At 33.3% G+C, this 71,942-nt stretch overlaps 7 protein-coding genes and 1 long non-coding RNA gene across 8 annotated transcripts in view; 6 read left to right on the plus strand and 2 right to left on the minus strand.

The window, feature by feature from the left end:
• Positions 1-12,041: 12,041 nt before the first annotated feature.
• LOC144568825 (uncharacterized) lies at positions 12,042-12,864 on the plus strand. The gene is made up of 3 exons (XR_013515748.1): positions 12,042-12,217; positions 12,520-12,584; positions 12,640-12,864. It is a non-coding gene; the product is annotated as an uncharacterized LOC144568825 (long non-coding RNA).
• Positions 12,865-26,586: 13,722 nt separating this feature from the next.
• On the minus strand, positions 26,587-30,371 carry LOC144568802 (uncharacterized). Its single transcript, XM_078319195.1, has 4 exons — positions 30,207-30,371; positions 28,765-30,018; positions 28,158-28,299; positions 26,587-27,336 (listed from the first exon to the last, which is right to left on the minus strand). The coding sequence occupies exons 2-4, from the start codon at positions 29,977-29,979 to the stop codon at positions 26,759-26,761; spliced, it is 1,935 nt and encodes a 644-aa protein (XP_078175321.1). The 5' UTR covers positions 29,980-30,018; positions 30,207-30,371; the 3' UTR covers positions 26,587-26,758.
• A 2,494-nt stretch (positions 30,372-32,865) lies between these two features.
• On the plus strand, positions 32,866-34,869 carry LOC144568706 (glyoxylate/hydroxypyruvate/pyruvate reductase 2KGR-like). The gene is made up of 2 exons (XM_078319074.1): positions 32,866-33,337; positions 34,046-34,869. The coding sequence occupies exons 1-2, from the start codon at positions 32,906-32,908 to the stop codon at positions 34,562-34,564; spliced, it is 951 nt and encodes a 316-aa protein (XP_078175200.1). The 5' UTR covers positions 32,866-32,905; the 3' UTR covers positions 34,565-34,869.
• A 4,922-nt stretch (positions 34,870-39,791) lies between these two features.
• LOC144568002 (glyoxylate/hydroxypyruvate/pyruvate reductase 2KGR-like) lies at positions 39,792-41,054 on the plus strand. The gene is made up of 2 exons (XM_078318216.1): positions 39,792-40,332; positions 40,877-41,054. Exons 1-2 carry the CDS (start codon positions 39,904-39,906, stop codon positions 40,883-40,885), a joined length of 438 nt encoding a protein of 145 aa, XP_078174342.1. The 5' UTR covers positions 39,792-39,903; the 3' UTR covers positions 40,886-41,054.
• Positions 41,055-42,580: 1,526 nt separating this feature from the next.
• On the plus strand, positions 42,581-45,233 carry LOC144567999 (glyoxylate/hydroxypyruvate/pyruvate reductase 2KGR-like). The gene is made up of 2 exons (XM_078318212.1): positions 42,581-43,176; positions 44,551-45,233. The coding sequence occupies exons 1-2, from the start codon at positions 42,745-42,747 to the stop codon at positions 45,067-45,069; spliced, it is 951 nt and encodes a 316-aa protein (XP_078174338.1). The 5' UTR covers positions 42,581-42,744; the 3' UTR covers positions 45,070-45,233.
• Positions 45,234-46,606: 1,373 nt separating this feature from the next.
• Positions 46,607-48,984, minus strand: LOC144568000 (uncharacterized). The gene is made up of 6 exons (XM_078318213.1): positions 48,671-48,984; positions 48,033-48,160; positions 47,552-47,655; positions 47,255-47,342; positions 47,107-47,168; positions 46,607-46,998 (listed from the first exon to the last, which is right to left on the minus strand). The coding sequence occupies exons 1-6, from the start codon at positions 48,781-48,783 to the stop codon at positions 46,846-46,848; spliced, it is 648 nt and encodes a 215-aa protein (XP_078174339.1). The 5' UTR covers positions 48,784-48,984; the 3' UTR covers positions 46,607-46,845.
• A 10,347-nt stretch (positions 48,985-59,331) lies between these two features.
• Positions 59,332-62,045, plus strand: LOC144567998 (uncharacterized). The gene is made up of 5 exons (XM_078318211.1): positions 59,332-59,581; positions 59,828-60,080; positions 60,477-60,708; positions 60,969-61,154; positions 61,544-62,045. Exons 1-5 carry the CDS (start codon positions 59,572-59,574, stop codon positions 61,832-61,834), a joined length of 972 nt encoding a protein of 323 aa, XP_078174337.1. The 5' UTR covers positions 59,332-59,571; the 3' UTR covers positions 61,835-62,045.
• A 7,465-nt stretch (positions 62,046-69,510) lies between these two features.
• Positions 69,511-71,942, plus strand: part of LOC144568611 (uncharacterized) — a 4,885-nt gene continuing 2,453 nt past the window's right edge. Inside the window, exons 1-6 of the mRNA XM_078318985.1 lie at positions 69,511-69,717; positions 70,241-70,371; positions 70,508-70,550; positions 70,733-70,790; positions 70,990-71,084; positions 71,500-71,603. Coding sequence (XP_078175111.1) covers positions 70,250-70,371; positions 70,508-70,550; positions 70,733-70,790; positions 70,990-71,084; positions 71,500-71,603 — 422 coding nt within the window. The 5' untranslated portion in view covers positions 69,511-69,717; positions 70,241-70,249. The remainder of the gene's footprint in view (positions 69,718-70,240; positions 70,372-70,507; positions 70,551-70,732; positions 70,791-70,989; positions 71,085-71,499; positions 71,604-71,942) is intronic.

The following is a 71,942-nucleotide window of genomic DNA, read 5'->3' on the forward strand; positions in this document are numbered from 1 at the left end:
AAGAAGCTAAGATCTGTTCTCGCAGAAAACAAGGCAACATGCTTGTGTATTATATATATAAAGAGCAACGAATTGTTTTTGACATTGATTTGAGAATGTCCCTTAATTAATACACATGCATCTCTCTCCTTGAGTATCAAAGAGAACTAGAGATCGATGAATGCCACTCAAACGGATCCTAGGGACGATACAGAGATATATAATTGCCCAAACAATGGAACTGGAAGAGCAAAGTGTGACGCAGAGTCGATCAGCTTAATTAGTTCGATCGGCTGATAAAGGCGCAAGCACCACCTGTGTCGATAGATTGCTACAGGGTTAGATGCAAATTTTATGAAGGCATCAGTGTCAGTATGGTTGTGGCTCATAAAAGGAATAGGCTGATACAGATATTTCTCAATATTAATTAGGTGAACTTTACAAGTTTTAATTTCTTCTTCTTTCTTTATTATGCATGCGGTTTATGTATTTTCTTTGAAGATTATAAACTGCTGATGTATGAATTGAGCGTATTCATTTGTTGATGTATTTAATTTTCTGTCACGATTTATGTTGGATAAAATAAATTTATGTTGGAAACTATATATATATATATATATAATTGTTGATGTGAAATTAGATTAGGTGTCTTAAGTTACCTTTTTTGAATGCTATTGAGAGTTTGTTGGGGGCAAAATTGCCATGTATGAATCAAGTTTGTATATATAATTATGTTATGAAACATCACATATTATATATGGAGAGCACCTTGGACTGTAATATTACCATTAATCTTCAAGTTAAATTATCTATCTAAATATTTTTACTTTTGACCAATCTAAAATGACGTAAAAAAGAGAAAAATATTGATATATAATTTGTCTCTCTTGCTTAATTTAGACCGAATAAACTTAATTTTACAATCAAACATAAATCAATTTATTTAAGACTATCTAACTTAAAGTAAATAAGAGGAGGGATCAAGTTACAACAATTTTTGAGTTATAATAAGTTACAACAACCATTTTCTACATTTTTAAAGTCTAAATCGTCGATCCAAACTATTCAACATGATCTCCACAATAAAATGTGCTTGGAGACCAAATTTTACATTTTTTGGAATTTGTTTTACTATTTATTAAGATGGGTACAAAATTCAATGGTTTAAATTTGACTAGTTTTGTACACATCTTAATAAATAGTAAAAAATTTCAAAAAAATGTAAAATTTGGTCTCCAAGCACATTTTATTGTAGAGATCACATCTAACGGTTTGGATCGACGATTTGGACTTTGAAAATATAGAAAATGATTGTTGTAACTCAAAAATTGTTGTAACTTGATCCCTCCTCAATAAATAACTTAGGTCGGTCCTAACCTTATTCTACATTCAAACAACCTTTGTGGGAACAACTACAACGTAACTTTTTTATTTTTCTATCATGCCTTCACTCTTTAATTTTCTAATAAAAATAATTCTAAAATTTATATGTCAAAATATAACCATTATATATAATATGTACTATTTTCTATACATGCACATAAAAAATTATCATTTTTTATTTTGTTTTATGTGAATCAATAAGTTAAAAAATCAACATACAAAATTTATCATATTGGTGTATTTTTATAAGCTCTTGATACTAATTAAAATAAAGTCGAAATATCGAAATCTTTACATGCGCATATAGAAAAAGAAAAAAAAAATTGATTGACAACAATTATTGAACATGAATCCAGAGTAACTCCGTGTTATAATAAATCTAAGAACAAGCAAAATCTTATATTTTTCATTAAACATGAGAAATTCCAAAAGAATGGGCTATTGGGTACGTCCTGTACCACACGGTACAAACCCGATACATGCAATGTTATATTTTCTCTAAAACTGGGCCATGTTTTCTCCTGAAATTAAATTATTTAAGTGCAAGTCGTTCGGACAATTCATATGCATTATAAGACCCGTTTAGAATTGATTTCATTTTGACCAAAAAAAATATAACATAGATACGATTCACATGAGCATTGAAGCATATTATTGTAGATCAAAGGGAACATTTTCACTACATATGCTTCATGATGCTTAAAAAGTTCTCAAATGCAAGCTGGAATAACATTAAAGGACGAACAATTTTTCTCAACATTTTACCCTAATTGTGAAAATTACACAAAATTTGAAAGTTTTCAAAATCACACAAAATGCCAATTTAATTTAACTAAATAAACTAAGAGGAGGGTTCCAATGCCTCATGTCTTTCACACCTCATCATATCTAGCTTATATTTTATATCTTCGTTTTCAAAGTCTAAATTGTCAATCCGAACCGTTCAACATGATATTCATACTAAAATATGATTTTAGATGAAATTTTATAATTTTTGAAATTTTTTTACTATTTTTAAGTTGGGTAGAAAATCACTGTTTTTTAAATGGTCCAAAAACAATAATTTTGTACATATCTTAAAAAATAGTAAAAAAAAATTCAAAAATTATAAAATTTCATCCCTAGGCATATTTTAGTATAAATATCATGTTGAGCGGTTTGGATCAACATTTTGGACTTTGAAAATGAAGATATAAAATATGAAATATAATGAGGTACTGGAACCCTCCTCATAAACTAAACTATAACATCAAAATCTCAGTTGAATGACATTTCATAAGGAATTTGCAAAATTCAATGAAATTCTGCCAAAAAATAACAAATTTTTAAAACTTCTGACTTTCCAAATTCTGATACAATTATAACCTGAGATTTTGCAAGAGTATAAACTAGTAGTCTATTTAAAAGAAACAAAAGAATGAACAATAACAGCAACTGCATTGTATGGAATAAACCAAGTAACAAATGGAAATACCATCCTTCTTATAGCATCCAACAACATACAACAATCAGTAATTCCATCTCAAAAACAGAACCCTTTTAGCTCTATAACAAAACGTACGTACATACGTACGTACGACCCTACAAGAATCTGCCACTATCCACGAGGGTAAGAAGTGACTATTCCTGTGAATATTGCTATTACCGATAGGAGTATTTGCGATGATACCGACAATAAAAAGCACTTTTAACATTGCGGATAGTGACAAATTGTTGAAGGATCCTCATCAAGATGGAATAAACTGAAGATGACCCAATGGAAAAATAATTCCTACTAAAAATGATGTCCACAAATAACAAAACAAGAATTGCTTACCTAAAAGCTGACTAAAGAACCAACCACAGAAATTGCCCCTCAATTGCAAATACACCTGAATAAAATCAAAGTGAAATAGTCAACAAAAAAGTTCAAAATTAAAGATTTTGTATCGCCATTAGTTTCTGGCACGACTTGCCACAAACCTCCCACAGTCACTGAGAACAAAGAAACGGGAGACTTATAATTGAATTTTGGCTGAAATAACCTTTTCGGATCTAGTGCAACTAGGCATGCATGATCAGACAAGCGAAGCAGATCACCAGAAGAGCACCGGACAGACAATAAAAAGATGCAGAAATAAGTGCAGAGCAGACAAACAACAAATAAAACTGTGGAATCCTAGAGCCAAAATACAGTCAAAGCATCATAAAAGCATAAAAATACAGTCTATAGTCTATCAGAATACACCAAACCAACATTTAAACCTGACAGAAGTGGCCCAGTTGCAGTGAGAAAAAATACATGATATAATGGGAACCGTGCCGAAACACTGCAAAATACTCTGCCAAAGGAATACAGCCCTTGCATTGGAACACGAATCACACAAATATCATCAAAAACAGGCTCACAATACAGGCCTGAAAAGAAGACAACAGACAAATTAATCATGCGCAATTAAGGAGCAGCCAGGGAAAAGTTGAATGAATACTTGCATTATGTGCTGGTAAAAATCACCATAAAATATCACAGCCGTTCCATCTGCATCCAACAGCTGAGGGGCAACTGAAAACACTGTCAATTTACCACTGTAGACCTATGTTCAGGATTGAGGAATTATTTTATGAGAATCAATAAAAAGCACCTTCGTTAATATTGAATCAAATTGCCTTAAAAGAGAAAACATATATCATCAGAAACCAAGATAATCATCATAAACCTTGAATAAATCTGTCATACTTCTTGTACCACGCTTTGTACGTCTGACGCATTGACCCCACTAACAATATCCCATTCAGAGTTATAAACTGGCATGATATATTTTGGTATTGCGCCAGTCAAACACCATACTGGAGGTGGCTGACAAGTGTGAGTTTCGCTTGGTTTACACGTTAGCCATTATAGATGCATAGACCCCACAGGTGCTCCCATTCTCAAGAAACCAAGTGTTGTGGGCCCCAAAAAGCTGGGAAGCCAATTTATAACTAGGGCTATTCGGGCAGGTCATGGGCAAATGGACGCGAGTCTATCAGACACAAAAATGAAGGTGGTTGCTGCTTTACCACGGTTGTGGCCAGGTAAGTGGAAACATGTGAAAAAACTTGTTCACTGGCAGTAGTTTAAGAGCTTCAACTAATGGGATACTTACGGATTGGTTCGAAATGGGCAGAGAATCGAAGCAGGTTCGGTCTAGCTTTGTAATCTGATGTGGTTGGCCAGACAAACTGCATCCTCTGAGAAGTACCAACCTGAATATTATTTGTATGACAGATATTCAACAAATAATTGTATTTTTTTTACAAAAACACAGGACCGGACCACAGTATCATGGTACCAAATTCAAAGTTATCAGATTATCCCTCACGACTTCCTTTTTCTTCAGAAACTTTGAAAATTACGTAATTTAGATAAGGAATTTATGCATTTCACCCTTTAAACATAATATCATATTTACCATTCTAAATCTGCAAAAATGAAAAAGAAACCATAACTTTACTTCAATATGTCAATCTGTCAAACATTTAAATGAGCATAAGAAAATAAACCATGACTCGTCTCGCGTTGATACCATTAAAAAAAAAACACCTATCTGTGTTTATGAGTTTCTTTTTCTTTTCTTTTTTTGGTTCAAAGCCCGTAAGCGATTCTCTTATGAGTTGTTGAACAATGGTGGATGGATGTGAATTGGGATTGATGGTTGGGAGAAAGATTTTCTTGGGCCGTATATTTGGGCCTTATATTTGAATTCTCCAAAAGGGCATATATGCATTTCCAATTATTGGATGATAACGGGTTTAGAGATTTCACCCAAAATTTCTCTCATATTACCCTAAAGGTTTCAAACCTAGTCAAAATTTCACCCAAGAAAATTAGGCCCAAGCATCGTTTGTTTTTTATTGGAAAAAACAAAACGATTCTTATGTTGCGTTTTGGACTCAAAACTTGAGAAAAATGCGAACTTCATGCGGCAGGATTCAATGTTTGTCTATATACATTTCCAATTATTTCTACTTTTCTAATAGAAAACAAAAGAGAAAAGCTCATCATTATGTTAATAATTTAGTATATATATTTTTTTTTAACCAAATGTTCCTCTATAATCCTCCCTTTGAGGGGCTGATTTACACTTAGTCCACGGGATGCTAAACCACCCTATAAATTTGAAATTTTAAATCATGTATGTTAAAATTAAATTAAATTTTTATTTTCTTAAGGATTTTATATAGTTCATCCCTCCTTATAAAATGCAAGATGTGTACTTGTAATCTAGTGGTTAATACTCTAATTTTATTTATGAGATCTTCAATTCAAATCTCACTAACTACAAACCTAATAATTATGTATTTTAAGTTTCAACCTCCTCTAGCTAAATTTTCTAGTTCGGTCCCTGCTCCCTTTAAGATCAAGTCAATTATATATATTGTGCTGTTTTCAAAAGCATAAGTTGTTCCATATTAAACATAAAATGTCACAAAGAATTATCGTTTTGTTGGCGGCTCGTTGAGTGCATTAAGAATATTATTATTATGCTAAAGTTATGCATTACAGAATATAGCTCCAATTTTTACAATCTCCAGATTAGGGAATAAGGTTCTGTCAACCCTTTTGAGTTTTGCGGCTCTTTTACAGTTAAATGCGCATTTTGATTTATTTTTCCTTTTTGTGTTTTTGACTTGGACCAATTTAATTAATCACGTTTTAATAGATCAGAAGGAAATTTTAAAAATTTACATAAACATAATGAGAATATTAATAAAATGTACTTTTTAATGCCACTGTAATTACAATTAAACCCATGTAGAGAAACCCTCTAATGCTCATTGCTTTTATTTTGAAATATAAAGGGTATATAGCAATAACTATTTTCGATTCTAGTAAATTTCTATGAATACAATTTATGATACAGGAAATAATTTCATTGTAACCTAAAATTACAAAACTTTTGATATGATAGTCTCTAGTTCTAGCTTACAACAACGTTAATTGGTGTGTTTATTTGATATTTCAAAAAATATTATTTAATTTAAAATTAAACAAAATGGAAGATGTATCAAATTTGGGTCACTCTGAAAATCATTTAGCCTTCAATCAATTAACTTACAATTTTTAATGGTTGAGTTTTAGTGATTTTCTATGATCAGTTAAATTTCAAATTTTTTTCAAATTTCATATATACTTTATCGAAATGATGGAGAATGCATCTAGCTAGAAACTTTATTTCTTTTAGCTAGCTGGAATCGTACTTTTCAATATCTAAAATATGCACCAAAACGTACATTAAAATACTTAGAGCTATTAATAAAGGCTATTTTCCTTTGGAATTATTAGCAAGTAATTAATGGGGCTTAAATGCATGTAACAGCTGCCATTGTTGACTGACCAGCTTCCATTAAAATTTCATATATATCCTCACTGAGTCACTGTCCTTCCCTACGTGATCATATATATTTGTTGTCTATCATTTGTTGGCCAGGAATAAAATGATCATCATTATCTGTACATGTCTATCACATGTTCCAAAAATAATTAATTATGTTACTGCAGAGCTCTGGCTAAGCAATTAATAACATGGAATTTAAGTTTAAAAGAACTTAAATTAAAAAGAAAAAGAAAAAGAAAAAGAAAAAGAGAGAATAAGAAAGAACCATATATATTAGAGGATCTCCAAATTATTCTTTCTTCCACTATAGGCTATAGCCTACAGTACGTAGTACCTATTAGATAACACGTAAGTTTTCAAATGCTATTTAAGTACCAACACCACCTTTTGTAATGATATGCTCCACAGACATATGAACTACTTTTGCAAAGAAGAAGAATAAAACAAAAGCCGTAGATAGCCATGCGTGAAGAGGCAGCGAGTTGAATGCAGCCAAGGATGACTTGCCGGAAACCAAATAAACCCAACGATAGTTGGTGTTTTTGCGAAATTTCCGACAGGTTATCTTTGGCTACTTATAGCTCTCTTCTTCTCATGCTTGACTTTTTCATGGGTACAAAAACATCTAGACATGTTACCTAACTAACCGATACATATGGCTCTCTCTTCTCGCGATTAATTATGAGCATGCATGCCTAGCCTTCCATTTCCTAGATAGAGTTCGATCATGGATAAGTTATGATGAAAGAGAACAATACATGTACATGCAGTTGGCGCCTCAACATTTTATTTTGCATGATGTAAAAGTTGTTGGGCAAAGAAGTATCTCTCTATGGCACATATATAAATCCATGCGCGCATGCGGTAATATTAATTAATTGTTATTTTTTTTTTGATGGTTGAAGGTGAAGTGCCGTCAACAGCTTGATTGATATATATAAAAAGAGAGTTATTTACAAAAACTTAAAAAAAGAGAGATGATTCTATACATAATCCTCGCAAAAAAAAAAAAAAAAACAGAACTAACTGTTGGATTTATTGCCAACCTCGTTGGATTTAATGCCAACATTGAGCATATATGTAATCTAATTATGCATTGTTTACTGTCATATATGATTGTCAATTAAAGTGATCAAATAAGGTAATAGACAATTAATATATCCATTAGGATGTGGTCAATAAATGTGTAGAACAATTTAGGCAAAGATCAAATCATTGATGGGCTGATTCTGAAATTTGCAATTAAGGAAATCGATTCTCTAGCTGCTGCACAGATTTTGATGCAGTTGCACATTTTTTGATGCACGTTATTTTAAGTTGGCATGTGGCCAGAAAATCGGTTTAGGGTTAGGATTTGGCAATATGTCGACTCTACATCTCTATATATAAGGATTGGTCTCCAAGGCACAAGGTAACCAAAAAAAGCACAAAAACTAAACATATGTTTTTCTCTTAAGAAAAATACAGTTCTGTGTGTTTTCTCTTCTTCTTTTACCATCAAAGAATAGAGAAGAGAAATCCATTAGGAAATATGGAGAGGATTTCTCAAGGGCCACACCTTACTGTCTTAGAAGACTTATTCCTCGACCCGACGACAATAGGCAAGAAGGACTTCTTGCCATTGAAGACTTGTCTCGTGCTCACGAAGACGGCTTGCTCTACAAGGCTTTGGTTATTATATGACAAACGACATGAAATCAGGTATTATGTTTCGCACTTATGATTTATGTTTTGAGTCTCTTTGGCATAGGACAGTCCTTAGGTTAAGGTGGGGAACTGTTTCTCCTTCTCCGAGGTATAAGTGTTTGACCCCTACATGAGATGTAATTGTTTGATCTCTAGATAAAGCATAATTGTTTGGCATTTATGATTCCCCAGCACTAACTGGCTCCTATTGTCTCTAGCATGTTACAGTAATATCTTCCGTGGCCCAATATACCCCTATCCCCCCTTTTAAATATTTTGTATTCAGAATGGAACATCGAGTGTTGTATCATTTATTAAATTGATCACTGGCTTACGCTTGTTTGAAAAGAACCTCATGTTCCTTTCTTTCCATAAGGCCCATGTTCCCCCTTTTAATTAATTGTTATTAAAAGTTAAATGTGAAGAACAGAGAGAAATTCCATCAGAGCTAACCAACCTATAAAGAAATTAATATGAACCATATAACAGAGCATATATCTCCATATATTATTCCTTCTTCCATTATTTATAGCCTTCACCACATAAAAAAGATCAACCTAAAAGAACAAAATTGAGAGAAAGAGCAGTAGTGATATAAAGATTTAGCCATAAATAGCCATGCGTGAAGAGGTAGCAAGTCGAATAATGCAGCCAATGATGACTTGCCAGAAACCGAATAAACCCAATTAATGCAAAGAGAGTTGGTGTTTTTGCGAAATTACTGGCTGGTTGTCTTGGCTCTATATGGCTCTCTTCTTCACATGCTCGGCTTTTTCATGGATACTAAGGCATCTAGACCAGTTCATTTGCTTTGTATCATGCACACTAGCTCTAGTACAGTATAATTATTTGGTAATGTACCCGTAGGCTAGACTCAGTGTTTCATTATGAATAATTAAATAAGACAACATGCTGCAAGAACCTGGTTTCTAATTATATATTTTAATGAATATTGGTCCCTGGACCAAAGCCCATTAGGCCCACGAAATTTTATTATTGAAGTCATGTGATGATTAAGCAGCACTAACTAAATTGGTAGTGGGAACTTCATTTTTAATTTGTTAGTAAGATTCATTAAGCCCCAACCGGCCCAAGAAAATAAATGCAGTTAATTTTTCCTTCATGGAGCATTGGGAACTCGATCCAACCCAAAACATTGTATATTTTATTTTATGAGATAATTTCATATATGAACGGTGTGGGCAGCCCGCATAATGAAGGGGCGTCTATTCCTCTCTGGAGCACAGCCTTACAGATTGGTTTGAAATGGGCAGAGAATCCAAGCAGGTTTGGTCTAGCTTTGTAATCTGATGTGGTTGGGTAGACAAACTGCATCCTCTGAGAAGTACCAACCTGAATATTATTTGTATGACAAATATTCTTTTTGAGTAAATGTTGGAGGTCAAGTCACTCAACTATTTAATACCTTTATTATTATAACAAAAGATTTATCTCATTCGGGTTTCAAACCCATGATCTCTTACATAGAGACCATATGTTTTTGCTACTAGATCAAATGCTAGTTTTTTGTATGACAGATATTCAACAAATAATTGTATTTTTTTTATAAAAACACAGGACCGTACCACAGTACATATATGGTGGTTCATCATGGTACCAAATTCAAAGTTTACATATTATCCCTCATGACTTCCTTTTTCTTCAGAAACTTGGAAATTACGTAATTTAGATAAGGAATTTATGCATTTCACCCTTTAAACATAATATCATATTTACCATTCTAAATATGCAAAAATAAAAAAGAAATCATAACTTTACTTCAATATGTCAATCTGTCAAACATTTAAATGAGCATAAGAAAATAAACCATGACTCGTCTCGCGTTGATACCAGTTAAAAAAAAAAAAAACCTACCTATCGGTGTTTTTGGATTTCATTGATTCTCTCATGAGTTGTTGTACAATGGTGGATGGATGTGAATTGTGATTGATGGTTGGGAGAAAGATCTTCTTGGGCCGTATATTTGGGCCTTATATTTGTATTCTCCAAAAGGGCATATATAATGAGGCAATGTTTTGAATGACACAAAAATAGAGGCTATTTTAGAATAATTGCTATTCGGAATAACAATGCGTATCTAAATAATATTTTTGTTATTTAAAATAATTATAATAGTTGCTATTCTTTATTTTTTGTAAATGTTGGAATAGCTATTATTTGAAAATGTGAAGAGAAAAAAAATACTTCATTTTGGGATTTCCGCCAACACAGTTCTGAAATAACAAATTTGACATCACTTTCGCTATCTCTACATTGTGACAATTCGTTTGAGATCCCACTTGCCTATCTTTCCTCTTAATTAGCACCTTATTAACACTATTATGTATTGGTTACAGCTATTCAATCTAAACAACATTTTTATTAAATTGAATAACACCATTTTCACACTAATCTGAACTATTTTTTTCTCTAATCTCATTTGCTATTCTTAAATTTCACTATTCTAGCTATTCTAGCTCCCATCCAAACGTAATCTGAAAGATCAGACTACTAATTGTTAGACCAGTAATTACTTGTTACTTATTTTGTTCATTTAGTTGAACTTTGAGATATTAATTAATCTTTAATTATCTATAAAAAAAATAGATGAAGCAATTATCAATTTATACAGATTCGGAAATTTGTTTACTAATAAATAATTGGTGCCACCAAACACATCTTCCAAAACGCCTCATACAACCTGTTAGTCTGTTACACTATCTATATATATATATCAAATTTTGTGTAGTTACAATTAATTTAGCTAAAAAATTTCGTAGCAAAATGATTACTTTAAAATTTATTTAAATGCTATCTATATATCAAATTTTGTTTACTTACAATTAATTTACCTTGGTGATATTAATTTTTTAGCCAATGTAATTAAGTCAACCTTTTTGTATTACAAATATTCCCATATATGCTAGTTAAATCAGACATGTAAACTAGTGTAATTTAAAAAGATACATTTAAATTTAGAAATTAAAAGAAGATTTAAAAGAAATTATCAAATAATAACAACAAAGCGGAACGAAAAAAAAGTGTGATTTAGTGTGACATCAAAGAAAGTGTGATTATTGAGTTAATTAGTTGCATATTCCAAACGGCATGACTTCTTAACCGTCAAATTATATATAGAATCCTTAATAAGAACTGCTATATTTTAAGAAGCAAATTAAACTGTCATGAATAATCTAACATATGTATAATTAATTGTTGATAATATTTTTGTTCTTGCATGGTAGCTTGTATAAGATATTGGATAAAATTGAAGAAAATAAACAAAGTGTATTTTTTTAACATAAAAAATGAATTTGACAAAGGATCAATGAGTGTACTGTCGATGAGTGGACGATGGTTGTAGTGCTTTTGCAACTACGTACATCACAAGCAGCAATTACCAGATGTGCAACTACATCAGAAGCAGCAATTATCAGATAACAGAACAATTAATACGGTAAAACTGGTTCTCCACATCTGTTTCCGTAATAACAAAGGCATAGATCTGTACATAAGCCCTTTCTTTCATGATAAATCCGTTTTTATATATAACACCAATAAATATGGATTTGTGAACCGCTATCTGACCAACCTTTCTAGCTAGATATATATCATGCATTATGTCCAGTTCAATTAATTAGCTGCCAAAAATCTTTTTATATTTTTGTTTCACAATTTTTTATATACATAATTAACTTTCTTTTGTATAATTCAGAAACATCGAAGAAATAGATGTGATAGAGCGATTTGATGAACTCACAGCGATTGAATGTTCTATCATGGAGTTATTGTCAAAATATGAACAGGAGATGGTAATGTGTTGTGTCTTTTCTGAAAATTCCATCTCCTCTTTTCTCAATTACAAAATTGTGAAAAACAAAGATTTACAAAACCACAAGATGATATACAAAGATTGACTGTGCATTCAGTTCATAGGATTGCCGTGTTTAATTAATTCAAACAATTGTTTGAGGGCAGGACTATATATGTATGATCACACAAGAACCGATTAATTAATTACTGAACGATTACTGATTTTGTTAAGTTGATACCAACGCTAAAAATTGAAGATGAAATTGCACTCTTTGATATGCATTTGGTTCTCTTTATCTAGGTACAAATTGTACAGCAACAGAAGTCTGGTTATCCTGATCACTCCATGATTAATCCATATCAATAGTAAAATTTAGAAATATTTTATTTTCAATTATGTCGACAATATGGTTATCTGCAGGGATAATTTACAGGGTTTTGCAAACAGAAGTGTACTGGCAAAAAATTATCATGACGATTAACAGATGAACCAACAAGATGACACATTAATGTTCAATCTCACCCGTTTTTCATATCAGAGGCTAGATGACAAAAGGCTTTCATGCGTTATGAAAATAGGAATCAAAATGTATATAACCTCAGCTTAAGGTTCAAACTTGTGTAATACGTACTCTCAACAAATAGTGCATGTAATCAAGTAAAAGCAAATATATTAGCAAGAAAAAGGTTGTTGATTTATATTAATTAAAGATGTAATGAAGAAATAGCACAGAGATGGTTTTATGCAGGGATTCAATGGCCTCCACGAGCACAGCACTGCCAAACATTACGGTTTCTGTACACATGCAATAACGACAACGAATATATGGACTCGTGAACTGGTATTATACCAAGTCCTTTCTATATATCATAACTTACAATTCTATTAGTGTACACGCTTGTGGCATATAATTTTTGTTATATGGCAACAAAGTCTCTTTCAATTGCAAAGTTCAAGTTTTCTCCAAGTACGTACGGTGCTGGTTTGTTTATAGCATGTTGCTAGTTTATATTTACATTTATGTTTGTTTAATGTTTAGTTTGTTTTTAGATACTTGGTTAAAAATGGAGGTTGTTGTGTTATGACCTAAATTTCTGTTGTATTGACCTTCTAATTGCCACATATATATAACTACTCTTTTTCAAGTACTGAATCCAAGCTACATGATTCTGAAATTAACTATTTTCATTTGGTCCAGCAATAATTTTGCAACGTTTGTTAGTTTTTTTTTATGAAATAAAGTGATTAATTTATACCCTATATGTATGAATATTGGTTATTTAGCATGTACACTTTGAATTTTTTAGTTGGAACATAATTTATCTTTTTAATAATATGAAAAATAATAAATTAATTATGACAAAAGAAATACAAATGGTGTGATTTTTAGTTAGTTCAAACATGCAAAAAATGTGATTACTTTGATGGTTTCACACTGAAAATGTGATTACTCAGTAGTTTCATGCTTCATATTGCATATTGCATAACTTTTCATAAATAAAAGACGCACAACTGAATTGAAACATTTATTAGCTTAATATATAATGCTACAACTATTTTTCTTGGTGACAATTGAATAAAATGTTGGAGGAAATCAAATAAATAAAAGAAATATATAATGCACAATAAGTATCTTCAAATCATACATTATCCCGGTCTCCTCCCAAATTTCTCCCCCAAAATTTCATTTAAAAGCTCTCCCCAAAATTTATTTGAAGAAACCGATTAGCTCTCACCGCATTTCAAGAAATCGATCAAAGCTAGAAGAAGTCTGTCCTCTTGATGTAATTTTTGTTCTATTCGTTCTTTCTCAAGTGTTTTCTATCTAATTCCAACTAATTTGTTGACAGATGGATCCTCGAAAAGGCCATGGGAAGTCTCCAAGGAAAGAGAGTAAGAAATTTATGGCGAAATATGGTTCATTGCTGGCATCTCCAGCTAAAAAGACAATTCGTAAGGTTAATTTTTTTTTTATAATACAATCCAATTGCTTAAATATGCGGATTTTGTTTCTTGATGACTGATCTCTTGTCTGTCCCTCACAATCCTAGATCATGCCTGATCTCTTTACATTTAGTTTCTGCCAAACTGGTATGGCATTGGTACCTATGATACATTTAGTTACTGCCAAACTAGTATATATGGCTTTGGTACAAATGAACCCTATGACTTCGATTTAGTCCTATGCCTTTTCTTGATGACTGATGTCTTGTCTGTCCCTCGCAACCCTAGATCATGTCTGATCTCTTTACATTTAGTCACTGCCAAACTGGTGTGACTTTGGTACCTGTGATACATTTAGTTACTGCCAAACTGGTATGGCTTTGTTATCTGTGATAAATGAACCCTATCTTACAGGTTGTCGATTTAACTAAGCAAGATATAAAAAGCCTAGCTCCAAGTGCTGAATTCTCATGTGGGAATGACAAATTATTTCCATATGAGGTTTTGGATGTCATCCGTGGCATATGCTTCTTCTGTGGTATTAAATACGATTTATATGAAACCAAGCTCAACCACATGAAAAGTATTCATCAAGTTACGGAAGGTACAAAAATTTGTCAGGCCTACTACAGCTTCTCAAGGACTCCAATTGTGCACAAATATAAGGTAGTTCAAAAATTTTTATACCTATTTTGTTTATTTTCTTTGAATATTTCTTATTTCTGATATTTATTGTATTTTTCATATTCCTTTTTCTTTTTTTCCTAAGGAGAAAGAGGCTGTGGAGGAGGCTGAGGACGTGGCCGAGGTGGAGGAGGCTGAGAAGAAAGTGGCTAAAGAGGAAGAGGAAGACTGAGGAGGCTGACGGTGCATGGTTGGTGACGTCAGACTCTGATTTTGTGTGTTTCATACTGTCTGTGTAGGAATTTAAGTTTCAGTTTTTATTAAATAACTTCCATTTAAAGAGAGGAGAAACTAAATGTTTTTCAAAAAAGAAAATTATAATATGTAATTGAAGGTCAGACTCTGATTTTGTGTGTTTCATAATTCATACTGTCTGTGTAAAAATTTAAGCTTCAGTTTTTACTAAAGAGCTTCCATTTAAAGAGATAAAAAACTACTAACTAGAATGCTTTTCAAAAAGGAAAATTATAACATGTAATTGAAGCTAAAACCTCCAAAAACAATTATTCAGAAAGGATTTTGCCTAACTGAGAAAAATGCATCAGAAAGATAATAAACTTGAGTATCACAAATATGGAAATATAAAATGTCAATTCAAAAAAGATTTTCCCATTACCTGGAAGCATCTACAATATCCTTTTCTCCTTTTGAGAGAGAGAGAGAAGTAATCTGAGGAGTGAGTAACTGGAGTAAGCAAGCAAGCAACAGCTGTGCAGCACTTAGAGGAGTGTAATAGTGATAATAAAACGGGTTATAACATAAAAATGTATAATTGGAGGAGCAGCACAGAAATTCCCTCCAGTTATGAGTTACGACAATCTACGAAGATATCCATTTTATTAGGCATTTTTTTATCCGGAAATTTTTAAAAATATCATTTTTCCAAAAATGATAAACTAAAAGACCACGATTATGTAAGATTTCGAAAAAGAGCATGGCCGCATCCCCTAGGTGCGGCCATCTCTTTTTGGGCCGCTTCTAGGCGATGCGACCACCAATTTTTTTTTTCTTTAGGTTGAACTGTCGCACAAAAAGGTTAAAAAAAAAAAAAAAGGTGGCCGCATTTTTTAGATGCGGCCATGTTATTTTTCGAAATTTCACATAATCGTAGTTTTTTGGTTTATCATTTTTGGAAAAATAATATTTTTAAAAATTTCGGATTTTATCCAGTACTACAATCTCATTTAAATACACATTGTTTGTTACATATTCAATTAGATCATTGCGTGGCAAATATCACATCAAATCACGATCTTTGATGTTATATTTATATATCTGTAGTTAGACTAATAAATAATGCGCGCAAAATATTACTAGATCAAATTAGTTTTCGGTTAAACAATGTTTTCATTTAAAGTGTATCATGAAAAATCTGAGTTATTCGGTTTTGGCTTCAAGTTATTTCCAAAAATAAAATAAAAAATGCAATGAACGTACTGCATTTACATGGACGGAATTAAATATTTATTATAGCTGAGGTTGAATTTAATAAAAAAAATAATGTTCAACAAGATATAATTGTTCCTTTAATTAAAAAAAATGTTTCGTAATAGGAGAGCGCAAGCTTTGAAATTTGCATTTCAATAATAATTAAAGGCAAATGCTTCTGTGCATACAAGGACCTATTTGTAAAATGAACATATTTTTATTTTCAAAGTTCAAACAGTCGACCTGAACCGTTCAACTTGTTCTCCATATTAATATGTGCTTGGAGACCAAATTTTACATTTTTCTGAATTTTTTTTACTATTTATTAAGATGGGTACAAAATTCAATGGTCTGAATTTGATATTTTTTGTACTCATCTTAATAAATAGTAAAAAAATTCAGAAAAATGTAAAATTTGGTCTCCAAGCACATATTAATATGGAGAACAAGATGAACGGTTCGGATCGACTGTTTGAACTTTGAAAATAAAAATATGTTCATTTTACAAATAGGTCCTTGTATGCACAGAAGCATCACTCATAATTAAAACATGGTACGTTGTCTTTCAAGATTTGCACAACTGTGGTTGTACATGCATAGTTCGGAGTGTTCATCAGTTCGGACTAAGCAAACCAAAGTTATAATTCAGTTTCAAAATAGAACGAACCAAACCGATTTAACGTTGTAACCGAAATAAAGTTTTATTTCAGTTTGTTCAATTTATTCAGTTCAAATCTAAATATATTAATTTTTTTTATTTAAAGCAATTGATTTATAATAAATCAAAGTATATTAAGAAATAAATTGGAGTATTAAAAAATAAATCGAAGTATTTAAATCAATTGATTAAAAAATATACCGGTATTAAGAAATAAAGCAGGACAGTCCGGATCAAATTCTTAAGATATAAAAATTCAGTCAGTTCAGTTTTGAAAATTTCCAAATCCAACCAAACCGAAGTTATATCATATGCAGCATAGTCAAACAATTTTTCGGTGTAGATGAATTTGATCCAGAGAAACCACTTTCTCTAAATTACAGTGTTCATAAGGCTCTAAGAAAAAATAAATATATGTACGTAATTTCAACTAGGGAAAAAAAATTATATCATAATAGTTTCAAATTGAAATTCTTTCTTACAACAAAATTTACACCGACCAGAGAAATCTCTTAAAAAAATGTTATCTAAAACTCAAAAGTGAATAGATCCAGAGAAATCTCTTCAATTAAATACACAAATCCAATCCAACCAACCACAATCCCAGATAGAATTGATCCCCAAATCTGAGCATTCCAAATCCCTCTCCAATTTTAAATACAAACCATCTTTCAGAGCATCGATTTTCTTCTCATTTTGGTAATCGTTCAATTTTCTAATTCCATGTGTAATTTCACTGACCAACTTCTCAATAGAGAAATATGGCCTTCTTCCTAAGGTACCAGCATGGTATGGTGGATAAAAGAAACTATATTTTCACCTAAAAAAAAAAAAAAAACTATATTTTAAGTTTCTTCGAGAAACCTGTTCCATTGCAGGATCAGACAAAGTGTGAGGTCATCCTTTGCAAATGCGGTGAACGATTTGTTACCCAAAAGTAATAGTAAAGTAATACATGTTCATTTAATTAGTTATTGAGGAGGGTTCAAATGCCTCCATTTTTTTTGCCTCCACCATGCCTCCATTTTTTAGAACTCTAATAATTCAAAATTTAAACCTTAAAAGTCAAAATAAAACCGTTGGATATGATCTACATCATTTTATCTATGCACGTGTAAAAAATTATGACATTTTAATTTTATTTGAGTAGTCATCAAGAGCTTGTAAAAAACGTATTAATGTGGATAATTTCTAGACGTTGATTTTTGAACTTATTGATTCACATAAAAATAAAATTGAAATGTGATAATTTTTTATGAGCACATAGAGAAAATAATATAGATCACATCTAACGGTTTTATTTTAACTTTTAAGTTTTAAATTTTGAGTTATTAAAGTTTTAAAAAATGGAGGCATGGTGGAGGCACCAAAAATGGAGGCATTTGAACCCTCCTTACGAACTTTATTATTTTAGTCAACCTTTCATTTAATAAAAAAAATATTATTTTCAGCTGATATTTCATTTAATAAAAAAATCAAAATACTAACATACCATATTTACAGTGAATTATCCGATCTATATAAAACAATTCATTATAAAATTCTAAATTAACGCAAATAAAGAAACCCTAATTCCCTACAATTTTTTCATATAAAAAAGTAATCCTTACTAATGTCTGAGATATAAAAAAATTGTATTGCCTTTTTTTTCAAAGAAATAATTTTGTTTCCATTACAGCACAAAGGTGTTTATCAATTATTATCGAATAAACAACTTTTTAAGAGCTGATTAAGACCTAAATAAAGTCAATTTAGTTCAGAATTCGTTTAGTTTATTTTAAATTGGTATGGAGGTTAAATGTATTTGTTTTAGTTGATTTCATGACCTATCTAAAATTGAGGTTATTTAAAACCAAGAAGCTAATATTTGTTCTCGGCATAATTCAGTGTAAATATGGTATGTTGGAATTTTATTTTTTATTAAATGAAATGTCGACTGAAAATAATACTTTTTTTTTATCAAATGAAATGTTGACTGAAAATAATAAAATTTGTAAGGATATCTTTTAAATATTTAAAAAATATATTAAATCTTTAAATTTGGAGATGATTTAATAATATTGCTTTAAATCTTGCTGCATAAAAAAATTTCATGTATATTTATAGTACATTTTTGTTCTTTATTTATTGAAAAATAAATGCACAAAATAACTAATTAAATGGACCAAAGCAACGCGAGGCATAACATGTAGTACTTTATTATTTCCATTGTGTCTATTTTTTTAGTTTTTTCCCGTAATAAATATTTACTAAAAGAAAATTATGTCTTATTTAAATAATTAACACCACTTTAGATACATTAGATACATTTTTAAGTGAGAAAAAAAGAAGTAGATCAGATGATCAGCAAGCTAGCAAATGGCGTCATGTGCCATGATTAAGCTCTAAAATATAACCACTTTCATGGAAATATGAATTTTGTTATTTTTTTCCTTGTATTTTTAGTAATGGAAATAATAACGAGGCCTATATACATGGTCTTTTACCTTAGAACAGTTTGGGCCTCCAATATTCCTTTCGATGGAGTTTTTGTATATGTGTGTCCAATCATAAGTTTAGTATGACTAAATAAAAACATTAGAATGATATGGACATGTTTTTATAATTTCATATCTAGTTCAATAACTACAAAAGTCGTTCCATCATCTCCTTCTTAAAAAAAAAAAAAGAACAAGCAAAAAATATTTAATCCAAATAATAATGATTTGTGTATGTTTATGAAAATTAGATTAGAGAATATAAAACCACTTAATAAGATAATGGAGAAAATTAATAAAAAAGATGATTTGTGTATTGAGTTCAATTGCAACAGTCAATTGTGAATATCTATGTACTGAGTTCAATTGTGAACTTTTCATAGTGAAATCTCCCTCCAAATTTCATTTCAAGAAACCGATTAGTTCTCCCCCAATTTCATTTGAAGAAACCGATTAGCTCTCCCCCAATTTCATTTCAAGAAACCGATCAAAGACAGAAGAAGTTTGTCTCTCTTGATGTAATTTTTGTTTTATTCAATCTTTCTCAATTATTTTCAATCTCATTCAAGATCATTTATTGACAGGATGGATCCTCGAAAAGGCCATGGGTAGTCTCCGAGGAAGGAGAGTCAGAAATTCATGGCAAAATATGGTTCATTGCTGGCATCTCCAACTAAAAAGACAATCCAATTGTTTAAATCTGCGGATTTTGTTTCTATTAATCGATTTTCTTTCAGTCGATTTTGTTAATACAATCCAATATATAATGATTATTTAAGTTAATATAGTTGGGGTGCAATTCTGGTAAGTCTTAGGGTTGTTTTTTGTTACAACAGAACATATATGTTACAAGTACAATAGAACAGCGTGGTCGGATAGAGGCGGTGAGGAAGGGAAGGTGGCTGGTTCCTTGGTCAGTTAGAGGAGGCGTCATGAGTTTGAGAAAATAGATTTAGAGGGGGACGAAAAGAGAGAGAGAGAGAGCAAAACTGATAAAGCACCCTCATATTGATCGGTGATTGCACGCATCTAAACAGAAATCAAACGATGTTAGAGTTAAGTCACTACAGCAAAAAAGTTATCTGCGATTGGTATCAGCAACCGGGAATGTCGACGGTCGTTGAAAGTCTTTTTTCCAAAAATAAAATAAAATAGAAATACCAAAAATCATTAGTCGCCAAGGAAAAAAAAACCAAATTATTTTTGGTGCCAGACCAAAACCCTCCCGCCGATCTCCCAAAACCCATCGCGTCTTAGACCCAAAAGGCCAGAACCCTCCTGTTGACTCAAACATCTCTCTCGCCTCAGACCCCGACTTAGCACCATCGCCTTTTCAGACTTGTTGCATGCAAGGGTATCTCCATGCAACAAGCTATTTTTTAGGACATGCAATAAACTCCAATTCTAGTAGTGTCGGTTGTGTCTAGGAAACGAAGTTGGGAAGTATGTAAAGCCACTATCCTTTTAAAAAAAAGAAAGTTGGATGATACGCTGTTGAGGTATGATGAATTAATGGAAAGAACCAATTTTGATTGAGAGTAGTGGTTTGCTAACGGGTTACCCGTTAGGGGTAACGGGTAGGACGGGTAAAGGGGTAGGTCGGGTACGGGTAAAACCCGTAACGGGTAGACGGGTAATTTTTCCAAAACCTCTATCCGGTCCGTTTATTACCCGTACCCGTTGCGGGTTGACGGGTACGGGTACGGGTTCGGTCCGCCTGTTTTTTTTTTCCTGTTTTTTTCTTTGTTTTTTTCTGTTTTTTTCAAAAAATTCAAAATTTTTTGAACTGAAACAGGTCGAGTACGGGTACGGGTATGCGGGTAGATGGGTACGGGTAGGCGGGTACGGGTTGGCGGGTAGACGGGTACAAATACAACGGGTTTTTTAAAAAAATATGTTGTCCGGTCCGTTTATTACCCGTACCCGTCTACCCGTTTGTACCCGGGCAACGGGTACGGGTACTACGGGTAACGGGTACGGGCCGGGCAAAACGGGTTTAGCAAACCTCTAATTGAGAGCAATGATTGAACATGAATGCAGACAAGTCCAGCAACTTAATAAATCTAAGAACAAGCAAAATCTTAAAAATTGAGAAATTCCAAAACAATGGGCTATTAATTGCCTATAATTGGATCCGGCACCTCGACTTCTCACATCTTCCACGACCAACACTTCTAGAATCATTCTCCTTACAGATTAATTAATATCTCTGACACTCATTCTATTTCTAATTTATTCAATTTTTATATGAGCACAAAATATTGATCATTGTTTCTTGATTTGACAACGGATGGATCTTGAGCATATAAAAGAAAATTTTAAAAAATAGAGAGCCAACTGGGGCCTCTACGTACGGTAATATAGATATAATTAAATAAAAAAAAAACTTTTGTTTATTTTTTCAAAATTTTATTTCCTTGTCAGTGGAGGTTTTAGGCAATGCTTCCAATGCAAATAGGCAAGCAGCAATTATCAGATAAAGGGACTCGACTCGACATTTGTTTTCTTTAAATTTATTAATGTCCACCTTATTACGGTTTCTGTACACATGCATGCAATAACGACAACGAATATATGGACTCGTGAACTGGTATTATATATACCAAGTCCTTTCTTCATGACTTACAATTCTATTAGTGTATAAGCTTGTGGCATATAATTTTTGTTATCCGGCAACAAAGCCTCTTTCAATTACAAAGTTCAAGCTTTCCACGTACAAGTAGTACGTATGGTGCTAGTTTGTTTATAGCATGTTGCTAGTTTATATTTACATTTAGGTTTAGTTTGTTTTTAGATACTTGGTTAAAAATGGAGGTTGTTATGTTATGACCTAAATTTCTGTTGTATTGACCTTCTTATTGCCACATATATATAACTACTTTTTTGCAAGTAATGATTCCAAGCTATTGAAATTAAAAAAAATTCATTTGGTCCAGCAATAATTTTGCAACATTTGTTAGTTTTTTATATGAAATAAAGTGATTTGTACCCTATTTGTACGAAATGATATGAAAAATGATAAATTAGTTATGACAAAAGAAATACAAATGGTGTGCTTTTTAGTTAGTTCAAATCTGCAAATAAATGCAATTACTTTGGTGGTTTCATGCTAAAAATGTGATTACTCAGTAGTTTCATGCTTCATATTGCATATTGCATGACTTTTCAAAAATAAAAGGCGCAAATGAAATGGAAACCTTTATTAGCTTAATATATAACACTACAATTAATAATGAAAACAAACTCATTTTTTAAATTCAGCATTTTTTTAGATACAACTATTTTTTTTTTGTGACAATTGAATAGAATATTGGGGGAAATCAAATAAATAAACTGAGTTGTTACACTTGTGTTGTTCATATAGGCTAAACCTAGACGTGTTTAATCTGTTTAATCTCCTATTACAAAAGTCTAACAGTATGACTAACAGAATGTTTAACAGTCTAACAATTAATCTAGAATGTAATAACTACTTGAATTGTATGTGACCCGATGTGTTTCTCATCGGGTCAACAGCTGTGACATTACGGACTGTTAGACATACTATTACACAAAAGGGTATCAGAACTTTTGTGTTAGACATACTGTGCATATTGTATGTGATTGATTTTTCTGCAAATTTAGCACCTGGAGAGGAATTCCAATGTGGAAATGATGTGTTATTTCCTAAACAAGTGTTGGAAGTCATTCGGTATATTTGTTTCAGCTGTGGAACTAGATTTGACTCCTTGGATGTGAAGATCCAACATATGAAAATGGTTTATCATTTTCTTAGAAATGCAAAAATTTATAGATCTTGCTACAGTAACAAAAACCCCTAGTGTTCACACTAATCAGGTAGTTACAAGAAATTTATATATTTTTTGTTTTCTTTGTATTTTATTAATTATGATTTTTATTTTATTTTTCAGGTTCCTTTTTCTCTGATTGTAAACTCTGAAGAGGAGGCTGATGAGGCAAATGCTGAGGAGTAGGTTGAGGAGGAAGTAGTAAATAAATAAACAAAAATTCTAAACAGTACATGCTGGTACAGTAGCTGTCAAAACAGTCTAAGTGTTGGAAGTGAATGGCAAAACAGTCATGTTGGCACAGAAGTTGTTGTTGCCTCTCTATCGCTTTTGCTTTTTTCTCATTAGACCTTTAAATTGCATAGTCTCCATAATATCTAGTAATGCTCTTCGATTTGGGTCAATTCTCACCTTTGGTAATTATTAAAAAAAACAGTCTTCATGAGTGAGCTCAAACTCTTATCCTTTGTACTTCCCTTGGCAGGCTGAAAATTTTCCATGTTTTCAGGTGGCTCCTTTAAACCCATAAGTTTTGCAATGATGTCCGGAGAATTACTGTAATTAGAATTACCTTTAAATGAGGAGTTGAAAGAACTTTTCTCACCATCAGATGAGGCAGTGATAAGGTTTTGTTTATACAGACTCTCACTAATCACCTTCTTTTGACCCTCCATATTATGCCTAGAAGAAGCTCCATTAGAAATGTATCTGTTTGCATTTAAATCCTCTACAAACCACCCTTCTACCACACCTCCTTCTCCATGCCTTTTTTGCCTCCTGTTAACATTCTTTTGAAAGCTCTCTAGCATGTCTAGGGACACTTGTAGATCAACAGCACCTCTTAAAAGGGTCTCGGTGAGGGGCAAGGGGGGTGTCTGATGGGCATCGGACCAAATCCTGTTCGATGGGCTGTTGGAACCGCCGGATCTGCTTTAGGATTCGCGCCCACAATTTCGCGTCTGCTTTAAAATCCGTACACACGAATCCTAAAACAGATCCGACGGTTCCAACAGCCCATCGAACAGGATTTGGTCCGATGCCCATCGGAAACCCCCCTCTCCCCTCGGTGAGATGCTTCGAGAATACTTCCAAATTTGTCCTATAATTTTTATTAATTTCGCCTCGAAAGGGTTGCTGAACTTGCAATTCAGTAAAATCACTCCTTGTCATTGCGTCAACTATCACCTCAGGCTAAAACATAGTGAAAAGAAACACAAATGCAAGGAACCCCAAAATTATTTGGCATCTGCGAGTTAGTCCTTTGTCATTGTCTAAATCATCATAAGAGCCCTTCTCTTGTATGACGTTACACTCCGGCCATCCCTTCTCATTTATTTAATCTTTTGTTCATCTGACCTTTCCGGCTTGACGATGACCTAATAAGAAAGCACCCCAATTAGCGCCGCGTTGCATAATGCTCATCGACCAGTTCATATCAGTAATGGTACCAGTATTAGTATAGAAAAGAAATGCATGTTGTGGGTTTTGACTTTCCACTATCATTGTATTCTCTAACCCAGAAAATATATAGTGCTGCCAAAGTAGTTCAAAAATTTACCCAAAATGGTGGTATAAGTGCCCACAATGAAGCTATCTTCACCGTTGTCAGAACCAGACCTGACGAGCAGGGATTTTGGTACCAGTATTCCCAATACTTGACACTCTAAAGTTTTTTTTTTTTTTTTTTTTTTTTGAAAGAAGTGGGTTAGCCACCAATTTTCATATAACCAAAAATCATACAATATCTAATTAGTACCAATCGGACAAGATCGATACATCAACAAAACAAAACAGCACATATAAACCTACTACAACTTAGCATAACCAAAACAAGTAATCAACAAAGTAACAACCTATAACACCACAAACACCATAGACATGCCAATAGTCAAAAAAGACCCTGTATGCCTATAAATTGGCAGAGGATATGGAGGAGTTGGAATCAGACACGTCATCCATCAAGCTATCCCTGGTCCATGCAAATGGGTTGAATCCTGTATAACCTCCATGGAAACCGTAGTAGAACCTATCAGGTCCTTCAAATCAGAAAGTAAAATTAGATTAAGTTGAGATGTAAGATTAAACTTTTGATTCGTAGCCCAAAAGTTAGCTACAGCAATAATCTTGGCTCCTAAAACTTGTAGAGTGTGTATATGACCTGCATTAAATAAAATTTTGTTTCAATCCAGCCATATGTTCCATAAAACAGCCCCCGAATTATCTCAACAAGATTAGCATCTTTGAGAGGAATGCAATAATCCAGATCCCATAAATCAACAACAGAAGTACATACAAAAACAAACCTATTATACGTAGCAATCCAAGCCCATATAGATGTAGCAAAATGACAATTGACAAATAAATGATCAACAGACTCCATCTTAAAACAGTAGACACATTGCAAATTACCAGACCACCCCCTTCTACTAAGGTTATTCCTTGTTAAAACCTTATTTTGCTTAACTAACCATTAAAAAAAATTAATTTTGAGGAAGATGGTAGCAGCCCATATACACTCTAAAGTTGAGTATCACAAATATGGAAATATAAAATGTCAATTCAAAAAAGATTTTGCCATTACCTGAAGCATCTACAATATCCTTCTCCTTTTGAGAGAGAGAGAGAGAGAGAGAGAGAAGAGAGGTAATCTGAGTAACTGGAGTAAGCAAGCAAGCAACAGCTGTGCAGCACTTAGAGCGGTGTAATAGTGATAATAAAACGGGTTATAACATAAAAATATATAATTGGAGGAGCAGCACAGAAATTCCCCCAGTTATGAGTTATGACATTTTATTAGGCATTTTTTATCCAGTGCTACAATCTCATTTAAATTCACATTGTCTGTTACATATTCAATTAGATCATTGCGTGGCAAATATCACATCAAATCACGATCTTTTTTTTTTTGAAAATATTTGACAGGGGCGAGTCACGATCTTTTTGATGTTATATTTATATATTTGTAGTTGGAAGCGCGCAAAATATTACTAGATCAAATTAGTTTTTGGGTAACAATGTTTTCATTGAAAGTGTATCATGAAAAATCTGAGTTATTCGGTTTTGGCTTCAAGTTATTTCCAAAAATAAAAAAATGCAATGAACTGCATTTACATGGACGGAATTAAATATTTATTATAGCTGAGGTTGAATTTAATAAAAAAAATAATGTTCAACAAGATATAATTGTTCCTTTAATTCAAAAAAAAGTTTCATAATAGGAGAGCGCAAGCTGTGAAATTTGTGAAAATTTTCAAACCGAACCAAACCAAAGTTATATCTTATGCAGCATATATAGTCAAACAATTATACGGTGTAGATGAATTTGATCCAGAGAAACCACTTTCTTTAAATTACAGTGTTCATTAGGCTCTAAGAAAAAATAAATATATGTACGTAATTTCAACTAGGGAAAAAAAATTATATCATAATAGTTTCAAATTGAAATTCTTTCTTACAATAAAATTTACACCGACCTACAAATTATAACCTTGATCTAATTTATCCTACATGTACAATTGTATTAATTGTACTCAGAAAATGAAAAAAAAAAAAAATGTGATCTAAAACTTGAAAGTGAATAGATCAAGAGAAATCTCTTCAATTAAAAAAGAGAGTACAAAATCAGTAAAATCACAAACTACATTGCTCGCCTCTTCTACACAAATCCAATCCAACCAACCACAATCCCAGATAGAATTGATCCCCAAATCTGAGCATTCCAAATCCCTCTCCAATTTTAAATACAAACCATCTTTCAGAGCATCGATTTTCTTCTCACTTTGGTAATCATTCAATTTTCTAATTCCATGTGTAATTTCACTGATCAACTTCTCAATAGAGAAATATGGCCTTCTTCCTAAGGTACCAACATGGTATGGTGGATAAAAGAAACTATATTTTAAGTTTCTTCGAGAAACCTGTTCCATTGCAGTATCCAGACAAAGTCGGATGTCATCCTTTGCAAATGCAGTGAACGATTTGTTACCCAAAAGTAATATTGTGATATCAGTTTCAGCTCTCTGTGACAAATCAATTAATTCTTTGCCTTCTTTTTCTTCAATTGAGGAATGTCGGCTTTTAGTGAACTTTTTGGTGTCCGGCAAAGCTTCATACAACGCACCCCGTTTGGTCCAATCATCTATTATAAAAACAATTATTATTCTTACTATTTTTTCTGAGGCAGCTCAGTGTGTTATAGTTTAATACAAAACTTATAATTAAAGCAGAGTAGATGTCTTCAATGCATGCCGAGAACATAACACCAAGACAATTGCAATTTTGACTGCTATGCTGAATATAAGATTTGCATGGCTTTACATACCATTCTTGCTGAAGTTCATATACTCGATTTAACCCAAAGTTTTTATGGACCAAATTACGCCTAATAAGGCCTCACTAGCCATACACGAATAATCCAGAATTAACCTTGTCTTGCTTAATGTACTCTTAGTTGTAGAACTAAGCTAAAGTTAACTCCAATCATGCAACCAAAAAAAAGTAATGTATGATTAATTTGGTACCAGTCCCATGCCAATCAATCTAATGCAGCTTTAAACAGGTAGCCTGAAGCCCTGAACTAGGTATGGCAGCAAAATTAGTATGGTAATTGGGGCCAGAAAACCAAAATAACCACAAAAATGTAAGCCTTGCGAAGAAAAGAAGACCCCAACATTTCAAGTTCTACAAATGATAACCAATAAAGTACTTTACTATGTTGGAAGGCTTTGAAAATTACACCCAAGATTGCACCCGATTTGCAAACACAACTGTTTATGATCCTTGCAGCCTAGTCTCACCATGTTAGGGTTAATGTAGGTGGCACCCACTTACAAAAAAGTTTAAAATTCTAGATGGACTGTAATACTGGCACAGCAGTACAGGACTACAGGTACACACCTAATAAGCCAATAATTAATATTAATCATGGAGAAAACGAGATGCAATTGCTGGTGCACTTACCTTTCACAGATGGTGCCCTGTCTGCCCTTTTCGGTTTATAATTGCTCTCAAGATGGCGGGCGTGAGTATTTGCGGGACCACCATTTTTCTGAACCTTCGAATTGAATCCTTTTCCTTCTCTTTTGATTTTTCTATCTACAAGCTGCATTAGGTAATATATAATTAGAAATAAATTATCCTGAACATTTCAATATAGTGTCAATTAGACCCCAGCAATAAAAGGGGAAGTTAGAAAAATGGGCTTGCCAGTCATGACTGAAAACAAGAATTAAGGAAAATCTGTATTGTTACCAGTATAATGGGTTATTAACAGAAAAAAAGATGGTCATTTACCTGTACAAAATTCAATGAGTGCAATATTATTTTTCTGCATGTATAAATACAAATCAATATTTTTTTTCAAGTGACAAGAGAATATAATATGTACTTGCCTGGTGCTTTAATTAGGATTAGTCATGTTATCTAAAAGGGAAATTTAAGTGAATATCACAGTAGTACCCGAATAATATGGATTGAACAGCATAGACTGTACATTACAGAAAAAACTAAAATGTAAAATTACAATCTTCTATTTTTTGTGAGTAGCAAAGTGAAAATTAAACTGTACCATTCTCGAGCTTTCATTTCTCATAGGTAGCACACTTTTCTTCTCCTTAGTGGGAGGAGTCGAATTATGTGACATCGACTTGGTGACACGGCTCGCAGATGCTCCATAGCTCGTCCTCGCAACTTTTCTTTCACTCTTTTGCACGCTTTTTGATGTTAATGAATTCACACCCTTCTTTTCATTTTTCTTGGCACTTACTGCATGTCGTCTCTCTATGCCCTTTCCTTTTGCATTATTAATATCAGCAATTTTAGATGTCTCTATTTTGTCTTCCTCAAAAGTTCTCATTTCCCATTTTGCCACCTTTTTACCATAAGCCATTTTGCCATTCTCTTGTCGGACAGATCTTGCATTTTGGTCCTCTCTAATGGAAGTTGTTGTTGCCTCTCTATCCCCTTGCTTGTTTCTCATTAGACCTTTATATTGCATAGTCTCCATAATATCTAGTAATGCTCTTCGATTTGGGTCAATTCTCACCTCTGGTAATTTTTCTTTTTTCACCCTTGGCATCCTTTCTAAGTCAAAAACAGCCCTCAGTGAGTTCAAACTCTTCTCCTTTGTACTTCCCTTGGCAGGCTGAAAATTTTCTATGTTTCCAGGTGGCTCTTTTAAACCCATAAGTTTTGCAACAATACCCGGAGAATTACTGTAATTAGAATTACCTCTAAATGAGGAGTTCAAAGAACTTTTGTCATCATCAGATGAGGCAGTGATAAGGTTCTGTTTATACAGACTCTCACTAATCACCTTCTTTAGCCCCTCGATGTTGTGCCTAGAAGAAGCTCCGTTAGAAATGTATCTGTTTGCATTTAAATCCTCTACAAACCACCCTTCCCCCACACCTCCTTCTCCATGCCTTTTTTGCCTCCTGTTAACATTCTTTTGAAAGCTCTCTAGCATGTCTAGTGAGACTTGTAGATCAACAGCACCTCTTAAAAGGGTCTCGGTGAGATTCTTCGAGAATACTTCCAAATTTGTCCCATTATTTTTATTAATTTTGCCTCGAAAGGGTTTCTGAACTTGCAATTCAGTAAAATCACTCCTTGTCATTGCCTCAACTCTCTGTTTCTCTTTTTCTTTCTCTATCTTTTCTTTGCTTGTTTCAAGTGCTGAGGTCTCTAGTGAGATATAAGAGGTACTATTGTTGACCTCTCTGGGATTTTGGCTCTTTGATAAGGATCTGTGAACTGCTAATCTGAAAATGTCTTGATACATTTTTATTTCTCTCAATTGATTGCTTATTTCAAGCAAATCCTAGCAATAAAACATTGAAATTGTCAAGCAACAACATTACAGCATTGATTTCAGACAGTAAATAAACTAGAATCACCTTACAACTTTCTTTCTTTTTTAAGAATTTGTTTTTTTGCACATTAACTAAGAGTTTTCAGGTGGAATTGTCATCTGAGACACGGTATAGAGAGAAGGGGAAGTGGAATTACCTGAAAGTAGAGCTGATGCAACTGGTAGCGTTGCTTCTCTTCTCCGGTGTGATTTCAGTCTTTCAGATCTGTGAAAGAGACAGGAAGTAAACCAACTAACCAAGTCTCTCTTATTTATTTGTATTTAGTTCAGCGTTGTAATAATAACTAGATTTTTGGATTCCCGGTCTTTGAAGTTGACATTTGGGTTCCTCTTTTAAAGAAGGGTCTTTTTGCCAATTTACAACAATTTTGCACTCTCGTCCTTATATATTTAACAATTTTGCTAAAGGTAACTAATGATTTGATATTTAAGCAACTTTTTCCTATAAGTTGAATATCAAAGTTACGAGAATATTTATAATTAAATATGTGCATTAAAACTAATGGAAAAAATTATATGATAAAGTTGAGAGAAACAATCTTGTCTTGTGCTTTAATCAAACATAACGCATAAAATAAGCCTTTAATTATTAAGAAAAAATATATCAAATAAAATATATTTATATTTTTCAGATCAAGACAATAACCAGAGGCTAAGTTGTTAAAATAGTAGGATTAGGCAAATTAGTAGCAATTCGAAAAGAAAAAAAAAATACAAATTCATTTAGTTACAAAGTAGAAATAGAGAGTAAACAAATTAGCAAACATTGAAGGGTGTATGGGTAAAACATGGTCATGAGTGATAGAGACATTCCTTGCTTGCGCTTCCCAATCTCTGAACTGGACAGTACGGTATTGGGGCTCATTTACTTTGCATGATATCGACAAAATAGCATTCCTCATAAGAAAAAAAAAAAATAGCATGGTGCCTTTCGAATTTTGTTTATAAACCATAATTAGAAAAAAAAAAAAAAAATTTATGAAACCAACGTGATAATATTTTTTTTATAAAAATTATGAAAACCAAAATATTATTTTGGTGACGATTTTTTTTTGGCAATTAAATCTCAGTTATTTGTACAATTTTTCAACGTATTTTTTTTTCGAAATCTGTGAAAACAGTTAGGACCGAAATGTCATTTGGATCCAAAAAAAATGGCCGAAATGACATTTCGGTTCTTATGACTTTTGTAAAAAAAAAAAAAAGTAATCATATTGGTTTCATAAAAAAAAAAATTCTAATTATGATTTATAAAAAAAAGGTCGGGCCTTTCAATATGAACCCTAAATTCTAATAAATTCACCGGATAAATTTCTTATAAATAATTTACTAATTAAAAATTATATTGTTATTGATATAATATTTTTTTATAGGTTGATGTCGGAGTAAAGTATTTAGTATAAACTATGGAGGTCAAAATAGTATATATAACAAATTTTGGAAAAATAAATAAATAACGAAGTTCGGTACTTGAAAGAAAAGGTTCAATTGACCATTGTTTATTTGACATAATATCCATTCTTGCATGTCGGATTATTTATATAGTGATTACACTAATTATTTTTTAAAAAACAAATTGTTAGATTTTTTTTTTTTCATTTTAAAAAAAGAAGATAATTTTGATAACAATTATAAACATTTTATCCAGTGAATACATGGGAATTGGGTTGCTGACTTACAATTGGTTTGCGTTTGCATTTATAAAGCCACAACAAGCTCGTGGTTGACAAATAAAATTTATTAATTTGTGTTTTAAATTATGCTTTCAGATCCTATATAAGGTAAATGGAAATTGAGTTTGAATTTTGGCCATTCGTTATAAACTAGCATTACATTTTGAAACAATTTCGTATATTCTAAAATTAATTCGAATAGCTTGAATTTTGATTGAATTGTCCGGATTTCAAATTCAATATTTGCATTACTTTAGAGAACCTAAACCCGTCTCATACAGTGAGTGATACAAGTCTGGCAACTTGGCAAGTAATAACATATTGTATCTAGAGAGCGCAATTAACCAGAGATTAAAGGAATCAAATGGTTTCTACACCTCTTGATTTAAATTTTTTTTTAAAGCCACTTTAGGTAAAACAAAAACATAAAGGTCTATTCATTGCGAATAAGTTTAAAAAATATTTTTACATATCTTTTTAATTCTAAATAATAATAAAAAAGTGTATCTAAAAAGCCTGGAAGGCTGGAACTGGTCCAGCACATCTTAGGTCGTTGGATTTTATGAGGAGCTTTTGATGGCACGATTCTACTCGGTCTGGAACTTCTCCAGTTGTAGAGGATCCGAGCTCAGTTTCTTCTCCCTCTATTCATCGAATCGGAAGTCCGACGAGCATCTGACTAAATTTGGTCCGATAGCCAATCCAAGCCGTATAATCTGCTTCAAGATTCGTACAGATAATTAAATTCTCACCGATCGAGTTCGCACTTAGATCGGACGGCAAAGACAACCGAATTTGGTACCATCAACTGCTCACATTTCATCGAAAATGGAATGGATTCGCATCTCAACTTTTGCGTATTTTTATGAAATATCTTAACCGTTCAAATATGTCTTGCACGAATCTCGAAGCAAAAATAATACTGCCCCCTCCATGCGCCATCCCCGAATAGGCGGATAGGCACCGGACAAGTCAGTCACGCAATCCTCTCAAACTTTGAGTTTTTTCAGGAAAATTCCAACCGTTTAAATACGTTCTGCATGAATCTCAAAGCAAAAAATATTACTGGCCACCTGCGCTATCCCGAATAGGCACCCTACACGTCAGTCACGCAACAGTTGAGATATCTCAGAGGATGCGAATTTTCTCTTCAGTAAACAACAATGGAGTCGCTAGGGGTGCTTCTCACATACCCCCAATTCCCTTACCTGGAACAAGAGCTCCTCCGGCGAGGCTGCCACCTCCTCCGCATTTACGACTCGCCAAAAAACGATCAGTTCACATTCCTCCATGCCAACGGCTCCTCGATCCGCGCTGTCATTGGCGACACTCACGTCGGCGCCGATGCGACCATGATCGACGCCCTTCCCGATCTCGAGATCGTTTCCTCCTTTAGCGTGGGTCTCGACAAGGTCGATTTGGTTAAGTGCAAAGAGAGAGGGATTAGGGTTACCAATACGCCTGATGTGTTGACAGATGACGTGGCAGATTTGGCTATTGGCTTGGCCATTGCGGTGCTGAGGAAAATACCGGCAGCTGATCGGTTTGTGAGGAGTAGCGCTTGGAAGAAAGGGGGTTATCCTCTTACTACCAAGGTTAGTGATTGATTGGCTCTTGCCGTGTGATTTTTATAATCGTAGATTTGAGATCAAATCGTTATGGACCATAGAAGATTGTTATACTATTGATGATACTTTGGGGATTAATTAGGTCAGAGAAGCATTGTTTCATGGTGGAATAAGACCAAAAATCAGAGCCAGAATGATAATTTTATGTGTCTAATTTCAAGTTAAAAGCGTTTAATTCTGGTTTGATACTAGTTCCTCAGTACTCGCATATCTGTACTAGTACCCAGCAATTATAGTATTTGTTTTGTATTTGGAGTAATCTACATGACTTGAAGTATTCAACTTTGAAATAGAGTTAATACATAAGCTCTAATATGGAGCTTTGTACAAAGTTTTAGGAAAAGTGTGTCATGAAACAATTATGTTCAGATGGTATACGTTCGTAGGTTTTTGTTGTGGTTTTAATACTTGATAATTCTGTACATAAACTAACAGTTCATTCGTATTTTACATGATGGTTTGTGCTAAACAGAATACAAAAATGTATCATAGAAAGAATCTTTATAAACCAGTACCGATGTTGCACCAGTATAGGTCAGATCCCGTACCGCCGACTTAACAATTATGAATCACACAGTTTGTTTATAAATTCATTATCGTACTAAAAATGAATGCATTGTAACTATGTGCTATAAGCTAATAATCCACTGCACCAATTTTTGTTTTCTCCTTCAGTTCAGTGGCAAGAAAGTAGGTATTCTCGGGCTGGGTCGGATTGGACTTGCTATAGCGAAACGGGCAGAGGCCTTCAATTGCCCAATAAGTTACTACTCCCGATCCGAAAAACCACATCCCAACTACAAGTACTACCCGACCCCATTGGACCTTGCCTCTAACTGTGAAGTTCTTGTTGTCTCGTGTGCACTAACCAACGAGACACGCCTCATTGTAAACCGTGCAATCATTGATGCGCTGGGTCCACAAGGCGTATTGATAAACATCGGCCGTGGACCCCATGTGGATGAGGCTGAGCTCGTATCTGCATTGGTTGAGGGGCGACTTGGTGGGGTCGGGCTTGATGTGTTTGAAAATGAGCCCAATGTTCCCGAGGAGTTGTTTCAGTTTGATAATGTGGTCACGACACCCCATGTTGGGAGTGACACAGTGGAGACAAGCAAGGCAATGGCAGATTTGGTGATTGCAAATCTAGAAGCGCATGTTATGGGCAGGCCTCTTTTGACTCCTGTCTTGTGATGGTGCAATTGTTTCAGTCTTCTCTCCTTGTATATCGAAAGAGGTGTGTGTCTTATGCCTCCGGCTGGGGAAGTGCATGAGTTGAACAAAGGCAAGCCATTTGTATCTCAGCTCTCTATTTTTGTTGGAGCTGATCTGAAATTTTTTTAAGGATAGAGATTTTAGTTCTTTTTTCCCCTTAGCTGTTTAGATTCCAGAACGGGAGGTTTTCTTTATCTTATCCGGTTTCTGAAAGTCACTTGACAAGGAAATATGAGTTGTTAAGAAAATCTTTTTTGCTCTATTAACACTACTTTTTTTTAAAATACTAGATAAAAATCAACAAAAAAAGAGTATGGCTAATATAACATCAGTGTTATTTCAGTCTATATAACACCAACTTCAAAACCTATCAAATCGAGTTCAAATGGTGAATCCAAACCATTCAAACCGATCTACTTCATTAGTTGTGCGTTTACATGTAAAATTTATAAGTTTTTGAGTTTATTTTGCATTAAGTCAAGCGGTCAAATGTGTGAGTTTTTAAGTTAATTTTAATACATTCATTTTTCAATTTTTTTGTCACTTGATTTGATACTAAAATAACTCGAAAATATAAAAAATTTGCATGAAAACACATCACTCATAAAGTAAATTAGTTTGAACGGTTTGGATTCACCATTTGAACTCGATTTGATAGGTTTTAGAGTTGGTGTTATATAGACTGAAATGACACTGATGTTATATTAGTCATACTCACAAAAAAAATGTGTTTGCTCTTTTACTGTTACAAGATAAATAAATATGTCCAAAATTTACAAAGCCAACTTTTTTGCTCTCTAACTTTTATATTGTTTTTAAGATATCTATTGGTACTGGAAGTGAATGCCAGGTTCAAATTAAAACGAGAGAAAGAAGATAAATATCTCATAGGCTGTAGCTTGTTTAACTCTCTGTTCAAGCAGTACCATTGGTATTTGGTAAACTGGTTTCCGTAAACAGAAGAAGAGAGTAAACTGGTTTCCGTAAACCATCGTGTGAAGTTCTTGGTTCATGATGAAGAGAAATATTGTTTCTTCATGGATGATGTTATCAAGCTTGGTGCTGAGCTGGAATAGAGTTGGCAAATGAGAGATTAGGGAAAACTCAATCCAAAAAAGGCTAAAACATGGGCAACCATAAGCTATCCAACTAATTTTTTATTTTTTATTTTTCTTTAGAAGAAATAAAATTGATTCAAATCAAAATATCTAAGCTGTTTGGGTTTTTTCGGAAAACCAATTCCAGTACCATTGGTATTTGGTACTGTGGAGGATGGGAGGGTTACCTTGTTATCCACCGTTCAAATTGGAACTATCATACTATATGTTTATATTTGCTTCATCGTATTAAAGGAAGATAACTTTTCTCATTAAGTTTTCTGTGCAAAAAGATAATTTATGATATCGTAGATTTTGCTCTGCCAATTATTTAAATGAAAATCACAAAATAGCAATCGGAACTTTTTTATTTTATTTCATTTTTTCTTTTGTAAACTAATATCAATGAACATACTTCCATAAGGGTAACAGCTTTTTAGAAGATTAAATAACTGCTGAAGTAATTTCATAAATGCATTTAAATGATTTGTTTTATAAACTCGTTAAATTACTGTGAAATTATTTACTACACAAGCTACAATAACTGAAGGCATCCAAAACAGGGGTAAGGGTTAGGGAAGCCAGTTCTTCTGGTAAATTCAATTTTGTTCTTCGTGTGACGGCTCACATGACGGTTGTATAACTAAACATTAGGTCAGAATTTTTATTTATAGAAATGATTTTAGAATAATATAGACTATTAGATGAAGTACATTCATATTTCGATCTCATAGAAGGAACTACAATTTATTTTTTGTTCTTTAGGGAATCGTAAAAATTTGAATTTTTTTATTTCCTTAGAGACTTATGGATCGCATAGTACCACGCTACAAAAAATTCTATAAGGAGCCGAAAATTTTTGAGGTCATTTAAAATTTCCTAAAGAAACCGGAAAAAATAAACTTTCAGTTGCTTTTGTGGTATCGAAACATGGATGGCAGATGCAATCTATCTAATAACTGTATTATTTTATAATAATTTCTATAAATAAAAATTCTGCCATCAGTCTACTGAAATTTAAACATTAATTGTCTAGAATCCTTGGTTGATCTTTCATTCATATTCTTCGTGTTTAATCTTTGTATTTTGAATTTACGTGCATTTCAGTGGCAAAAAAGTGGGAATTCTAGGGTTGGCGACACACCGTGGGAATAAAGAAAGAGCGAGAGAGAGGAGACTAAAATGAAATTCGGATTTTAATGTTATCGGGTTTAAGATTCAGAAAAAAATCAAATTCGTTTGAAACCGGTCACTAAGTCACGCTGCTCTTTAATTTCAGTTTGATGAAATTCAACGGTAGATATGCCCATCGAAACTAAGCTAGGTCCGATGGCATCGGACCTACTTCCATCCCATTTGTGATATGTTGAAAATCGGGGGAGAAAATTTACCAACAAATAAAGTCCAAAGTTACTAAATATAAACCAGTCCTTTTCTTTGGCTACACCCCAGAGCAATGTTATTAGAACTGGACCGGACATCGAACCGCTAAAACTTCAGTTCAATAGTTCACTGGTTGGACCGGTGATTCAACCGGTTCAATTGCTGATTTTTTTTAATTACTTATATGTTTACTATATATATATTGTACAAATAATTTTTTTTTATACAATGAAGACAAACATACATATATAATAATAATTATAAATTTGTAGATTAATTAAAATTTTATTCCCAAAATATAATAAAATTACTTATTTTATCAACAAATGACAAATTTTTTTTTTGGAAAAATATAACATCCCACTATTTTAAATTTGTGTATGATAAGATAAGTTTACTAAGTTATAAAGATATATAAATGTATAACTTTTCAGTACCAAATTTCATAAAAATGTAATTAATAAAATAATTATTATTATTGTTTTAAGATGTGTATATAAATAATTGTAGTGTGTGTATATAAAAATTGAAGTGTATACTATGCTTGATTGACTTATTTATAATATTTAAAGAGTGAGTCTATGGTACTATGCATATCACGGGTTGTTACCGTGCTACGGCTCTATATTCGAGTTTTCAAAACCTAACGGTCGATCCGAACCGTTCATCTTGTTCTCCATATTAATATGTGTTTGAAAACCAAATTTTACATTTTTTGAAATTTTTTTACTATTTTTTTAGATATTTAGAAAATCACTTGATCTGAAAATTCTGGACCATCCAAAAACAGTGATTTTCAATAAATCTAAAAAAATAGTAAAACAATTTCAAAAAATGTAAAATTTGGTCTCCAAACACATATTAATATGGAGAACAAGATGAACGGTTCGGATCGACCGTTAAAATTTGAAAACTCAAATATAGAGCCGTAGTACGGTAACAAATCGTAATATGCATAGTACTATAGATTCACTCATATTTAAAATACAAGGGTCTTTTATAAAAGAGGAGGGTTCAAATGCCTCCATGTTTTTGTGCCTCCATCTCTCTCCATCATTTTCAAAGTTCAAACAGTCGATCCGAACCGCTCAACCTAACCTCCATACTAAAATATATTTGGAAACCAAATTTTATATTTTTAGGAATTTTTTTACTATTTTTTTAGATAGGTACAAAAATACTGTTTTTAGATGGTTCAGATTTACTGATTTTGTACCTATCTAAAAAAATAGTAAAAAAATTCCTAAAAATATAAAATTTGGTCTCCAAACATATTTTAGTATGGAGGTTAGGTTGAGCGGTTCGGATCGACTGTTTGAACTTTGAAAATGATGGAGAGAGATGGAGGCATGATGGAGGCACAAAAACATGGAGGCATTTGAACCTTCCTCTTTATAAAAACTATATAAGATAAAAAGTAGTACTAGTACTGGTGACACGTGACAAAAAGGTCACACCCCTCTTAACCAAGAGGGTCTTTTGTGCTCTCTCTCTTCTCGTTATGTGTGAAAAAGTGAAACAAGCTTAAAATTGGTTTTTTTTCTAAGAATGATTCACGGTTTTTGAATAAAAATTGGTTAATTTATTCGGTTTTTTCGGCTCAACTTCAGAAGTGATATTTCAATCGAACCAAACCGAACTAGGGCTGTAAATGAGCCGAGTTTGAGCGAGTTACCCCCAACTCGAACTCGGCTCGTTTAATAAACGAGCGAGCCAACTCGAGTTGAGATGATAATAACGAGTTGTAGAGCCAACTCGAACTCAGCTCGTTATCAACTTGAGTTGGCTCACAACTCGTTTATAACTCATTTAACCAGTGATAGTAGTACAACACAAATTCAAACTCAGCTCGTTATCAACTCGAGTTGGCTCACAACTCGTTTGTAACTCGTTTAACCAGTGATAGTATTACAATACAAGTTCAAACATATTTCACACGAATCTCAAAGCACAAATAACAGTCTAGAGATTCGGGTTTGATTATTTTGAGATTTATTGTGACCAAAACTATGTAACTTTATGTAACTCGAGTTATAAATGAGCGAGTTGGGGCCAACTCGAACTCAGCTCATTTATTAAACGAGTTGGCCAACTCGAGTTGTAAATGAGCTGAGTTGTAAATGAGCCGAGTTAAATGAGCTGTAAATGAGCGAGTTACGAGTGAGTTACGAGTTCGAGTTTTTTTGCCCAGCCCTAAACCGGACTGGTGATCGGTTCCGGTTTTTTCGGGTCCAACCGGCCAGTCCGGTCCGATTTTGATAACACTGCCCCAGAGTGCGTATCCTCTGAGATATCTCTCATATTTTGCGTGACTGACCTGTTCGATGCCTATTCGGGATAGCGCGAATGCATATCCTCTGCATTAACTTAAAAATAAATCTTTTGAGTTAATAAATCTTAACCGTCTGATTCCAAACGGAGCTAATTCGGCCCTGCTTGGGAGTCCTTCAATATTAGTGAGGATTTAGTCTGCACGAATCTTAAAGAAAATCGGATGGCCAATATTCACTACCTCAAAAGATTCCCTTTTGAGTTAATGCAGAGGATACGAATTCGGATAGCGCAGGGGCCAGTATTATTTGAGCTTTCGAGATTTGTGCAGAACGTATTTGAACAGTTGTGATTTTCGAAAAAGTCACGTAAAATGTGAAATATCTCAGAGGATGCGAATTCTTGTAGGCACCACTATAAATTGGTCTGTCTCGTATGGTAAAGTCCATGTTCACCACGTATTTTGCCCCCACTTGTTCTGTCTCTCTCTCTCGTCCTCGCATTCTCCGACACTCTCCACCAATACCATAACCCCCGCTCGAAACACTCTACCTTAATCTCCTCTCAATGGAGAAAATAGGCGTGCTAGTTACACATCAACTCCTTCCCTACCTCGAACAAGAGTTGACACGGCGTGGCTGTCGCCTTTTCCGCCTCTGGGAAGCGCCGGAGACCAGCCGACTCGAATTCTGTAGGGAAAACTCAGCCGCTATCCGCGCCATCGTTGGTCCCAATTTTGGAGCCGACGCTGCTACGATCGACGCTCTTCCCAAGCTAGAAATCATCGCCTCCTTCAGCGTGGGGCTTGACAAGGTCGATCTGGTCAAGTGTAAGGAGAGAGGGATTAGGGTTACCAATACGCCTGATGTTCTGACTGATGACGTGGCCGATCTGGCGATCGGGTTGGCAATTTCTGTTATGAGGAGGATTCCTTCGGCTGATAAGTATGTGAGAAGTGGCGCTTGGAAGAAAGGGGAATATACTCTCACTACCAGGGTTAGTGCCAATTCCAGTTTATTTTTTGAATTGTTTTCAGTCCTTTTGATCATTTGATGGATGTACAAATTTGGTTCAGCCATTATTCTGATTTCTGAGACTTAGTTAACTGATGTATGTAGTGCTGAGATGCATTATTGTTTGTCCCCAAGTTTTAATTTCACTGTGAAATGGAAAAGGAGAGCAGCTTTGCTCCTCCCAAAAGAGAATTAAATAAATTAAAAGTACTGTGATTAGTTTTACAGAGTACCAGTTTAGATATGATAGCTGTCCCTTGTTATTTCAGAACGTGATATTGCATGAAACTAGAACTTTGACACTAGTGAAGTACCTTATATTGCTTAGGGATATGAATTATGATACTTCTCCACAAATCAGGGACCTCTCTGAGCGGCCAGATTGGCCTAATCCTACTTTTGTTTGTAATTGCTTCATCACACCTATAGTTTGATTGGCAATTTAAATTAGAGTTGTTGCGCATTATTCATTGATTTGCTACCTCTTATGTACCTGTTATGATTTATTGATTGTTATATAAGTGCAGATTTATTGATTGAAATATAAGTGCAGACACGTTAAAAGAATGGAGTCAATTGATCCTTTTTGTTTTAAAAAAAAATGTATTTGTACATTATTTCTATATAGTTTAGACTAAGTGTTATTGATAGTGTAAAATTACAAAATTTTATATAATTGACTACTATTGATGTTTGATCTTTACAGTTTAAAAGTCTGATCTTGCCCCTGAATTAAGAGAAACAAGATGATTTTTCTTCTCTCTCTTTTTATTTTATTTTATTTTAGTTTCATAGTTAGCCGGGCCTCACCATCTAACCATCTAAACCTTTGTCAGTAAACTCAATTTTTATTTCCAGCATTAAAAAGAAACAAATTAATAGTATATTACTGAATCTCCTAAATTTCATTTCACATCACAAATTTTCGGTGTTATTCCTTATCCTAAGAACAAATAGTTATTCATCATTTTCTCTTGTCAAGGAACGATGAATAAATGCCGCTTTTCCCTTCCTAAGACCGCTGAACAAATTCAACATTTCTAGGCAAGGAAAAACACTGAATAATTCAGCGTTTCTGGACAGTTCTTTATGCATGAACACATATTCAACATTTGTGGTATGAAATGAGATTTGATAGATTTAGTAGTATACGTTTAATTTTATTTTAATAATGCTATAAATAAAAAAATGATTGGTGTCATATAACACCGATATCATAGCTAGACTCGGTGTGCACTGTTGGTACTGCTAAAGCTAATGTCACAATTTAAACATTTTTAAGGAAAGCATTTTAAACCTAAAGGCCCAAATGCCTATCAGACCCCAAAATAGATTAAAAAGTTTATGATGTTATTGTAGCATCTGCAATTCTGCGGCCTGCGGGACAAATTAAGGTTTCAAAAGCGACTTGTGATATGTTGAAAGTCGGAGGACCTCGGAGAAAATTTACCAACAACTAAGCGCATCTCCATCACAGCAATTAAAATGAATTGCTAACAAAAGATTAACCGCTAAATAGCAATTAAGCCTCTCGAAATTTCTAGACGCTACATTCCAGCAATTAAAATCAATTTTTTTAGCATCCACGCCAGCCAAAGAAAAAGATACAGAGAAGAGAGAGAGGGGGGGGGGATAGAATACTTGAAAACTAAGGGCGTGTTCGGCAGACGGACAGAAATAGGAATAGGAATGGAATTGCAAAAATTTTGAACTAAATTTTACTGTTCACGTGGGAAAAAAAAATTCAGTCTGAATGAATTTTTTTTTTCCCATGTAAACAGTAAAATCCGAACACGCCCTAAACGTTTCGCCAGCCCATCTTTAGGAAACAATTTCTTCTTAAGCAATTTTTCGGAATAATTGCTAAATAAGCAATCATACTACAATCAAGAAATTAAATTAGAAATGCCACTTACAATTTAACAATCCATAAATAAGCAATCATTGGAGATGCTAGAATCTAAAGTTATTAAATATAAACCACAGTCCTTTTCTTTGGCTACACCCAGAGTGCATATCCTTTGAGATATCTCATATTTTGCGTGACCGACGTGTTCGGTGTCTATTCGGGATAGCGCGGGGGGCCAGTTTTATTTGAGCTTTGAGATTTGTGCAGAACGTACTTAAACAGTTGTGATTTTCCAGGATGTCACGCAAAATGTGAGATATCTCAGAGAAAGCGAATTCTACACCACCCCCCTTTAAATTGGTCTATCTCGTACGGTCAAGTCCATATTCACAACGTATTTTGCCTCACTTGTTCTGTATACTCTCTCTCTCTCTCTCGTCCTCGCATTCTTGATTCTCCGACACTCTCCACCATAACCCCCGCTCGAAACACTCTACATCATATTTCCACTTTGTCCCCATCAAACTCTACCTTAAGCTCCTCTCAATGGAGAAAATAGGCGTGCTAGTTACACATCAACCCCTTCCCTACCTCGAACAAGAATTGACACGGCGTGGCTGTCGCCTTTTCCGCCTCTGGGAAGCGCCGGAGACCAGCCGACTCGAATTCTGTAGGGAAAACTCAGCCGCTATCCGCGCCGTCGTTGGGAATTCCAATTTTGGAGCCGACGCTGCTACGATCGACGCTCTTCCCAAGCTAGAGATCGTCGCCTCCTTCAGCGTGGGGCTTGACAAGGTCGATCTGGTCAAGTGTAAGGAGAGAGGGATTAGGGTTACCAATACGCCTGATGTTCTGACTGATGACGTGGCCGATCTGGCGATCGGGTTGGCGATTTCTGTTATGAGGAGGATTCCTTCGGCTGATAAGTATGTGAGAAGTGGCGCTTGGAAGAAAGGGGAATATACTCTCACTACCAGGGTTAGTGTCAATTCCAGTTTATTTTTTGAATTGTTTTCAGTCCTTTTGATCATTTGATGGATGTCAATTATTATTTTATTTAGCTTCAGTTATGGTGCAAATTTGGTTCAGCCATTATTCTGATTTCTGAGACTTAGTTAACTGATGTATGTAGTGCTGAGATGCATTATTGTTTGTCCCCAAGTTTTAATTTCACTGTGAAATGGAAAAGGAGAGCAGCTTTGCTCCTCCCAAAAGAGAATTAAATAAATTAAAAGTACTGTGATTAGTTTTACAGAGTACCAGTTTAGATATGATAGCTGTCCCTTGTTATTTCAGAACGTGATATTGCATGAAACTAGAACTTTGACAGCAGTGAAGCACCTTAGATTGCTTAGGGATATGAATTATGATACTTTTCCACAAATCAGGGACGTCTCTGGGCGGCCAGATTGGCCTAATCCTACTTTTGTCTGTAATTGCTTCATCGCAGTTTTGAAAATAACTTCTCTCAAAATATTTTCTATGAAAAAAAAGTGTTTTATGATTTCGCAAAAATATTCTGCGAATTTATTAAGCATGTGTGTTGGAAGATGACAAAATGCTAATTAATGTTGTGTTGATTTTATTTCACTTTCTCTTATAAAGGTGTCTTTACTTATTTTGTGAATCAGTAATAATTAACATATTTCCAGAATGGGCCAACAACATTTTTGGAAGACTAAAGAAATAGTAGTTGACGTATCTTTATCAAAAAATGCATAGACTATAAATTTTGTTTTATGAACTGGTTGGACTACTGTGAAATTATTTACTGTACACACCACTGTGAAGAGCATCCAAAATTTATATTAGTATACTGATTAGTGTGAAAATAGTTTTTCTTGAAATATTTTATGTGGAAAAAAATGTCTTATGATTTTGCAATTATTTTCTGCGAATTTATTTATACATGAGATTGGAAGACAACAAATGGCAATTAATACAACAACATCAACAACCAAGCCTTTAGTCCCAAACGTATTTTCAGGATGGGCCAACAGCTCTTTTGGAAGATTAAAGAAATAATTGTTGAAGTATCTTTATCATAAAATGCTTCAACTATGAATGATTTGTTTTATGAACTGGTTGGACTACTTGCTATACAAACCAATTCATGTTATTATACTGATTTGGAATTAGTTTTGTTACCTTGAGAACCTGCTGACATTGCCTCCTGGTTTATGTATTTTGATTTATAGTTGATACCCTAAGGGTAAGGGCTAGGGAAGCAAGTCCTTCTGGTACTAAATACAAATAACCACCCAGCTACTGAAATTTAAGCATTGTTTAGAATCCCTGGTTCTTTCATTTCTATTCCGTGTTTAATCTTTTTATTTTGAATTTGCATGACAGTTTAGTGGCAAAACAGTTGGAATTCTGGGGTTGGGCCGGATTGGGCTTGCCATTGCGAAGCGGGCAGAGGCATTTGATTGTCCTATAAGCTACTACTCCCGAACTGAGAAGCCTTATCCAAACTATACTTACTACTCGACCCCAGTTGATCTCGCCTCAAATTGTGATGTACTTGTTGTTGCATGTGCGCTTACAGAGGAGACACGCCACATTGTTAACCGTGCGGTCATTGATGCTCTGGGCCCAAAGGGTGTGGTGATAAACATAGGTCGTGGACCCCATGTGGATGAGCCCGAGCTTGTGGCTGCCTTGGTTGAGGGGCGGCTTGGTGGTGCCGGGCTAGACGTGTTTGAAAACGAGCCACATGTCCCAGAGGAATTGTTTGGACTGGAGAATGTGGTGCTGGTGCCGCACGTGGGGAGTGCAACAATCGAGACACGCACAGCTATGGCTGATCTGGTGCTTGGAAATCTCGAGGCACATTTTTTGAACAAACCCCTGCTGACACCTGTTGTGTGATTGGTAATTTAAATATGAGCTGTTGCTGATTATTCATGGATTTGCATTTGCCTCTCTTATTGAGTTGGTGGGGTACTAGAAACTGGTGTACAGGGGAATTATAAACTGTTGTGATTTATGCATTGACACCTAAATGCAGAGAAATGAGATGCTTTTGCTTCTAACATTTTTTTTTTCTTTCAATTTGAACTAATGATAGCCTAAAAGCTAAGTAGCATTTGACGCCTAACCATCTAAGCCATTATCAATGAACCTAAGGTACCGTAGCAGAATGCAGTGGAAGTTATATAGTATAATAATGATAATGAACAAGTGGTATCTGTTACCTTTACGCCGAAAGTAGCACTGTTTATTTGTTTGAAATGAAAATTTAACTCGGACACATCAACTCAGCGAGCTTGTGTAGTTGTGTATCATTATAGAAGTGAAACTCTTTGATTTTGTGGGAATAAATCTGTTGTTGTTCCTTGGGTCTTTGGGAATAACAGGAACTTATGGGAGAATTTCAACAAGTTTTTTTTCTATATGTGAATCTCAACGAAGATCAACAGTTGGGATCGGAAGCTAGCCATCTCAATTTTTTGTACTGCTACTGCAAGCTAGCCATTTCAAGGTAAGTACCCTAAACCTAACCAATGCCTATTAGACCAGAAACTGGTTGGATAACCACCCCAGGCCCAGAGGTCCGATTGACAGTCAAGTGTTGGATTAACGATTGATATCTATAAATCTTAACCTGTCAAGCATTAACTTTAATCAACGTCATTCAGACAACTAGAGCCTAGAGGGTCCCTTTGGAAATCAGACCCACAACAGCAAACACTCAAAAGTCAAAATCAATGTTATCATAACCACATCCGTGACTAATCCGACAGATGTTGAAGTCATTGATTCACTAGTCAAACCAATGGGTCAAATGGTTGAACCGTTAGTGTCTTAACAATAATATATTATTAAATATACATGATTGTATAAAAAAAATACTCAAAACTATTATATCAAGTATTATTAATAAAAATGAACAAAATTACAAGAATATGGTAAAGAGATGGTATTGTGTTTCTTCATTAGATGATATGTATTATCTTGGAAAATATTCTCTAAATAGAATTTGTAATTTTTGATGTATTATAGGAATAACTTTTTTGTGAGAAATTTTAACAATTTTATGACGTTCTCAAATTCTGAATTTTTTGGAAAAGAATGTATATAATGCACTACTATATCTTGTCTACTATTTTTTTTCCCTGCTAATGAGCTATCTAGTTTAATACCTTTCTATTTTAAACAACATAAAACAATAAAAAATCAGAAACTAAAAATAGCATGCATTAATTATCCCAAATCTTACGGCCAAAATATTCTTTTGGGGTCATGCATATTTAATATTTCGTCTGGACCAAACCACATTTGGTTCCAGGTCCGCCTTTTTCTGCTCCAACCGTCTGGGAACCGGTTTTAATAACAGTGCTCATAACAACAATAAAAACTATGGAAACTTTTGTACATATTTTGCTACCAAGGAACAAAAATTACCAGGCAGTGGTTTTCATTAAGCTGCCAGCAATGCACGAGTATTAGTCAATTGCAACAACAGGAATATAACAAACAATCAATCTTATTTTGACGCTAACACAAAACACACTCCAACAACATGAGAATTGTTCTCACCAAAATTAATTTGTTCAGAACAGAAAGGTGCTCTAAACTTTTGCTTTGCCAGAGTGCAGTATCAGAATAAAACTCTTTTTTGAGTTTCATTTCCAGCAATTGGTTTTACATAAAGTCTTCCTCCAGCTCCTGGAGTGACTTGCTTCCGGATGCAATTTGTTTGTTAGAAGTCATTTTCTCAGCCACCATGAGCCCCTTGTAGCTCCTGATCTCGGCCTGTTTCTCCTTCTCCATCCTATCCATTTCTTCTCTCCTTTTCTGCATCCATTTTCATAAAGGATAAAGACATTAAATTTGTATAATCTAACAATTGCATATAAGAATAACATTATTTCTGCAAGAGAGAAGATTATTAAAAATACCTACCTTATCTCGCATCTGAAGCTTTCTCTCAGCTCGCTCAGCCGCATTTACAGCTTCTCTCTCAGCTACATGTCCGTAATTCAGAATGTCATATTAAAAACCACCTGAAAAAAAATTGCAATGTCATAATACAAACTACAAGAAATTTCACCTTTTAAATCAGGCTTCCTCTCGACCTTTGTCTTGTTCAATCTATTGACAACCTCATTTATCCTTTTCTCTACCCTGACCGTGCGCACCTGGAAAATATATCAAAAATGTGTTATTAAATCTTGTAGCCGGCATGACATGCAACTGTGCAATCTGTCACCGGCCTGGCAACAAAATATGTTCTCCAACCCTCTGCCACCCAACCAAAATAAGAACAGAAGCTTTTGCAGCTTCAGGCCGGTACAAAGGTATTAAGAATTGATTAGAAAGAGATTTCTTTAAAATGAGAGATCATTACCATCTTTGAATTGTGAAAGCTGACTTGACCAACTTCCATTGAAGGAGTCTTCTTCAAATTAAACCAGGGCGTGTAAACAACATCCACATTATTCACCTTATTTCCTAAAAACAAAAAAAGTCAAATCCATCTCCCATCTTAATTCCATGCACAGCAAAGCTGAAATGGAATGAACTCTTGAGCTTTTCTCTTAATAATAGTTTACTTCCAATAAAACAAACTGTTCATTGTAAAGCTCTTGTACCCCCAAGGCCCCCACAAAGTTCACTCGAAGGGAATAAGCACAGCAATAAACTAAAATTTTAAACATTTAAACTCCACCATAGCCCCACGTAAAAATTGGTGAGTTTGGGTGTTTTAGCAAAATTGGCAGCACAGATAAAGCATAACAAGCTTTGTGTAAATGCAAACTTTTCAGAGGTATTTCTGCAATATCAACATTTAGGTTACACAGGAAAGAAGACGAGGAAGAATATCTAACCTTGAATAGAATTAGCTTTAACAAGCTGAGCACAATCTTCAAGCAAACCCTCGCTGATGTCATCCATTGTCTGGCCTTTGTTCAATCTCACATAAACATGTGCCGATGACATCTTATCAACATGAAACCTGCATTATCACCAAATTAAAAAACTTGACAACAGATAACACTTGTATGTACAGACATACCAGTACAGAAGATTGAATCTATTAAAAAATATTCTAAAATAGCCAATTCGTTAAGTTAAGACAGAGAAAATCCATTAATTGACTCAATTAAAAAAGTTCTAACAAGATTCCATCGTGACTAAAGCTCTTTTGTATTGATTTAGAATAGCAATGTACTACTTATTAGTCTGCGGTTACTACAACCAGGTCTTGTGAACAAAATTCCAATTATAAAATGGAAAGCAAAGGCAAGCACAAAAAAATAATCCACCAGGATATTAGTATGGTTGCATGCAATCATCCTGGTTGGTTACAACTTACAAAGATACTCTGGTTTTACATCTCCACTTTCCAAATTTCCATATATTATAAAGAAAGCTTAAATTTCAGAGGGAATGAACACGACATCTACACAGACTATCTATACTACTACTAAAAGAAGATGAATAAACGAAACAAGCTTGATCTTACCAAATATCTTCAGGGAATCCGTATCTAATAAGCTCCTCGTTCTCGTACTTGTCGAGGCCCATGAAAATGGTGTAATCCCCCACATCGGGCCTAGCCTTGAAGTAAAACACCATCTTCTCTTGGTAAACACTTCAATTTGGTTCAAAATCGACGATATTAAATGGCTAATCGAGTTTCTAGGTGCCTCGATTCGTCGAATTGTGCGATGGCAATTGCAATGGGAAGCTAGGGTTTCGGGGGAAAGCTTCTTTTGGTCTTATAAAGGACCGAACCGCCCCCAGAGCGGATTCTGTGGTTGCGTAGAAGGACCGAAGGGGCCTACGGGCTTCAATCAAAAGAAAAGAAAAGAAAAAGGAAGGACCGAAGGGAACTAGACTAGGCGAGTCACGTGCCATGCATGTGATCCACGAAGCAGTTCATCGCGCCAAGTCGAGAAATCATTCCCGGCACCGGAAATTTACCCACGATGTCAAATTATTGAGTTCTTGCGGTGCTGCGTTATTGTTGACCGTCTGATTTGTTTGCAAATCATGCACAACTAATAATGGCTATTGCAAATTATATTATTTCGATTTTTATTTGAGGATGGTTCATTGTGATACCCTTATTATCTTATTTTCTAATAAAAATGTTTACAATTTATATGTCAAAATAAAATAGTTAGATGTGATATGTATTATTTTCTCAGCATACATATAAAATATTAATACTTTTCAATTTTGATTTTATATAAATCAATAATTTGAAAATTCAACATCTATAATTTAAGTTTTTTGATACTAATCAAGATGTCATGATCTCTTACATGTGAAAAAAAGAAAATGATATAAATCGTATCTAATTATTTTGTTTTGACATTTAAGTTTTAAATTATTGTAGTTTTAAAAATAAAAGTATAATGGAGAGACACAAAAATAGAGACATTTAAATCATCCTCTTTCAAATTTTATAGCTTTCATAAAAAATTGTGGCACTATCTCCTATAATGAATATAAAATATATGTTTGCAACATAAAGTAGTGTTTCATGTTCTTGAAAAGAATTTCTTTTCTTTTTTTTTTGGAATTGTTCTTCAAAAGAATTTTAATATTTCACATACAACTCAGTGCCTCTAACTCTATCTACAATAATCAAACCAATGGATGTTGTGCTGAAATGCCAAAAATACGATTATATTGAAATAAATAAGGCCAAAAGTGAAATGCAACTTATATGTAATTTTTTTTTAATGTTATCACTTATAAATTTAATTTATAAGTTAACAACTATCAGGATTCGGATTATTATCTCGTATGACTTATCTGCGAATCATTGACAAAAAGCATGTTTATTTCTTACCTGTGTTGTGATGACTAAGTGTATAATTTTTCCTTTGACGAATTAAATATATTTCATTGAACAGTAATGAGATATTAACAACTAATCACGAAATGTAATATAATGAAACCAAACTGTATTATGCGACTCTAACGAATGATTTTATCATAGTAATGATTATAGATGCGTACGCATATCATATTATTGTTAATTTTCATTATTTCCATTTTATTTTGGAGGCAGAATCATGTAAAGTGCATCTAAAAAGTGTATAATTTGACGAGACACAATATTCAAGGAGAATTTGGGACCAATATAAAGTTATAAACATATAGCTTTAATAATTAAATAGAACTAGGACCATGTAATTTACGTAATTTCAATTATTAATTATGAAATTGTCTTGAAAGAGAAAAATAAAATAAGACGGGGGGGAGTTCGGATCCAGGGAAGTAACCCAATCTTTGGGTTTTCGATCGGGATCGTTCGATTCAAATCTATGATAATCTATCCAAAGTGGAGCGCGCACATCTCGAGAGATGAATTCGAATCGCGAAGCAATCGAAAACCCAAAGATTGAGTTACTTTAGGGGATCCGGATCCAGGGGGGCCCTACATCTACATGTCATGGGAAAATTACCCTGAAACACAACAGTTGTTGAAGTTCAATTGATTTAAAATTGAATTTAGTTGAACAGAATCAAAATAAGAAGAATTATTTTTTTCAGAATTATTGATTGGAAAACATACAACACTTGTACCAGCTGAATTTTCAAGCCAAGTAACGAGTTTATACTCAAGTTAACCGATACCAAACTGTACCAGTAGTGCGCATATCTACTGAGCCATTACAAATTCAATTTGTAGATGCTGAATTCGAATGTAAACTATACTTCTAATTAGCTACCATTAGATTAGATATTAACTCCAGAAGTCAGGCCTTCAAATCATTGCTTCAAGATATGTGTTTAGAAGAATGGTGAGGCATTCAGTGGGTAGTTCCTAAAAAGATTGTGATCAAGGGAAAAAATCATTATATAGCGCAAACTAGCACCAATTTTGTCCAATTCAATTCCCTTCAAATCTCTTTACGGGAATTCGACGGAGCCAAAATTTCACTGATCAAGATGATGATATGGAATCTGATGGCAATCCTGGTGAGATAACATTGTTAATGTACTACTACTAGGTTTGTTTGTATTGCTTTTCAGTACTATAGTACCAGTTGGTGCCATTCTGAATTATTGATTTTTGTTTTGCCTAATTTAATGGCCGAAGCTTTCATTTGTAGTTTTGGCTTTTTGTCAAAGCAGGAAATAACTCTCGTGCTTATTCGCAGCAGCAGAAGAAGAAGAATTGCAAGGAGCTGTCAGTTCCATTTACTGATTCCTGAGACATACTGGTAAGTATATTGTTATCATGTACTGATGATGAATACATAGTGTTCTTTTTGTATTTTCTGGAGAAAAGAATATATTATTTGAATAAATGGAGTGTGATTAAAGTTTTTTTTGCATTGATTTGGAATACCAATATACTACTTATTAGTCTGTGGTTACTGCAATTAGGTCATGTGAACAAAATTCCAATTACAAGTCGGAGCATTAGATTTATCGAGTATCCAATTAGTTAATGGATTTAAATCCGATTCGATATTCAAGCACAAAAAGAAGACACCAGGAAATTAGTATAGTTGCATACAAACGTCCTAGTTGGAAGGTTTAAAACTAGTACTGATTATTACTGGTATGGAATCAGTAAATGGAATACAAGACTAGAGCTGTTTTTGCTTGTATTGGTATTAAAACTAGTATGGTTGCATGCTGTCCTGTAGATCCATTTCTTATGGCCACAGGTGGGAAGGATGAAAGAGCATTTCTTTGGAAGATTGTAAACCCTGATACAGTATTTAATTATTTGTTCATGATAGAGGAAAGGAGGAGGGAGTATTGGATCATGTGATGGGGCGTTTGGTTCGGATCAAAATCAGACGGATCAGGTCAGATCAACAAAACCCCTCTAAAAATCGATTGATCCATTGATCTGTTGATTAATCAATTAATTGAGTATTGAACATTACAGTATTGAGTTTTTTCAAACTTATCTGTACTGTCAATCCCTGGAATGTACCAAACATATCCATAGAAAACCTAGAAAGGAAAGTACAAAAATACAACCCTACTTAATCCAAATATAAGGACTAGTGTAATCCAACGAAAGGAGTATCTCAAATGAACTAATTAAATTCATATAAAAAAATGTAAAATATTTTCTAATGGAAAAGAGAAAAAAAAAAAAAAAAAAAAGGACAAATGGTGAAGTGGGTTGGCTATAATCATTATGTCAACCTTTGCACTAATGTAAAAGGACAAAAGGAAAACAAAGATACAGAGATAACAAATGTATTATTAACCCATATACCATGTATATATATGTAGCTTTGGATTTGTGGCAACAGGAGGGATGGATCAGAAGCTTGTAATTTGGGAGCTCCAGCATTCCTCTTCTCGTTGCATCTGTGAACATGAGGTAATTAATGAATAATTCAAAATATCGACAACAAACATGTTTCACGGCCATGACAAACCGACCAATAAAATAAAAAAATAAAAGTACAAATATCTTCTCTATAGTTTAGATATGTTATGTATCAAAATTTGGTGCAATTTGAAAACCGATTGGTCATCCATGAAGCAGTTTGACAGAATAACGGTTTAGTTCTATCGACACTTAATCAGTGATCAAGAAGTTTTCTAATTGCACCAAATTTGACAAGCAACCTCTCTGTAACCATTTGTTGTGGTTGTCAATAGATATGGGATTATTTCTTTCCTTTTTTTTCCTTTGGGGGCTGGGTGGTTGCCAGGGTTGGGTTTTGGTTTTTATCAACTTCCTAACAATTACAAGTCAGTTTGTTTTTTTTTGCTGCCATTTGAGCTGGTTTTGGCACAGTATGATGCTAAAATAGCATGCCTATAGAACACAAAATCACATATTTACCTGTGTGTATAAAGCCCTGTCAAATTCTTGTCTTCTCATATAATGCCAAAACTACTAATTTCTCACTCTTTTTTGAGAAACTAGGTAATGAGGGGTGCAGTAAATATGTCTATTTAGCAGATGAACTTTCTGATTTTTGGGGACAGATGAATTGTTTTTTTTTTTTTTTTTGTCTTTTTTCACTAATGATAAAAGGTTGGGGCAATTCAAACAAGAGTGAGGCAATGGTAATATGCATAGCGCAAATCGGTCCGTACTGTGGATCCATATCTTTATTTTTAAAGTCCAAACAAGCAATGCGAACCGCTTAATATGATTTCCATATAAAAATGTACTTTGTTGCCGGATTTTACATTTTTTTAGAATTTTTTATACAATTTTTTTAGACAGGTAGAAAATCACTTGATCTAAAGATTCTAGACCATCCGAAAGTAGTGATTTTTCTACCTATTTAAAAAATATATATAATTTGGTCTCCAAGTAGCTTGGAGATTATGTTGAATGGTTGAAATCAATTATTTGGACTTTAAAAATAAAGATATGGATTCATAGTACGGATCATAGTGACAATGTACGTGAGAGATTCGTGTTTTATTCGTTTTCTTGACGTTACCGAACCGAACTACGAATAAAATGCAAAAAAAACGTATAATATGTATTATTCAGGAATAAAATGCAAATTTACGAATTATTCGCGATAAAAGGCAATTTTTTTAGGTTTTTCCTTGTTGTACTGAATCATTCCCGAATTATATCTGAATCACGAACTTTTTAACCCTACCAAACCAAACCCGAACTATTCATTTGTCACTATGATACGGACTGATGCGAGTACCGTAGCCTCATAGCCCTCACTCTCCAATCTCCATATAATTTCACAGGAGGGAGTAACATGTGTGACTTGGCTTGGCAGAACCCAATATGTGGCCAGTGGTTGCATAGATGAAAAAGTGAGTATTTTGGGACTGTTTATATGGAAACTGTTGAAGAACTTTCACGGGCCATAGTACGGTACAGTCCCTGGCCCGCTGCTGATGGTAATAAGTTAATTCCATTGTTTTTTTTTTTTTTTTTTTGTTGAGGAAAAATCCGTACAATTGTTTTTTTTTTTTTTTGGAGGAAAAACCCGTAGAATTCCATTGTTTCAAACTCTTCTCAAGTGATGGTATGAATCCGTATCACCTTAGGTATTCAGATACCTGAGGTGCAAGCCGAAAAATTTGGACTGTTTTTTAACTTGGCACAAATCTCAAAGCAGGTCCTCCGCAGTCACAATAGGTACTAGATTGAGTTTAATATGACTGAAATTAATCTGAATCGTTCATTTTTTTTAAATTGTATCTCAGATATTGAGAGTCTGGAACTAAAAAACTTAATTGTTGTTGTTGTACTGTACCCCAGGTACCTGGTGGCACATACTCGTGATGGTATTGCCACCAGTATATTTGGGCATCTAAGTTCTCATAAAAAAATTTATAGAGAGCATGTACTTTAGGCAGTACTTGTGGTTCACTTTTTATGTATGATCTGCTTGTATATTTCTAACAGGTTATAGCAAGGTTTTTGAATAATTAAATTAAAGAGGATTAGTTTTTTTTCAATGTTTTAAATAGCGCGCTATAGCGTTTTTGGATCCTAAACGCTAAGTTATGTCATAATAACGCGCTATTTGAGCTACAGACGCTATAGCGGTAATAACGGTCCACTATAGCGCATAGCGTGTAGCGCAAATCGCGCCCGCTATGCAACATTTATTGTTTTTTTTTTCAATTTACATGAGCTTTAAATAAAGACTCATATTGGATTTTAACTATAATTTTTTTTTTTGCAATTGACGTATTAAACTTTATATTAAATTATTAAATATTTAATGAGAGATCCATCAAATGAAATCAAAATAAAGAAGCTACAACGCGCTATGCAACATAAGCTATTATTTTTTATTTTCAATTTATATGAGTTTTAAATAAAGGCTTATATTGAATATATTAAGATATTTTTTGAAGTAACAAAATGATATTACTATACAGTAGTTTGAATATATTAAGGAGTATGGCTAATATAACAACAGTGTCATTCAGTCTATATAACACCAGTTTCAAAACCTATCAAATCGAGTTCAAATGGTGAATCCAAACTGTTCAAACCGATCTACTTCATTAGTTGTGCGTTTACATGTAAAATTTATAAATTTTTGAGTTTATTTGATATCAAGTCAAGCGGTCAAATGTTTGAGTTTTTAAGTTAATTTTAATACATTCATTTTTCAAATTTTTTTGCCGCTTGATTTGATACTAAAATAACTTAAAAAATATAAAAAGTTTGCATGTAAACGCATCACTCATAAAGTAAATTGGTTTGAACGGTTTGGATTCACGATCTGAACTCAATTTGATGTTATATAGACTGAAATGACACTGATATTATATTAGCCATACTCTATATTAAGATAGTTAATTATGCCATGATGTCTAGGCTATGTTACTTGGATACTCCCCCAGGGCCCGTACCCGTATCTGATACGTATCAAGCTGGTGTATCTTTTCATAGTAGATACGGCAGTTTTCTTGCAGATACGGCGGTTGATACGGCACTGTTAAGAGAATCGAACTCGGCACCCTCTACTGGACGAACTTAACACTTAGCCACTGCACCAATTCAATTTTGCTGTTAAAACAAAGGACCATGGTATTTGACATACTATATGATCCCCATCTAATATTTTTAATATTTATTAAGTGTTAGATTAATAATATAATTAAAATAATAAAAAATATTATATTTAATAGGTGTATCGTATCCAAGATTATTGAAAATTACCGTATCGTCGTATCCGATACGACACCAGTACCCGTATCCATGCAACATAGTGTCTAGGTTATTTTGAAATTTAAATAGAAAAGAGATAGATTATGTCATGATGCTGAATATATTTTGAATAGAAAAATATTGATGGTTTATGATATTAGTATTACTATAGATATTTTGAGTCGCAATTTGGACTTTGTATTGGTTCAATATGAATATTGTAATTTTTTAATCAATTTGATATTATTTATTATTCTATGAGACTTAGATAATGTTGATATTTAGTACAAATATATGATATAATTTTTATAAAAATAAGAAAACGCTATGTAGCATAACTTTCGCTATAGCGACGCTATTCACTATAGCTTTTTTTGTAGGCTTTCCGCTATGACGCAGTAAAAACTATTTAAAACCTTGAGAAATGTAATCATTCTTGTCCTCTTTAATTCTCAACTCCTGACCTAACTATTCCTCGCACGACTTCCTTTGTATTTTTTAACTTCAAACGCTAGTGAAATATTTGCCTGAATTTAGATGAATTCCATACTAATCATTTTTTGCATGTCATTTTGGAGGCAGAATCATTTAAAGCAGATCTGAAAAGTGTAATAAATTTACCAGTTCATATATTCAGGATAATTTGGGGCCATAAGAACATATAGCTTTAAATAATTCAAGAAAACTAGGACCATCTGATTAATGTAGTTTCTTTTATTAATTTTGAAATTTTCTTGAAAGAGAAAAAAGGGGTTCAGTTAGGACCCTTAAATTAATTCAAATTTTGAGTTTGAATCCCGACCGTCCAATCAGATTGATCCGATATACGGCTCAAATTTAAACTCAAAATTCAAATTATTTTAGGAGATCTGAACCCATTTACATACCATGTAGGGGTGTGAAAACGAAGTGGATACGAAACAGATTATATTTTTTTAGTTTTCTGGATACAAATACATATCAGATATCAGTCGGATACATATACGGATACGGAGTATATCAGATATTTATTAAGAAAATATACAAATTTATTGAAAAAAAACTAAAATTCATAGTATTTATCTCATTATAATGGTGATAACATAATTTTCATAATATATATTAAACTATATGATACATATGTGGCACAAAAAATAGAGGCATTTGAACCCTCCTCAATATATATTTATTATTCTTTTATTAATAATTGAAATGTAAAACTATATCATTATTCATATCCACATAAATAATTAGATATCAAAGATTTACATATAATTTTTTTGATTACATATCAAATACGGATCGAAATATTATCCGTACCGTTTTCAGATATAAATCTGCTCCCTACAATTTCAAAATCCAAACTTTCATTTGTTTTGAAATTCGTACATAAAATAACTTCTATAGAGATTCGTAAAATGAATGATTGGATCTGAAATTGTAGGGACCCTACAATCTAAGGGATGTTTTCACCGTTTTCACCTCTAATGCAATGCCATGTCATGGGGAATTAGAATTCTCAGTTAAGATAGCAAGGACAAGGAGAGACAAATTAAGCAGAGAAGAAAGAGAATATGTTCTACCGACAATTTGAGTCAAATGACTCCAAAATTGATGTCTCTTGGAATCAATGCTCATCTACTTTTTTCTATCTACCACAGAAGAATTGCCCCAGATTTGTACAGATTTACCAAGTCTGGTCGGTGCCCATGTCTATATGTCTTTAAAGCCAAATTATCAATCCGGTCTTTGAAATAGGAGAGTTGAAATATTTTTACTTTTAGCATTTTTCATTATATCTTTATTTTTAATAAATTTTATGATATATAAATTGCAATGTGTGTTTTATATATTATTTTTTCAATATACATAATTTGTATATATTTTATTTTGATATATAAATTTTATATTTTAGTTATAAGAGATTTAAAGATAGGGATATAATAGATGCACCTTAAACCTTCATTTTTTAATAGATAATGACTAAATGGCATATATATATATATATATATATATATATATATATATATATATATATATATATATATATATATATATATATAAAGATTGCAGTTCAACACAACTCAATAAGGGCATGATCGGCACTGCTAAAACTTTTACTGCTCACGTGTGGAAAAAAATTCACACTAAGGGCCTGTTCGGCACACTGCTAGGAATGGATATAGGCACAGGATTGGTTAGATTTTGAACTGATTTTTACTGTTCACGTGGGAAAAAAAAAATTCAATCAGATTGAATTTTCTTTTTCCCACATGAATAGTAAAAGTTGGTATTACCACCGAACAGGTCCTAACTAATTTTTTTTCCCACATGAACAGTAAAAATTAATTAAAAAATTGAACGGTCCCAATCAAAACTCAAATATTGAGTTACTTTAGGGGATCCGGACCCCAACCACCACCCCCAATTGGACACTAAATTCACTAAATCTCGAATTTTTTACAACGAGACTAGATATAGTTCTCGCATATTAATGGTCATACATGATAAGCTTTGTGTACAACGAAATATTATCACTCATAACTAAAATGAATCGATGAAAGATTGTCACACATTATTTTATGTTGATTAATTACCCTGCAATCCGAAATAATTTATATCCCCATCTTTATATAATAATAAATTAATAAATATGTTTTCTTAATTCTTACCACATCAATTATTTTTCTGAGAAGTTAAAAAGAAATCATTATTCGGGTACGGATCGGATAATTAATAAACGGGTTTTAGCCCTTTGTGACCGCCACACGTGGAGGTCCATGAAAAATTTCAGTAAAATATCACGATGCTTGTGTGAAAAAACAAAAATTGAGCGATTCGAGTAAATAGTGTATAGCCAGAACACGTGTGACCTTCTGAGATCTACAGATAAGAGACTTTTGTCAACAGCTAGAGAACCGAACGACTGAACGAGTACGCCAAGGAATTAAAAAAAAAAAAACAAATTAACCCTTTTTTTAAATGATGTGGAATTGAATTCTGAGCCTAAGCCTACATTCACTGTATTTCACATTTTCACAGACAAAAATGGCATGGTAAAAAGCAGCGGGTCCCACAGTGAATCTAACCGTAGAAAACTGGAATTCTTATCCTCTGAGATATCTCAAATTTTGTGTGACTTTATGGAAAATTTGGACCGTTTAAATAAGTTATACACGAATCAAAGCACAAATAATACAGCCACCTAAGCTATCATCGAATAGGCACCGGACACGTCGGTCACGCAAAAGTTGAGATATCTCAGAGGATACGCACTCAGAAAACTGTGCTGACAAATTTTTGGGGCTTCGGATCCTCTCCAACGCTGCACGGTGGATGGCAAAGATTACGTCTTTAGATGATTAGCACGGAGTATTGACGCAAATTCGACCGTTGGATCTGTACAGCACTGTATCCGGCGGTGCACTGGATACGAATACCATTTTCTTACCAGATGAGCTGTCGCTCGTTCCCTCATTCCGTCATTCGTGTTTGGTCCCCCGCACCAGTTTTCTCCACCATGACCAATTTCATTTCTTGAGATTCACAACTCACATTACAGGGATCATCATCCAACGGTCCCTATGAAATTGGACATCTTAGTAGATTGTCATAACTGGAGGGAATTTCTGTGCTGCTCCTCCAATTATTTTTTATGTTATAACCCGTTTTATTATCACTATTACACTGCTCTAGGTGCTGCACAGCTGTTGCTTGCTTGCTTACTCCGGTTACTCCTCAGATTACCCCTCTCTCTCTCTCTCTCTCTCTCTCAAAAGGAGAAAAGGATATTGTAGATGCTACAAGGTAATGGCAAAATCCTTTTTGATTTGACATTTGTTTTTATATTTCCATATTTGTGATACTCAAGTTTATTAGCTTTCTGTTGCATTCTCCTCAGTTAGGCAAATTCCTTTTTGAACAATTGTTTTGGAGGTTTTAGCTTAATTATATGTTATATATATATATTTTTAAAATCATTCTAGTTAGTAGTTTCTCCTCTCTTTAAATGGAAACTCTTTAGTTAAAACTGAAGCTTAAATTCCTACACAGACAGTATGAAACACACAAAATCAGAGTCTGACGTCACCAGCCTTGCCACGTCGTCGCCGCCGCGTTCTCCCAAGCGTACAATGTACTATGTACAGAGCCCCTCGCGTGATTCTCATGACGGGGATAAGTCATCGAACATGCAGCCGACACCTGTCTATAACAGCCCAATGGACTCACCATCTCATCCTTCTTTTGAAGGTGGGACCCACCATTCCCGGACCTCATCAGCTAGCCGTTTTTCGGGTAATTTAAGGTAAGATTTAAATAATTATTGAGCTCAAATTAAGTACAATGCAGGTTAATTACTATCCGAAAATTTGCAACACAGGTGGAAGTTTAAAGGAAATAAATATTACATGTAGAGTGTCAAGTATTGGAAACACTGGTACCAAAATCTCTGCTCGTCAGGTCTGGTTCTGACATCAGTGAAGATAGCTTCATTCTGGACACTTATACCACCATTTTGGGTAAATTTTTGAACTGCAAGGGCTGCACTATATATTTGCTGGGTTAAAGAATACGATGATAGCGGAAAGTCAAAACCCATAACATGCATTTCTTTTTTATACTAATACTGGTACCATTACTGATATGAACTGGTCGATGAGCATTATGCAATGCGGCACTAATTGGGGTGCTTTCTTATTAGGTCATCGTCAAGCCGGAAAGGTCAAAGGAACAAAAGAGTAAATGAGAAGGGATGGCCAGAGTGCAACGTCATACAAGAGGAGGGCTCTTATGATGATTTAGACGATGACAAAGGACTAACTCGCAGATGCCAAATAATTTTGGGGTTCCTTGCATTTGTGTTTCTTTTCACTGTGTTTTGTCTCATTATTTGGGGTGCTGCTCGGCCTTACAAGCCCGAGGTGATAGTTAAGGTATAAATAAATGCTTGATCGGTTAATTAGTGTACTGGATTATATTAATATTACTAAGAATACAGGTGATTTTGTACCTTTTGTTTCTATTTTGAAAGCCCCGAATGTACTGTACCAGTTAGTTGTATAATACCACAATTTTGCTTAGGGACTTATTCCAGTTTTGCCCTTACTATCTTGTGGGTTATATTAATTATGCCTTTCTTTTTGGGTCTCTAACTTTTTTATGTATGATTTTATCTTTACCTTTTTTGGTTCAGAGCCTGGTGGTGAATAATTTCTATGCAGGAGAAGGTACGGACAATACTGGCGTACCGACCAAATTGGTAACAATGAACTGCACATTGAAGCTGATTGTGTATAACCATGCTAGCATGTTCGGCATACATGCTTCTGCTGATGCCATTCAACTTATTTTTTCTGAGATCATGATTGCTTCTGGAGAGGTATTTCTCCTTGTTAAACTAACTAGTTAGTAACTTTCTATTCTGTATGGAAGATAACTTTAGCGCCTCCTTTATTTATTTTTATATACTTATTGCTGAGAAAAACTTTAGTTCATCCTTTGAATGACCATTTTTATCATCTTGTACATGAAAAGACATGGTTGTGCGCAAAGCTTCTCTGTATGGAACCAACCAATAAAATACTGATTTTCAAATCTCAATTTAAAAGGAAAAAAATGAGAAAAATAAGATCTTGGTGTTGTGTCTTGGCTCATGTTTATTACCATGCAGTACATAACAGGTATAACCAGAATATGCTGGTACAGTACCCTAACAATATTTGCACTGTAATGCACACTTCCCCATTTTTCTTCTCTTTGTGATTTCAGCTAAAAAGGTACTACCAACCGAGAAAGAGCCACAGAAGTTTCTCTCTTATTCTTCATGGAGAGAAGGTTCCGCTTTATGGGGCTGGTGCCAGCTTTTCCCTCTCCAGCACTGACAGTGCTTTAGTCAGTGCGGTCCCACTGACTCTCGATTTTGAACTCAGATCTCGAGGCTATGTAATAGGAAAGCTGGTGAAAGTGTCTCATAAGCAGCATTTTGGTTGTTCACTTACTGTGGATTACCGCAAGTCAAAACCAATCAAGTTTTCTCGCAGTTCATGTAGTTTTGATTGAGCAGTGTGCATTAGCTCTAGAGTTTAGAAAGTATGTACTGTATAGGACAGCTTGCGTGTAATTATAGCTATCTATTCCATAAAAAATAAGTTGTTATGTGTTCATGGAATAAATCACTTTTGTACGTAGTACGGTACGGTATATGAGGCTGTGGTGGTAATGTAATTTTCCAAGTTCGGTACTTAATAAATGGTGCTCATTTTTGTCTTTTAATTTGTCAAGAGAAATTATCATGATGCCATCAAAAAGCTAACAATAGCATGCTTATAACTACTAATAAAGCATTTATACAAATGAACACTAGATCATTTAGCATAAACTTATCTAGTGTTCATTTGTATAAATGCTTTATTAGGAGTTATAAGCATGCTATTGTTAGCTAAGGTTTTGCTAAATCAGCACATAAATCAACTAGTTTCTAGTCTTGGTGCTTGCGGAGATTCGCAAACCCCAAGTATTCGTGGTGCTCAATTTTCTCAATCATGTTGAAAATTCCAGTTCCACCTATCAAAATCAAGAATGAAATTAGATTTCAAACTGACTTTTTTAAAATTAGGTTCAATTTTAGTTGGCATTACCTGACAACTACGATTTGATTTGCAAAACATTACATTTCTTCATTAACTGACAACTATGAGCTGAATTGCAAGACACCTTTTGTTCATTTCCTAATTAATTTATAAATTCCACCAAATAAAGACAAATTTAAGCTAACAAGAAATAAGTGAAAAACATGAACTCACACCAAAATACTATAGTTCTTATATAGAGAAATGCTTTCTTTCGTTTTTCACTTCTCGATCTAGAGAAAAATATCGACGATAGTGGATCTAACTTTTTTCAAAACAGAATGCACTAAAATATTTGTATCATCGTTGCTGATTATTTTTGTCAACAAAATGCTGCATAATTGTAATTATTGGATGGCACCATACACTTTGATATGGCAATAGAAGACTTGGGATCAAAGCCTATGATCAAAGTAAGCATAGGCACCTAGATTCCGCCGCCCCCGACCCCACCAACACTTCCAAAAGCTGCTCCAAAGAAGCCGATAATCGAACCCACAACAATCTTAGACCCAAATGTCATCTCCTTTTCACATGGTAATCATTGATTGTTGTCGTAAACATGTATTAGTTTCAATAAGTGACAAGATAATATTCTCTTATGTCCTATTTGTTTCCAAAAAAATAGAATTTTTCTTTAACAAATGAAGAGAATATTTCCACAAAAATGTTGTTCTCTTGTTTTTGAAAGATATTCAAACTTAAGAAATTAAATTCAATCAGTTACCAGAATCATCCCTGCAAAATGTACGAACACACCTCTAAATAGGTCAACTTTGGGGAATCGAATCGTCTGCCCCCTGGGGTGCAGGAAATTCCTGCCCCAGAGTAGCTGCGGGGTGGAGCCGGTTACTGTTAAAGGGGCTGGTTACTGTTACTTTTTAAAATGGGAGTCCACCAACAGTGACTCTGGGCGTAGGAATTTTCTGTTTCCAGGGGGGCAGACGATTCGATTCCCAACTTTGGATACCCTAACACTGCTATGACAAAGTTACTTGGCAAGAAAACAATTGCAGAATGTAACCAAATTTGTTTCCATTTGAGCACCATTATTTCTGGTAGTATTATGAAGTAACCAAATTTGTTTCCATTGGATACCCGAACACTACTATGGGAGTATTATGAAGTAACCGTAGTTTTGAGGTAAAAATACCAAAATACCCCAGATTAGTTTTGGGTGCATTATGGGGCTTTTATATAGCTGTACATGTTGCATATTGAAATTGAAGTTTGGATTAACTAGGAAATTAATATTTAAGTGAAGGTTTGATGGACAAGTTTTTACTTTTGCCTCTTGCTCTCTAGTAGACTAGTACAATGGTGCTCCAGGAGCAACTAATACAGTTAAGCTTTTCGTTTTGCTATGGTTTTTCTTTTCTTTGTTAGTTCAAAATTAAAAGAAAAGGTGGGTAGTTAAGGGAGGTTACTCTTTATGCTGTTAAGTAGTTTTTTATTTTTTATTTTTTTATTAATGAGTTCATATACTCTAGTATCTTTTAGATGCTATTTTTAAGAATTGAACACGCAAGCTTTTTGTAGAGAGATGAGACTCATAGAAGTTATTTGATGTTAAAATCACTAGCAATTTATTTGATTTTTTAAATTTGAAGTAGATTAGAAGTTCTGATTGATATTAAATTCTGTGAAGGCTATTGATATAAAAAAAAAAAATTAGATTCATAAATCGCTGCAAGCTCATTCAATTTTTTTATAATTATTATTCAAAATCTTCACTAATTATATTATCATTGTCATCGTCAACAGAAAATATATAGTTGATATTTGTTAGTAAAAAGTTGCTTAAGATTAATATTTAACCAATTGAAGGAATATACTTAAGAAAATTAAGGTTTGACATTTTGCTAAGAAAATGTTATTTAAACAAGGCTACTAATATAATTATTTTCTCCGACATTTTTGTTAATTGGATGAACACATGGAACAAAATTATGAACGAAACAAAAAATTTTACTTGCTTGTTGATGAAAAAAAAAATGAAGAAATTTAGTATTTTTATAGTTCATTCTCAACACAAATATCATCCAACCTCGGAGACATGTGATTAGATTTGTTTCCTTTCTCTGTTAATTAGAAATATGTTTCATGCTCAAATTATTTGTGATCAGTCTAAAATTGTTGAACTCATGTATTTTAACATAATCTTGTCATTTTTTTTAAAATCCAAAATTTAGTTTTAGTTGTTTAAAAATCCGAGTAGAAAAAAAATAAAAATAATATTTACGAATTTTAATTTGTTAGAAGTTATAGAAACGCCAATGCAAGCATGCCTTTTGTGCTCTTTTTTTAATAAGGTAGCTTTTTTTTCAAAATGATTAATAATTAAGTACATTGTTGTAAAAAAACATAAGCTATGAATTCTCATCCTATGAGATATCTCAAACTTTGAGTGTTTTTATAGAAAATCTCAACTGTTCAAATACGGTAGGCACGAATCTCAAAGCACAAATAATATTTCCCCCACACTATAAACACCGTGCAAATATAGAAGCGTACCTATCCCCGAATAGGCATTGTACATAAATAGATGGGCACCAAGCAAGAGACACTCTCCATCGCTTTCCGGGAAATAATCGTTCTTTCTCCATCACAATTAAACTTAGTACACATAACATCTTTTTTATTAATTTTCTCCATTATCTTATTAAGTGGTTTTATATTATCTGATTTAATTTTCATAAACATACACAAATCATTATTATTTGGATTAAATATTTTTTGCTTGTTCTTTTTTTTAGAAGGAGATGATGAAACAAATTTTGTAGTTATTGAATTAGATATGAAATAATAAAAGCATGTCCATATCATTCTAAATGTTTTTATTTAGTCATACTAAAATTATGATTGGATACGCGCACACAAAAAAAAAACTGCCCATGGAAAGGAATATTGGAGGCCCAAACTGCTCGAATGTAAAAAACCATATATATAGGCCTCGTTATTAATTCCATTACTAAAAAAAACAAGGAAAAAAATAACGAAATTCATATTTCCATGAAAGTGGTTATATTTTAAAGCTTAATCATGTCACATGATGCCCATTTACTTGTTGATCATCTGATCTACTTCTCTTTTCTTATTTGTCTTAATTGAAAGGTTTTGTATTCTTCCTTCTTTTTTTTCTCACTTAAAAATGTATATAAATTATCTAAAGTGGTGTTAGTTACTTAAATAAGACATAATTTTCTTTTAGTAAATATTTATTTTGGGACGTAACTAAAAAATAGACATAGTAGAAATAATAAAGTACTACGTGTTAAGCCTCGCATTGCTTCGGTCCATTTAATTAGTTATTTTATGCATTTATTCTTTTAATAAATAAAGAATAAAAATATACTATAAGTATACATGAAATTTATTTATGCAGCAACATTTAAAGCAATATTATTAAATCATCTCCAAATTTAGAGATTTAATATATTTTTTAAAAATATTTAAAAAGAAAAATCCTTACAAACTTTATTATTTTCAGTCAACATTTCATTTGATAAAAAAATATTATTTTCAGTCAACATTTCATTTAATAAAAAAACAAAATTCCAACATACCATATTTACACTGAATTATGCCGAGAACAAATATTAGCTTCTTGGTTTTAAATAACCTCAATTTTAGATAGGTAATGAAATCAACTAAAACAAATACATTTAACCTCCATACCAATTTAAAATAAACTAAACAAATTCTGAACTAAATTGACTTTATTTAGGTCTTAATCAGCTCTTAAAAATTTGTTGATTCGATAATAATTCGTAAACACCTTTGTGCTGAAATGGAAACAAAATTATTTCTTTTGTATCTTATTTCTCTGAAAATTAAAAAAAAAAGGCGATAGATTTTTTTTTATATTTCAGACATTAGTGAGGATTACTTTTTTATATGAAAAAATTGTAGGGAATTAAGGTTTATTTAGTTGCGTTAATTTAGAATTTTATAATGAATTGTCTTATATGGATCACATAATCCAATGTAAATAAGGTATGTTAGCATTTTGGTTTTTTATTAAATGAAATGTCAACTGAAAATAATACTTTTTTTATTAAATGAAAGGTTGACTGAAAACAATAAAGTTAGTAAGGATTTTGCTTTTTAAATATTTAAAAAAATATATTAACTCTCTAAATTTGGAGATGATTTAATAATATTGCTTTAAATCTTGCTGCATATTTTTTTTTTCCATGTATACTTATAATACATTTTTATTTTTTATTTATTAAAAGAATAAATGCATAAAACAACTAATTAAATGAAAACGTAGTACTTACTCCGAAATAATACTGCCCACCGAAATAATAAACATAATTAAATGAAAACGTAGTATTTACTTGCTGATCATCTGATCTACTTCTCTTTTCTTATTTGTCTTAGTTGAAAGGCTTTGTATTCTTCCTTTTTTTTCTGACTTAAAAATGTATCTAATGTATCTAAAGTGGTGTTAGTTACTTAAATAAGACATAATTTTCTTTTAGTAAATATATATTTCAAGACGTAACTAAAAAAATAGACATAGTAGAAATAATAAAGTACAAATAATACTGCCCACCGAAATAAACAACGTACAAATAAAGAAGCGCTCAGAAATTTGGAAAGAATCGTTCTTTCCCTTGAGGTGAGAAATTTAGTTTTGCTCCCCTTAAGCCGAAACTAGGATTTTAAACTTTTTGAGGTGAGAATCAGAGGATAGGATTGACAGTTTAATTATCATAATGCACTATAAATGATTCACAATTGAACTCAATACCAGAGTTCAAAAATGTTTAAAAAATATCAGATTTTCAGTAGACAGATTGAACTCAGTACACAGATGTTCACAATCGACTGTTGTAACTGAACTCAGTACACAAAACATATTTTTTTTATTTTATTAATTTTCTCCATTATCTTATTAAGTGGTTTTATATTCTCTTATCTAATATTCATAAACATACACAAATCATTATTATTTGGATTAAATATTTTTTTGTTTGTTCTTTTTTTTAGAAGGAGATGATGAAACGACTTTTGTAGTTATTGAATTAGATATGAAATGATAAAAGCATGTCCATATCATTATAAATGTTTTTCTTTAGTCATACTAAAATTATGATTGGATACACACACAAAAAGAAAACTCCATGGAAAGGAATATTGGAGGGCCAAACTGCTCGAAGGTAAAAGACCATATATATAGGCGTCGTTATTATTTCCATTACTAAAAAAAAACTAACAGAATTAATATTTTCATGAAAGTGGTTATATTTTAAAGCTTAATCATGTCACATGATGCCATTTACTTGCTGATCATCTGATCTACTTCTCTTTTCTTATTTGTCTTAGTTGAAAGGCTTTGTATTCTTCCTTTTTTTTTTCTTACTTAAAAATGTATATAATGTATCTAAAGTGGTGTTAGTTACTTAAATAAGACATAATTTTCTTTTAGTAAATATTTATTTCAAGACGTAACTAAAAAAATAGACATAGTAGAAATAATAAAGTACTACGTGTTAAGTCCCGCGTTGCTTCAGTCCATTTAATTAGTTAGTTTATGCATTTATTCTTTTAATAAATAAAGAATTTATACGTACACATGAAATTTTTTTATGCAACAAGATTTAAAGCAATATTATTAAATCATCTCCAAATTTAGAGATTTAATATATTTTTTAAATACTTAAAAAGAAAAATCCTTACAAACTTTATTATTTCCAGTCAATATTTCATTTGATAAAAAAAGTATTATTTTTAGTCGATATTTCATTTAATAAAAAAATAATTCCAACATACCATATTTACACTGAATTATGCCGAGAACAAATGTTAGCTTCTTGGTTATAAATAACCTCAATTTTAGTTAGGCCATGGAATCAACTAAAACAAATACATTTAACCCCCATACCAATTTAAAATAAACTAAACAAATTCTGAACTAAATTGACTTTATTTAGGTCTTAATCAGCTCTTAAAAATTTGTTGATTCGATAATAATTCGTAAACACCTTTGTGCTGAAATGGAAACAAAATTATTTCTTTGAAAAAAAAAAGGCGATACATTTTTTTTATATTTCAGACATTAGTAAGGATTACTTTTATATATGAAAAAAGAGGAGGGACCAAGTTACAACAGGTTACAACAAGTATTTTCTACATTTAAAATCCAAATCGTCGATCCAAACTGTTAGATGTGATCTCTACAGTAAAATGTGCTTGGAGACCAAATTTTATATTTTTTGGAATTTTTTTACTATTTATTAAGATGGGTACAAATTCAATGGTCTAAATTTGACTAGTTTTTGTACCCATCTTAATAAATAGTAAAAAAATTCTGAAAAATATAAAATTTGGATCAATGATTTGGATTTTGAAAATGTAGAAAATGCTTGTTGTTTGTAACTCAAAAATTGTTGTAACTTGATCTCTCTTCATGAAAAAATTGTAATGAATTAAGGTTTATTTATTTGCGTTAACTTATAATTTTATAATGAATTGTCTTATATGGATCAGATAATTCAGTGTAAACAAGGTATGTTAGCATTTTGGTTTTTTTATTAAATGAAATGTCAACTGAAAATAATACTTTTTTTTATTAAATGAAAGGTTGACTGAAAATAATAAAGTTCAAATTTTGCTTTTTAAATATTTAAAAAATATATTAACTCTCTAAATTTGAAGATGATTTAATAATATTGCTTTAAATGTTGCTGCATATTTTTTTTTTCCATGTATACTTATAATACATATTTATTATTTATTTATTAAAATAATAAATGCATAAAATAACTAATTAAATGAAAACGTAGTACTTTATTATTTCTACTATCTTTATTTTTTGAGCTGCATCCAGAAATCAGAGGCGGAGCCGGCCCTTTCCAAGAGTGAGCAGTTGCCTACCCCTTAAAATTAATTTTTTTTGGACCGGATATGATATTTTCAACCTTCCTCTGGCCTCTGCAGCCCACAATATATCCTTGGCGTGAGCCTATTAATTGAAAAGAATAGAATAATTGAAATCAAGTGCAAGAAGCCCAATTAATTCCTTGGCGTGGCCCGTTCAAAGAAAGAAGCAGAGGTGAGATTTTTAGGGTCTTGTTCAACACTTCGCTGATTCAAAAGAAAGAAGCACGGTCTGCACGGAGGGTTTACGGAGGCGATTCAAAGAGGCTGTAGCGGCGATTCAAAGCAAAGGGTTTACGGAGGCGATTCAAAGCGAAGCACGGTCTGCACGGAGGCGATTCAGAGCAGAGGCGATTCAAAGTAGAGGCGATTCAACCCTGCTCGCTGATTCACGGAGGCAGACCCTGATCTAGCGACAGATTGACGGTTTGAAACCTAACTCTATTTAATTGATGTTTATAAATTGATAAAATCAGTAGCGACTAGCGAGTTGGATAAAATTGAGTACAAATATGGTTTCAATCTACTCAAATTGGATAAAATTGAGTAGAAATTTCTGTTTACACCCAAATTGAGTAGAAATTTCTGTTTATACCCAAATTTTAGAAATTTCTGTTCATACCCAAATTTCTGTTTCATTCTACTCAAATTATATAATTTGTACCCTAAATTTCTGTTTATACCGCTTTAGGTTGCTTTTGTAAAATTGAGCTGAACCCTAAATTGGTTTAACAAGAACCTCCATCTGATCCTACCCTAAGGCCACCTATATCTGAATATAATCCAAATGAGCGTGACAGAATTCGTCGATTTTATCTAGTAAAAGGCCCATGTCAACCTAATAACCATGATTTTCCCCAAAGAGATATAGGGGGTACAATGAGAAGATCAACCTAATAACCTAATAATGGTTAATAAACCCTCAATTTATCTTGGGATTGGAAATCAGATACCTACAATGGATAGCAGTAGTAGTGTTCCTACAAAAGGAGACACAGGCGAGGCAGCACCAAGCTCTACTGCTTGTTCAGGTGGGAGTGGGTCCCACAATGTTTGTCAGCAGCCACTGGCTCTTCCTAGGTAATTATCTCATTGTTTTGTTTTACTGATTCTTTTTAGGTTTTACTAGAATATATTGCATTGTTCTAAGATTTTTAATCTCCCTCCCTCTCCCTCACCCTCTCTCTCTCTCTGTCTATCTATCTCCATCTTTTAGGGGAGCAGCAGGACCATCGAAGGCTAAGTGGACGCCTGAAGAGGTGAAAATCTATTTTCATTGTGTTTTCATCTCTGCAGGCCAAAGTGTCCCCTAAAACCCTAAAATGCAAAAATATGTTTAGCTTAATTGTGAATAGGTTATTTCCTAAACAATTTTAAGTTTTCTTAATATGTTCAATTTCATTTTTCATCTTTTGTAATACATTTCTTTATTTTCTTGCAGGATGAGATTCTTGCTGGATGTGTCCATCAATTCCAGGGGAAAAACTGGAAAAACATTGGTATGTGGCCAAGAGTTTAGTGTACTCAATATGTATATGCAGTGGTAACTGCACCGCTGTGCTGTCTATACAACACAAGTTCTATTGTTACCATACTAACAAAAAACCTCACATATTTTTTATTATTTGTTCCTTCTATAATGGAATTGTTGTATCTGAGTGTTGGCAAATGAAATTAAATCCTGGATTGAATTTGCAGCTGAGTTTTTGCCAGGCAGAGACAAGGCGCAATGCTTGCACAGGTGGCAGAAGGTTCTCAACCCTGAATTGGTCAAAGGGTCCTGGTCAAAGGAGGTATTTTCTGGATTATGTATTAATCTTTCAGATGATAAGCCTTTTCTGGATTATGTAAATATAGATAGAGAAAAGAGGTTAGTGTACACTAACTAGTGCAGAAAGGAAGCTAGTATACCACTTTTACCAGCAATGTATTTAGGCTTTTTGTGGAGCCCGGAACAGTTTGTTTGGAATAGAATTGTGCATCTATGATTGCAATATTGAGTGCCATAGCAGTCCAGCACACTCCGTTGTGGTATGTAGAAATTGGTAGAAACAAGCATAGTTGCTCCTTTATACATGTCGGATTTGTTTATGCTCCGCTCCCTTTGATTCAAACTTTTGATACTATCTATCTGTTCAATGTTAACAATTTAAAAAAATGTAAAATAAAATAGTCTTTTTCTATCTTGCTGCATGCATTGGTTCACAGGAGGATGGGATAATTGTTGAGATGGTGCACAAATACGGGCCAAAGAAATGGTCAAAAATCGCACAGGCACTGCCGGGACGTATCGGAAAGCAATGCCGTGAGAGGTACAGCCAACCTCTCACAGTTTTAAATTAGTTTTGACTTTATTTTATGCTTCTTTCTCTTCCCCAACCTCAATCTATTTGTTTTATTTTAATTTATTTATGTTTAGGACTAGGTGGCTTATTAAATTAACTCATCCCAAATACATATATAGAAACCAGTTTTAAATTCTCAGTCTATCAAGTCAATTACAAACCATACAAAATACTCATCCGACCCACCCTTCTTGACCTACTGTAATGAATGCTTTATAAATCAGTGGCAGTACATATCCAGCGTAGTAACTAAGCTTAATTTCAGGCTTCGTTTGACTCTTGTCAGCCTATCGACCACATTCACAT

Source organism: Carex rostrata, chromosome 17 (genome assembly GCF_964058835.1).
Source record: "Carex rostrata chromosome 17, lpCarRost1.2, whole genome shotgun sequence".
Classification (NCBI taxonomy): domain Eukaryota; kingdom Viridiplantae; phylum Streptophyta; class Magnoliopsida; order Poales; family Cyperaceae; genus Carex; species Carex rostrata.

What these genes read in the sequence shown, in the direction of transcription:
- LOC144568000 (XM_078318213.1), bottom strand. Translation starts at nt 48,783, where the DNA reads ATGGTGTTTTACTTCAAGGCTAGGCCCGATGTGGGGGATTACACCATT. An exon ending in TAAAGCTAATTCTATTCAAG is followed by an intron (nt 47,656 to 48,032) that starts GTTAGATATTCT and finishes TTTTGTTTTTAG; the next exon opens with GAAATAAGGTGAATAATGTG. An exon ending in GAGGAAGCCTGATTTAAAAG is followed by an intron (nt 47,169 to 47,254) that starts GTGAAATTTCTT and finishes ACGGACATGTAG; the next exon opens with CTGAGAGAGAAGCTGTAAAT.
- LOC144568706 (XM_078319074.1), top strand. Translation starts at nt 32,906, where the DNA reads ATGGAGTCGCTAGGGGTGCTTCTCACATACCCCCAATTCCCTTACCTG. An exon ending in GTTATCCTCTTACTACCAAG is followed by an intron (nt 33,338 to 34,045) that starts GTTAGTGATTGA and finishes TTTCTCCTTCAG; the next exon opens with TTCAGTGGCAAGAAAGTAGG.
- LOC144568802 (XM_078319195.1), bottom strand. Translation starts at nt 29,979, where the DNA reads ATGTATCAAGACATTTTCAGATTAGCAGTTCACAGATCCTTATCAAAG. An exon ending in GAAATGAAAGCTCGAGAATG is followed by an intron (nt 28,300 to 28,764) that starts GTACAGTTTAAT and finishes TACCTAATGCAG; the next exon opens with CTTGTAGATAGAAAAATCAA. An exon ending in CAGGGCACCATCTGTGAAAG is followed by an intron (nt 27,337 to 28,157) that starts GTAAGTGCACCA and finishes TTTTTATAATAG; the next exon opens with ATGATTGGACCAAACGGGGT.
- LOC144567999 (XM_078318212.1), top strand. Translation starts at nt 42,745, where the DNA reads ATGGAGAAAATAGGCGTGCTAGTTACACATCAACCCCTTCCCTACCTC. An exon ending in AATATACTCTCACTACCAGG is followed by an intron (nt 43,177 to 44,550) that starts GTTAGTGTCAAT and finishes TTTGCATGACAG; the next exon opens with TTTAGTGGCAAAACAGTTGG.
- LOC144568002 (XM_078318216.1), top strand. Translation starts at nt 39,904, where the DNA reads ATGGAGAAAATAGGCGTGCTAGTTACACATCAACTCCTTCCCTACCTC.
- LOC144567998 (XM_078318211.1), top strand. An exon ending in AGCCCGAGGTGATAGTTAAG is followed by an intron (nt 60,709 to 60,968) that starts GTATAAATAAAT and finishes TTTTTGGTTCAG; the next exon opens with AGCCTGGTGGTGAATAATTT. An exon ending in TCATGATTGCTTCTGGAGAG is followed by an intron (nt 61,155 to 61,543) that starts GTATTTCTCCTT and finishes TTGTGATTTCAG; the next exon opens with CTAAAAAGGTACTACCAACC.